The following is a 71,839-nucleotide window of genomic DNA, read 5'->3' on the forward strand; positions in this document are numbered from 1 at the left end:
CTCTAGTGACCTGAAGAACTTCAGAAGGTCGGTCTATGCACTCTAGACTATAATAGCCTTTGTGTGGTTCACAAGAAGCTACGAATGCCTCTGAAAGAAATGGGATCGGTATGTTATTGTTCTGAAGTGTAACTTGTATAATGGGCAAATGCTACTGTTCAGATAGAATATGGAAAAACAGAATGGTTTTATTTCCCTGACTGTTCAGTCTTGTACACAGATCATAAGGAAAGCTGACCGAGGATAAGAGGAAGCAGAAGTGAAATTTGGTGAAAGTTACATCAGTAATTTAAGACATGCATATTACTGGCAGAAAGCAATTGATTGAAGCATCTAATGAAAGAAGAAAATGCAAAAGCAGAACTGCAGTTGTCAGATTATACAATCTCTTCTCCTGTGAAGAAACTGAAAGATTTTGCATATTTTTAGTCACTGATTCAAAAGGAGACTGCAGCAAGAAATTAGAAGCAAACTGAGACATGGAAAGGCAGCAATAAAGTAACTAGGAAAGATTATCAAGTACAAGGAAGTTTCACTGTGACCAAGGCCAAGATCATCTGCACTATTATATTCCTGGTCACTATGTATGGGTGTGAAAGCTGGACAGAAAAGAATACTGACAGGAAGAAAAATGATGTGTTCAAAACATGGTGCTGAAGAACTTTAGAATACCCTGGAATTGAACGAAACATGAAATCATTCTTCATAGATTGAATCAAGCCAGAACTTGCCCTGGAAGCAAAAATGAGGAAACTGCTACTGTTGTACTTCAGACACATGATGGGAAAGCAAGACTCACTGCAGAAGACAGTAATGCTAGGGAAAATTGAAGTCACAAGAATGGGAAGATGAACTATGAGACGGATCGATTCTATAAAGGAAACCACAACCTTGAGTTCACAAGAGCTGAGCAAAGTCACCAAGGACAGGTCATGTTTGAGGACACTCATTCACAGGGTAGCCATACATTGGACACGACCTGACTGCAAGGAACAATGAATAATTGTAATTCCTGTGGTAGCGGACACAACACCCAACAAGTAGCTGTGTAATATTTGTCTGCTTAATATGTGTCAATTTGTCCATGTAGGCCAGAAATAAATTCATTCCCTATCATTTGCGTTTCAAGAGAGATGGATGGGGACGGGGTGAAAGAGAGAACATTGAGAAAAATAAGTGAATGGTTGAGAGGAGCATCAGGAAGGGAGAGGAAGAAAAGCTGCAAGGTTAAGGAAAATAGGAGTTTTTTTGTCACAAAACACAGTACAGCATCTGTTGTTGCTAGGCCGAAACGACAGTTTCCAGTACGGCTGCATAATACAAGCGTGCACCCTCCGATTACGAGAGGTCCTGGCAGCTGGAACTGCGCATCTGCATCTGGGAAACGCCGGGCAACGGGAAGCCAGGGGGAAGGCGTATTTGCAAGGGACAGCCTTTTCGATCCTTAAGAGGAGCGAACCTGCAGGAGCATCGTAGAAGTCCCCCCGCAAAACAGAAGGGCGCATGCGTTCCGTTCCTCGCCTCCACCTCCGCCGCGAATTCGTTCACTACGCACAGAGGGAGGAAAGAGACTGGTCGCGTTCTCATGCGGCGACGGCCCCCATTGGATGGGGTGCCACGGGAGGCGGGGCCGAGAAGGCGGAATAGGCCATAGCGGTGGGCAGAGCGAGCTCAGGTCGGCAGAGGGAGACGAAAGCGGCCATGGCGTACGGCGGCCTTGCGGTGCCTATCATCGTCATGAGCGTTTTCTGGGGGGTGGTCGGCTGTGTCTTGCCGTGGCTTGTGCCCAAGGGGCCTAACCGGGGGTAAGTGCCTGACGACGCGGCGGGGAGTCGGGATGACGAAGGCTGTGCCAGGCGCTGCTGCCGTTAGGGAGAACGGCGAGGGGCCTTTCCCGTCTCCCGCCTTAAGAGACGGCCCGGTTGCTGCGGCCTTGTGGGAGTCGCTTCCGTCTGTCGAAGGGGTTTCAGCAAACAGACGACTCCAGGCTTGTTTAGAATTCGCAGGAAAGGCCCTTTGGCTCCAGCTTTTGGGAGGATACGGCACAACGTGATACGCTGTTCCTTGGTCACCCACTGTGATCTTTTTTCTGTATGGTGCCTCCTCCCCGAATAGCATCGCTGCCCCTTGGTTGGGTCCTGTGCAGCACCTGCTACCTTGTAAGTGCTACGTATAAATCCGGAGTAGCAATCCTATGAAATATCTTTCAGTCCCCGAGTTCTACACACGCTACTGGCCAGCTTTGCTTTTAATACATCTCTCGCGTTCCTTACTTGAGCCTCGATTCGGGTGAGCATTCGGGTCCAAATGCTCCCCGTTGTGTATGCCATGTCGGACTACTGTTGAAGATACTCCTAGGACCTCTGCTTCGTATAAGAGCGGCTGCATGGGAGTTAGCCAAGTCACAGTCTTGTGACAATTTCTTTTGTCTACTGAATGTGTAACTCTTTCCTTATCAGAAGCTATTAGCATAATGACTGCTTTCCTAGCTGCATGCAAGTTGTTAGTCATTTCTGGATTTGTATGTGATTTTGACAAGCGTTCCAGTTGTTTCACTTTTTGCTTTCAGATAATTTCTGCTTTTAGAGTTACTTTTATGAGATTTTAACATTATGCTTTTGCAGTATATGTCAAACAGGATTATTGATAATGATGCTATTGTGTTTACTGTTCTTAAATTTTATGAGTTGCTTTTCAGAAATAATCTTCCCAAGCTTTGTATACTTCTGGAGTATACATCAGTAAGATCTGCACAGTTGCTCATGATTGATAGTAGAGCTGGCTGTTGTCAGTCATTCATGGGATGCCTGTTAATGCAATATGAAGACCTGTCTAAGCAAGGGAGGAGGTTCGATGGGCCTCCTGAGGGAGGGAGTTCCAGAATCTGGACTCTGTAGCTGAGAGGATTCCATCCCTTGTGCCCAGCAACTGCAGTTCAGATGGAAGAGGAATATAAAGCAAGGCCTCCCTGGCAGATAGCAAAGGATTAGCATGTAGGAACAGGCAGTCTTTAAAGTTCCTGGCCACAAACTCTCCAGGGCTTTAAGGGTAATAACCACTACTTCACCATTATTAATAATAATATTAATATTATTAGAGTTCAGAAATGCATTGGAAGCTAACAGTGGAATTACATGTCCAGGTAATGGCCTCACTGCATTTTCTGAACACAGTTCAAGGCAGCCCCATGCGCAGCATGTTGCAATAGACTAAATGGAGGCTTATGGTGGCCAGAAAGATCCCCAATTTTCCAACCCTGTGTTAAGAAGTTGTATAAATTGTGGATATATTGCCCATCTCATTTAAGCATTTCTACTTTTGTTTTAGGTCCAATTGCCATAGTTTTGTTACATGGCTTTTATACTCCTGAATTTCTAGAGCAGCTGTCTTCACATAGTGTTTTGTCCCTTGTGTTATATCTTACAAACATTGGGAAAATTAAGCAATGCATGTAAGCTGTGACTGAATCATTTTTATAGGCAAAATCTGCCAGCATTCTGTGTGTGATTTAAGTTGAATTATAATAATAGAAAATACCAGAATGAACTTGGGTGACATGAATAATGATTCTGGATAGAGTCAACTGCTGTCTTTCGACCAATAGGAGCAGTTCTGTCAGTGGGGTTGGGGGGGTGTATTGGTCCCAATTGCCTGCACTCCCTGAAAAACCACTCCAGATTTCCAGGCAGCATGTGAGGCAGGGTGAGGTATGATGAAGACAGCCCTGTTGCATTAGCAGTGCTAACCCTCTGTTTCTAACGCTGGACATAATTTTCAACATTAAGCATGAAATTAACTTCCAGAACTGGTGGTAATTATAATTGTAGGCCATACCATTTTAGTTTGTTTAGAAATGCATTTCTGAAACCATTTTTCAATTCACTGTTCCTGCCATCACAAGATTCATGGGAAAACTAAATAACTGCTTATACTTAAAAGGAATGGAATTATTATTTCACTGCTTTCACTTCAGAGGGTGCTTAACTTGAGAGCCAGTGTGGTATAGTGCTTAAGAGTGCAGAACTGGGATTTAAAAGATCTGGGTTCTATCCCCACTTGGCCATGGAGTTCAGTGGGTGACTTTGGGCCAGTCACAGACACTCAACCAAACCTACCTCACAGGTTTGTTGTGAGGATAAGATTGAAAGGGAGAGGGAAATTATGTAAGCCACCTTGCATTTCTGGGAAGGATAAAAGGGCAGGCTATAAAGATAGAAGGACAGATGGGCTGGGCTGGCTCATTGTTGTATGATAGGATGCCTGTGTAGGTGTTGAGCAGATACTCCAGAACAAAAGACATTTCCTTAATAAATTAGAAGAGAGAACAAGAGCAAGTATAATGCTTAAGCAACAATTTCCAAAAATCTTTGTTATAATAACCAGCAGAAACTTTATCCACAGGTGTGATCACCTGATCTAAAGATAAACACCTTTTTCCCAGTGTGATATATTGTTCTTAACATTGGCACCAACAGCCAGGTATTTCAAATGAATGGCTCTGAAAATCCTTGTTGGTTGAAAATCTAACACTAATGGAGTCAGGTGGGAACAACATATAGTTTAGATGCAAATATGCTGGCAAATAGCAGTTTAGGATTTAGTCCTGCCCTTCGCTTCTCAGTGTAAAATCTTGAGTCATCAAGTATCTGCGTACATCTCAAGGGTAAGGGGAAAGGCCTTGGCAAACTGTATATCAATTCCCAGTCCAAATTTCACTGGTAATTAGACTCTGTAGTGGTTACAAACATAGTAACAGTTATTATATGGTTATGGCACAATTCTCTGAGCTTTGGATGCTGTCTAAAGAGCCACTGGAAAATTTGGAGCCTCAGTTCTGACTGAGGAAAAGCACTTCAAGCTCAGAACGGGGGCTTCAGTTCAAAGTGACTCCCCCCCAGTTGGCACTGTTCTTTCTGCACTGGAAGACCAACTGGGGAAGGTGTTCTGAGTGGGGATGGGAAGGGGAGGAGTGAGGCTCTGCTGGAATATGAGGAACACTGGAAGGACCTCAGCCCTTCCTCTCAAAGATAAAATATGTAAATAGCCCAAAATTGGCCATCCCCGCATTTTGGAGGGTGAGGGAGGTTGAGTTTACTTTTTTGGTTTATAAAAAGTACTAGAACTACTGAGTAATAACATCTAAATACTGCATTCAAAAAAGATGAGAAAAGGGCTTGAAATCAGCTACTTTTGTAAGTTACATAAATGTACATGGTTTGGGGTATTTTGCAGGGGGGAAATACAAATATCTCAACCCTGTCCTCTGGCTCTAGCTCCTGAGATGTCATCAGGCATCATGCATGTATATTGTAAGCTTGTAATTGCAGGTTGCAAGGAATTGAAACACGCTTCTTAATAATGTGGTGGGACAATGAAAAAGTGGAAAAAGAGGTGTGTGTGGTTTTTTTTTTAGCCTGCTACGTATTTTCACCAGATAACAAATTCTGCACGTTGGAGCATGGAATAAGCAAAGCTCTAGGTACTGATTCAGTACAGTTTTCTTGCTGTATGTGAAATTGCAGATGTGGTGTGATGGTGTTTAATTTACTGCATGCATTTTAGTGTCTGAAAGACTGAGTTGTAAATATAGAAATTGTCCATTCAAATTTTGCTTCTACTGTGAACATCCTAGAAAGCATTGGACAATCTCTCAGCCTCCCATCTGCAGTATAAGAATTAGAGTGGCCTACTGTTCCAGTAAGGATAACAATGATATGGTTGGCATTTCTGAAGCAATTTAGAATGGTTGAATATTATTATTAAAAGCACTTTACATTAGATCATCCTCAGCCAGTAACTTATAAAAACTGAAAAAACATTCTTCTTACCCTTCTGTTCAGGGCTAGTCTGTAAATGCAGCTTTCATTTTCTCAGATATCTTTTTCTTTTTTCTCACAGTGTTATCAACACAATGCTGGTGACATGTGCTGTCTGCTGCTACCTCTTGTAAGTATCACTGTTTTGCCTTTCAGTCCAGACATGTAAGTGGTATAATTACATGGGGGTGGGGAGGCAGATACAAGTAAATATGAATGAGCAATGCAACTCAGGCATATATTTAGTAGTAAATTGGTTTTGAAATCTTAACCAGAATACTATAAATTGGTTGGAGCAACATACTTAAAGATTAGGTATATTTCTAAAGCAATTTAGAATTTTCAAGCAGTATTCTTATTATTAGATCAGCCTTGGGCACCATCTAATAAAAACTGAAAAATCTTCCTCCCACCACCCTTGATAACATTTTACTCTTTGCTCCTATTTGGCAGAGTTTGTTTTGGGTTGCTCTACTAAGAGTTATTCAGTCTGTAATAGAATAGGTTGTATGTGTATGTTGTTTATATGTGTATGTTGTATGTTTCTGTGTATGGAGAAATAAATATACTCTTATAACTTCTGGATGTTAAGTGCTTTGCAATATTTGCCTTCTTAATGGGTTATTTGTTTGATATTTTTGAATTTCCTGAGTAACTCCCTCTTCCTGGTACTGCATTGGAATTATACAAACTTCCTATATTAATGCTTTATAATGATATTTCAGAGTACTCATGTGGGATTTAATCTGTAATAAAAATAGTATTAATTAGCAAGCCACTAAGCTGCAAGTCCATTGTATATTGCCAGTTTTCGTTAAACTTTTGCCTTCACATTTCCTTGTGGCAAAGTCCAGACTGAGCATCTCAAATAGTTTACAGTAAGCATACTTCAAATGAGATCTGCCTTGCTGCAGCCTGAACTAGTGTGGACACGAGCCTGTTTGTATTTGGTTTTGTGCTAGCAGGTTTTGTGCAAGTACATCCTGTTCATTTATGGTTCAACAAACCTAAAACCTCATAAATGTGAAGCTGTGACCTGGATGACTTTTAAAACACACCAGACCAGGGTATCCCTTTGTTTCCGCTTTGCTTTTATTCAAAGCATATATATAAGTATGTAAGCTGTAAATATTTGGACAAGTTAAAAATTGTGCCTGGTTTATCAGCATGGGTGTTTTCTCTTTGTAGCTAGCAAGGTAGAAAGTGTAGGAAGCTCTTGCTGAGTATTATTTAAAAATTCTTGTCAGATAGATAGCTCAACATTTAAAAATACTTTCTGCATAGAAACCCAGACATAAAATGATCTGGAAAGCACTTGTCGTGGTGGTAGTATTTTTCTTGGAAATTTATAAGAGCGGGTTGATACTAAACCAGAAAAACTGTTTTGGAAGGAAAATAATTTTGGTGGGTACGCACAGACATCTAGTATAGTGGGTCATTTGTAGATCCTTTAGCTACCAGACTCCCTTTTCTCTTGTGAGCAGGGTGATCCAACGGCTGTAAAAAGCTGGAAGCAGAGTGACTGGCTGTCAATGCCACTGTTGCAGGACAAGCCTATACAAGGAGGAACCTGGTGGCTGCCTTTCTTCACTGTGTTTTCAATTGCTTAGGCATACTGTCATTGCCCAGTAAGTCAGAGGGAGTCTGTGGCAGTATTGCCTCTATAGGGGTGCAGGTGATAGCAGGCATGGGGGCAGCTTGCGCAGGGCCCCCAAAATCTGAAGCCGGGTTTTGTTTCAGAGTAGCAGATGCAGTAATTTGGACCTCAAGCTGTGAGGTCCAGCTGCATTAGTGATACCGCTTTATCTTTTTCATGCCTCCATCAAATCTGCTTCAGTTTTCTGTTAGTCCAGTTTTAAAAATTAATGGAACATATCAGAACATATGCCTTAGCATGAATATTTTAGTCAACAGAAAAGGCTTTCAGCATCTTGAATTTGGGTATTTGATGGTCACACCTACAGGAAAGCTTTCAGTACTCCCAGGATCAATGACCTGGGAGTGCTAATCTGAAAGAACAGGAAGCAGAAAGTAGACCTGAGGCTTTGTGCAACAATCACTCTATAAATTGTGTCACCCATTAAGAAAAATCTAGGTTTAGAAAGCTATCATATAGTACACATGGTTTTGCATACCTGGGAATTTTCTTTGGAGGAAAAATGTTCATAAGGGGAAGATCATGCTAGTAAGAAGCTTGAACAGGACAATCAATGGGACAAAGGTGAGGAGCCACAGAAGGAATACAGAAGACTTACCCAGTGAAAGCTCTTTCCTTTGTTCTTCCTCAACCACCAGTGTCTTCTTGGTGGATGTTACCATCTAAAAAGTAATTAACAAACAGCAGTGTTTAGCTATAATCACATGGTAGTTTTCCACTGTTTTGAGTGTGAACACATAGTGGGTGAACTGCTGTGGAGGCAAAACTAGCAGTTGTTAGTTTGTATTTGTACTTCCCAACCAAGGTGCTTAATACAACAGCATAACAGATGAGGTTTTCTTATCCATTTCCACAGCATAGACTGGAAGAAATTTTATTACGCAGATTATAACAGGGTTTCTTTCATTGGGAGGGGTTTGGCTCTAGTTCATAGCTCCACAAGGCTCTTACTTGTAAATTGTGCCATATGATAAGTGGTTGGATATGCTTTTAAGAGTTCGATGACTAGCAGGGTCAGCCTTTAAGTATCTGAACAAGATTAAATGCTTTTATTGTAACCACATTCAGTAGCCACATGGACCTGTGTGCATAAATTTTATTTACATATTTGTAATGTTTCCATATAGCTACATATTTTTAATCCTTAAGTGGTTTACATACAGCTGCACAACATAAACATAGAAATAACTGCACAACAAATTTATTTAATCTAACTTTGTCTGATAGCTCCCCAAATAACCAGATTCTTAATATTAATGTAGCTTTTACCTTGCATTGGTAATACAGTTTTGGGTAGTAAAAGCAGCAATCAAAATGCATTTCTAATTTGTTTCATCACAGTGGTCTGAAGACTTGGGAGAATAGTCTTGACTGATTAACACAAGGAGCTTTTCATATATTTAAGCAAATTCTTAATATTAAACACATCACTGAACAGCTGTGCACAAGCAATATTTCAGTCTGCAGGTTTTACTTTTGTCAAAAGTAAAACCTGCAGACATATAGTGCAAAGCCACAAATCACCCCAGTAAGCCATTTTCATTATCTTGTGTAAATCTAAGTAATGCTAAGTAAGTATAGAAGGTGTCACTTCAGTGGAAACAGAGGAAGGCAAGTTTGTTATAACTGATAGAACAATCCTGTGGTCTCCGAGTGAGCACCTCAGGGTTCATAGGATGGTTTGGAAACCTTCCAAGGTTGGAGACAGCATTGTGACATTGGAAGAGGGAGTCAGGGATTCACTCTTTGGCCCTGCTTTGTACAGTCATGTGAAGAAGGCCGTGTTGGCTGTCTCTCTGAGGTCAGAAAGTGGAATTTAGGGTCCTGACTGAGATAGCTTAATAGAAGAAGCTTAGTGATAGCTTATTTTCCGTCCTGCAGAATGCTACACTGTTTTTCAAGACATATTTAGAAGGTGGATATAGGACTATAAGATGCCACCTTAAACCAAGTCAAATCACTGGTCCAATTAACCCACCATTGTTGACAGTACCTGCCAGTGGCTCTCCAGGTTTTGGGGCAGGATTCTTTGCCAGCCTTACATGGAGAAGCCCGGGGCCAGACATAGGACCTTCTGCATATAAGGCATGCACTCTGCCTCTGAATTACAGCCCTTCCTTCTGTAATTGTGATTGTTACATGTTCTCTCTACCACCCATAATTCAGTGTGGTGACTTTTTCATAATGAGCCTTTCAATTTCTCTCTGATCTAAATAATCCTAATATTTGCTAGAGGTGGAAAATGTAGTCTCAGAGAACCAAGGAATAGTTTTGAATACTCATGCTTTTGGGTAGCACTGTGAGTACTAATACAGGTTTTATATTCTGGAAATATTTTGTGGCTGGTATTGCAATAGCTAATAATTTCACTATATGTCTCCTCTGTGTTTGCATATGTGAAGCCTTCAATAGCAGTCTTGCAAGAAACACAATTTGGGCTTGTACCTTTGTCCTTTGACTTTGATGGCACAGACCTTCATGGACCTAAGGTCAAAATCTAGATGCTTCTCATTAATGCTGCCTTATAATTTCAGTATTTAGTAGCTTTTGAAGGTAGCTTTCAAAAGGTAGCTTTTGAAATTGGCACGAGTTTTACCTTGTGTAGTTAAAGCAGCATTCAAAATGCATTCCAATTTATTTCATCACAGTGATCTGAAGACTTGCAGGAATAGTGGTCTTTGAGGACACACTAACACAGGGAGCTCTTCATCTATTTAATTTCTTGCTGTTAATTCTCTTCTCACATTCATTCAGAAAGTTGTTTTCTGCTCATCTCAGAGGTTGTTGCTACTAGTGCTCATCATAAACTTGAGTAATGATGAGCATACTGCTAAAAGTATAAGTATGCTTATTTGAAGTTTGTATTGCCTGAAACTGCCTAGTTCATGTCTGGTTTCTAGGTGAGAGTGACTAAAGCTGCACTTCCACCTGAGCTATACGTTTTGCCTAATATGAATAGTATTTGTGACTGTTCCATGGCTGGACTGTAAATGGGATAACTTGCCTCTAGATAAGAGAACAGGCAGCATCGTAAAGGCAGCGCATTCAGGAGTTTCATATAGCAGCTGTACAGATCGTTCGCTTAATTATGTGTATACATATAACATTCTGTTTCTCAAAAAGTCTTGAGCACTTTGTAACAACTAAGTAAAAGGAAATGGTACTCTCATTTGAAGAGACCAAATATTCAGTTGCACAAGGACTATTTCAGCCTTTGCTCACAATATGCTTATAGGAATCATTTTTTCTTCTCATCATCTTTTAAATTGTTTACTTTCAGGGAATACTTTTCATATTGTTGTGTCTGTCATAGGTTTGATTACTATATTTGTCATGCACATTACTGTACCCTAGAGCATGCATTAAACATGGGTTGTCATTGAATTGTGGGTTGTTGCTAAATGAGGGACAGTCATTACATGCAAACTCTATGCAATGGTTTAACTATGGTTTGTTAACCACAAACAATCCAGAGTTCATGATTCAGCAGCAAATCATGCATTCTTGAGTTATCTGTGGTTAACAAGTCATATTTAAACTATAGTGCATGGTGTTGTAGGTTTAAAGTTTGAACTGACACTTGGGAGATCCAGATTCTAGTCCTTTTATATCCATGCAGCTTACTGGGTGACTTTGGGCCTGTCACTGACTCTCAGTCAAACCTATCCCCACAGGGTTATTAAGAAGATAAACTGAAGTGGAAGGCAAGCATGTAAGCCACAATGGCTTTCTTGCAAGAGGAAAAAAGAAAGAACAAACAAGATATGATATTGTTATCAACAAACCAGGCTCAGTCCATGCTCTGGGTTGTCATGACATGTGCACCAACTCATAGAATTCCTTGGTGTTCCTGAAAGCATATTCCTCACATTTTTGGAACAGTATCTGTAACTGGCCAAGTCTTTGCCAGTGCACTGATCATGCTTCGTAGAATGCACTGAAACTCCCTGCTGCTGCACATTGTAGGAGTAAATTGAGAAAGCTTACTTTCAGGAAGCTTGTCTGCCCTTATTGATAGCTTCTGAGAGATTGCATAGGTTATTTGGAACACAGTTTGAAAACCGCCAGGCTCCAAGCAGCTCTGAGAGAACATGTGTACCGGGTAGTGGTACTAGGAAAATAAATGGTAAGTGAACATGCAAAGATGTGCTTTGGCTTTAGAGCAAGGGAATATATAATATATTCCAAAGATATTTATCATTTGGTCCAGATAAAATATTCATTTCTAATTCACAATTTGGCAATAGGACTTAGAGTGATAACGTTTGTACAGCCATTCTACGGGAACATGTTCTAGAGTCCAGGAGGTTGTCACCCCTAATCTGTAGCAATCTATGATTAAAATGTTACTTTTACTAGTAGTGTAAACACATTTGGCTATAGCTGCTTATGTCTGTAATATCTAAAATTATAAGAGTGAAATTTGACAAGAAGAAGCAGCTTAGTCTTGTACTTCTTGTTTGTAGCTTCTTTGGCTTTTTTTCCTCATAGCTGACCTGCATTTCATTTTCTGGTCCAAGCATCCAGGTTTGTGTGGAATTTTCCATGACTGCCTAAGCACTCTGCATTTGTAGCAGCTCCCGTTACAAAGCCACTTCGCTCTTTCTCCTCCTTCCAAAGCATTCTAGAAATAGCAGTTGGATGTGCCTATGTATTCACAAAATGTTATGTTTACTGAGCATTTAGTTCCAGTGTAATTTTGTACAAATTAGAGGGATTCTGAAGCCCTTTTTACATTTGCAATTAGCAACGCAATGTGTAACTCAGAAAGGAGTTGCATCTTCCTGAGTATTTTCCATGCTATAAAATGTAATGTGTCATAGTTTGTCTTCTGCTTGGTTAATGTGTCCGATGCTTTGTGAAGTGTTGTGTATATATTTTGTTATATAGCCATTGTAAGTGGTTTCTCTTAACAATCATCTTGCATAAAGCTGTGGTGACGATTCACGGGCAGGAGATGGAAGCCTTTTCTGTGTAAGAGACTGATATGCTGAAATGGTTAACTTTTCTTTATCAGTTCTTTTGAAGCTGAGCTATGAAACCACTAGCAATGTCAATATTAGAAAACCTGTACACCCCTCAGGACACATTAATCCATCAAAAACTACAACTAAGATAAGATAAATTATGATTTGAGGGAGTATATTAGTGATTATGCTGCCTTTTAGAAGAGCCTTGAATATTAGAAGGAACAGGTGGGATCTAGAGCAAAATGCTGTAGTATGGATTGCTCTTATTCCAGGAAGCCATGCTCTCTTCTGCAATATTCAGTTATCCCTCCACTGCCATTCCCAGTTTTCCTTTTCTTTCCCCCAGCTGCCAGTCAGCATTCTATGGCCATTGTGCATGCTGAGCCGCATTGCCAAATATTTTCTGTCATTCTCCTAAGCCTGCTGACATTTTCCTCTTCTGTGTGGGTGATGCCATTTTGGCTACATAAGCTACAGAACTCCCAGCATGAACACTGCAGTTGAGGGGTGGGGGAATGTTGCCGATACATCTTGAACTCTCTGCGTGCTAGGATGTTTGAGCCATTTTAAGAAAAGCATAAATGAAAGCAAGATTGCCAGTTTGAACATGAGCATTACTTGAAATGGAAGGGATAAATATGTTAAATAGTTAAAATATGCCTTCTGATTAGGTGCTCAAACTGCTCTGACTCTCCTTTTTTGAAAGCTTTGTTAGCATTTTGTTTGGGCTAGCAGACAGGTACAGCTCTGATCTTTCTACTTCTCTCCATATGATAGCTGTATATCCTAGCCAATCATCCATTATCCATTCTCTTAATAGTCTGCTCTTTTCTTGCAGCTGGCTGATTGCAATCCTGGCTCAGCTGAACCCTCTCTTTGGGCCACAGTTAGAAAGCCATGTAATCTTATATCTAAAGGAACACTGGCCGTAATGATGCACTCTACTATGGCAGTTTGTGACCTAGGTAAATATTGATTTTTATCAGTTATATTTATATACCCACATTTCCTTCAAACAGTTCACAACTCCAAAGTAAGTGTGTGTAGATGTGAGATAGATATATATGATGACAGAACATGCAATAGTATTTTATTGAGCTCAGAATAGTTATCCCCCCCCAAAAAAAGAAAGAGCTTACTTTGCTATGAAGATTGAAACAATAAAACCTATTTTTGCCATAAGCATTATTTTGTGTATGACCTTTTTAAAGGGTAGGGCTTGGACTCTCTGACTCCAGCCACTAGAAATTGATTGCAAAGCAGTGGGCATTTATCATAATGCTTATTAAAATGGAAATATTTGATTGGTGACTGCGATTGAAGAAAACGGTCTAGCAAGAAGATGCACCCTTGAGGAACAGAGAAAAGAATCCATGTTGTGCTGTAAACTTTTTGTTACTCCTACACATATTCTGTCTGTTTCACAGTCAGAATTGACAAAGTCTCAGAGACTTTTATTATGTCTTGCAGGTTACAGAAACCTAACAACATGACTTCTCTTGTCTAACTGTTGAAAAGATCTGGTTTAAGTAAAGTCCAAATTAGTAGGGGAAATGTCTGAGTGGGCACAAAGATTGTCAAAGGAAACAAAAAAAAAGTGCAGTCTACTTGTCTGGAGCAAGTAACAGTTTTTTCTGGGTGAGCAGACAAATGACATTGCATTTTTCTCTGTTCACTCTATCTGTTGCAATATTCTTGGAGTAAAAAAAAAGTTTGCCATCTATAAGTAGCACTAATTAAGATAGTGCTCATTCTACCTTTTCATTAGTTTGCAAAATAGATGTACAGAAATGATGGTAGCCATGAAATGCATCATATCAGGACGTATACAGTGTCACAGATCGTGTTCAGTAGCTGAGTGTTGTTGTGAGAATATTGACTAAGGTCTAACAAAGGTGTTGGGTTTTGAGCAGGAATACTTGGGTTATTTCAGTGTGTTGGGCTTGGAAGTGAGGATTTCACCATGCAAATGAATGCAGAATAGACCAAATCCATGAACTTGGCTTTTACAATGACAAAAATCAATTCAGAAGGTTCTTTCTGCCTTTTTATTTTATTATTCCCCTTCAGAAATATAATTTCTTTTATTTGAAAAAGCAGAATAGCTGAGGAGAAATGGTGCTTGATGTTATGCTTTAATTGTCTGCTGTTAAGCTTCGTTGAGACAAAGCTCCACTGTTTTCTGCGCAAGCTTGAAATGAATTAGGATAGTGACAGACTGCAGTGTTTATAGGGGTTCGTTTTTCTTTTTTAAAATGTTAGCAGCTCATACAAGTCACCAATAGCTTTCTGTTTTGCAAGTAAAGGCCTCCTGCAACAAAGCAGTGATTTTGGATTTATTCCTTTGTTACAGCACATCACTTCCTGGCAAGTAACAATCTTGATTTGGAAGAGCCTGGCATTAATAACCAGGAGATTGGAATTGGAATTAACTCAGGCAGGATCTTAGTTTTGTTAGTTAAAAGTGGTGTTCTGGCACTAGGTATTCAGTTTCCATTTTCTAATCCCCACTTTTTAATATATAGCTAATGTCAGGGGCTTCTAGCTGACTCTTTGCTTATATTGATTTATTACTGCATTTGTCACAATTCAACCAGGGCTTAGTGGGCTTGTTGAAAATACCCAGTTTTTTAAGATCCAAAAGTATCCTCTTCAATGGTTAATAAAGATGAACCACTTTATAACAGCTGTGATGCCTTGCATATTAACCTTTTCTCTCAAGAATCTGATTGTTAAATTGTTGACTTGTGAATTAAAATGCCTCTGAAAGAGACTAAACTGCTTTTTGCTTTGCAGGGGATGAAGATAGTTTGTAAAGCTCCATTGATCCAAAGATGCCCTTAATGTATTTTGAATACAACCAAGTCTACTTTAATGCCTTACTGTTTGTTCTGTTATGAGAAATGTTTGTCTAAAGTATTTTCTGTGCTTTTTTACTTCTCTGAAAGTGCCTAATGGAAACTTGTGCCTCTTTTTCAGTACAACTTTGTGCTTGAATTTCAAGTATTATAAAATGTTCCTTCTGTCTTCTCTTCCCTGCCACAATGGCTGGAGGGAACAACAGACTTTCTATTGCACTGCAAGCATTATTTGCCTTACCAATTTTCATACTAGACTGTCTCCTGATTCAGTTTATAAGTATAGTTTGGTGTCTGTTAACTAATAGAAGAGTATTGTGTGTCTTTCTTAAATCTGGAATAAAATTTATCCTGGTTAATGTCTTCTGGGTTTCTTTAGATTACATTTGATCTAAGTGGACTAAAAACTTGAGTTTCTAATAATTGCTTTGTGACTTTTGCACAAATTAATGAAGTTAATTGAATGCCTCTGCATGAAGCAGTTCAGCAAAGCTACATCCAATTAAGTGGTCACTGAAGATACCTACCCTTTTCAGAAAGTTTACACACTCTGAAAAGTACCTGCTACTGTGATCTCCAGCATCTAACAGCTTTGTTCTGAGTTGTAAATTACCATACCCATATTTTACTGGGAGATGTTGACTGTTTTTAAACTAAAACATGGGAACTAACATTGTTTCACTGGGTTTGCAGCACAAACAGTAAAATTATATCCTAAAACCAAAATTACCATACCCATATTTTACTGGGAGATGTTGACTGTTTATAAACTAAAACATGGGAACTAACATTGTTTCACTGGGTTTGCAGCACAAACAGTAAAAGTATATCCTAAAACCTTCAGTCTACACAATAAATGAACAAAAAGTGGTGTTTCTCCAAATTTTAATCTGTGGATGTAGTTCAGATGACTTCAGTGTTTGAACCCATTGCTCAAAAATACGCTTCTGTTCTGGATGCAAACTTAAGATTTCACTGTGATCAGTTTTCAAGTTCAGGTTGGATTTATAAATTGAAATTGTGAAGGTGACTGAGTACTCTGTGTATGACACATTTACTTCATCGTTTTTTCTTGATACTCTGATTATGAATGAAAATGGTTACAGCAGGCCATTTCTAACAGAGTTAGAGCCCAGCATCTCCAGGCTGAAATATTACAAGAAGCCTGCTGTGCTTCCAAGATAGGCTTACCACTATCCTAGGATTTGTTGATACAGGCATGTCTGTACTTTTTTAGTCATTAGGTGATATGTACCTGCAGTTGGGAACAAGCACTACTGAAGAGCACTGGCTGAGGTAACATGAAAGTTGCCAGTGCCATCTTTAAAGGTTTATTTATGTACTTAAGTGACCTGTACATGAAAATAATTTTCAATTTTAATTGTATGGTTCACTTTTAACTCATCCCACTCAAGATAAGTTACATGCATTACTGCTTTTCCATGTACGTTTCTCAAGAGACATCTTCTGTTCATGAGTTCCAGACCAAAGAGCTCATTAACAAAACCAATACGTATACAGGAAAATTGGAAATAGCCACTAACAAAACGTTTAACTTATCGATATAGTCATAAAGCAGCTTTCAGTCAGGTATTGTTGCTTTAAATCATGGGCCTGTATGCCAGAATGTAGCTCACAAAAACACCAAGCCATGTGGCAGAGACTTCTGCAACTGAACTGTAGTCTGGGGGGCGGGGGGGGGCTCTACCTGACCCTTGCAGCGTTTATGAAGCAGAGCAAAAGGGAGTGCTCATTTTTGCTCAACAGCACCGGCATTTCTTCCAAGCACATACACCCATTTCTGCCCTTAGAGAGTTTGCACTCAGTTTACTCCACAGTAAACTAGTGAATTAAGAAGGGTAATTTACTTAAATGTGGAGGGAGTTCAGAAATCTCTTGGAAGGGAGCTTTGGCTGCATGCAGAGGAGATTTGACTTGAGCAATCCTGTGCATGTCTACGCAAAAATGCCGTTGAATTCAATGCCATTTGCTCCCAGGGTATTGTGTTTAGCAGGGGAGCCTTAGTGAGCAAACTTTAGCCCTTCCTTTTCTTTCCCTTTGTACCCACTAATTCTCCACCTATGAGGAAGTTGCGACGGCGGCTGCCGCTTGAAACTAGCAGCTGTCTTTGCTCTCACTCCCTGTGTCCGGCTCCCCCCGCCTTCGCTGAATTCCCGCCGCCGTCCCCGTCAGCTGAGAACAGAACATTCTCTTCCTTCCATCCTCCCCCGCCCTTCTCACTTCAAGCTGTCACGTGAGAGGGGAAAAACCAAGTTCTCCGGTCGCTGATTGGCCCTCGGCACCACACTCTCCCATTGGTGGTATTTGCTTCCTCACTTTCAGCCTGCTCTTGGCTTTGCTCTTCCCTTCCCCCGTTTTTTTTAAAGCCCACGTGATGGGGGCGAGTCACGGGATTTCCGGGAACCCGTCAGGAAGGGACATAAACAAAACAAACCCCAGAGCGGCATGGAGGGGCCGGGCCAGGGCTATAGCCTCAGCAGAAGCAGGCCCCCGAATTGAGATATTCCCTATTCCCACGCTGGGTCTAGGCATCAGGTAAGAGACCCAGGGGGTGGGGCTAAAGCTGCTAGGGCCCCCTGAGCGAGGAGGTCAGGAGCGGGGTCAGGAGCGGCTGTGGGGGTGGGGGGGTCACTCTGCCCCACCACAGAGGCGGCAAGAGAGGGAGGGGGAAAGTCTCAGCGGCCCCCTCGGAGAGTTCGTGGTGCGGCGAACTCGTTGGGGTTAGCGGAAGGGTGGTTGCTGTGTTTTCCCTTCTGAAGTGGCGGTGGCGGGGGGGTCAGTCTTGCTGCTGCAGTTGTGCCGAAGGCGATCTGTTAGGGTGGACGTTATTGCACTTTTGCGGAAGGAATGTGAGTTTGTGTTAAAAGGGGGGGGACTAAGGAAGTTGTTCCTTCTGCAGCAGCGTTTGCTTGGAAAGGGGGCGTGGAGGCAGCTGCAGCAGGAACTACTGGTAGAAGGATTAGATCAGGTACAAGGGCTGTACTAGCCTTGGCTTCAGTATTTCTTTGTGTGTATATGTGTGTCCCTTTAATCGTACTAATGAATAAAGTGAATGCCCTAAAATAGTTTTTCTTTCCTATGGTCGTTCGCCCCTACATGGAAAGGGATATGGAAGAAAGGGGCGTGTGCTTGCTTGTCTGCCTAAGATGCTTTCCTTTCTCCTAGGATTGCAGAGGAGCATGGGAGAGGGAGGTGGGGACCTTTTGTTTTTTATTTCCTTTTCCTTGTAAGGTGTAGGAGGTAGCTGGTGGTAGGTGTGGCCATACTGTAGACATCGCTGCTGTGCACTTAATTTAGTGTTTTTCTTCTGCCCGGTCTAAACCTTGAGAGCCCCAGTTTAACTTCCTGCATCAAAAGATGTATTTATGTATTTGTAACGAAGTGGAAGAGTGCATTAAAAAGCTATTTGCTCCGGTAGTTGCATGTGTTTGCACGTTTCTTTTATCACTTTCATTGGGAAAATGTAAATTGTGCTAAAGGGAGCTATGAGTTCGTTGTGCAGCTTGAGCCAGTTCAAATTCTATCCCAGAAAAGTTGGATTTCTTACAGGAAAAGTGTTTCCAGGCTCTCGTTATTGTAAAAAAATTAGTAACGATGGAGTATTATGAATAGCTGACAAGATGGTGGCAAATAAACTTTCAAAGAGCTTTGGCAGCTTTACATCATATTAACATCCGAAGCTTACACGTGCTTCCATTTTATTGTCTGCTTAGACTGCATAGGAAGGAAGTGAAACGTCTAAAGGTTTTGACTGGGTCCTTGTGGCTTTGGCACTGTCCAGCGATAGGAGTGGAGCGAGGAAGCCAAGTAAGTGGCTTGGGGTCCAAGAAAAAGGCTTGTGGCTTTAACAAGATAAACATGGTAGAATTTTTTTTTCTGTTCAGTCTTCTGATATTCTGGTTTGGGGTGTGGTGCGAAAGGAATTATTATACAGTATTTGTTGCAATGTCAGGAGTTTGTCAAAGTGGCAACAGGGTGCAACCATAAAGAAGCAGGGGGGAGGGATCTGAGACTTGCCAGACCCCCCCCCCCCGGCTTTTTTCAGTTATTCTGGGACAACAGAGTTTCTGATTCCATACATTCGTCTTGTATGTGCATCCCACTATTTCCCCACCCCGCCCACATAGGAAGGTCGCAGCTGTCTTCTCTTGTTCCTCCACCCCCTCCCTCATTTAAAAAAGTGATCTTGTGTTTTAAGAATGTCGTCGTCCTGCCGGGTTTGGTGTGGAGGGCTTTCCTTCCCGAGTCCCTTCCTCGTCCTTGGCTTATGGGATGGGCGTGGGCCGGCAGAGTTCCGATTAGTTCGGAACCTCCAGAAAGTGATTTGTTTACATGTCGCCTCATCCTAGCTTGAGAGGGGCCGCTCAGCAGAGAGAACGGCGGCGGGCTCACCCAATAGCAGCAATGTTTGGGATTAGATGGACCAATGTGATTAGGAGAGGGGCGGGTGTAAGTGACAACGGGTTAGGTTGTGCTTCAGTGCGGTTTGGTGGGGCGGCCATGTTGAATGGGAGGCGTGTTAGTGGGTTAGGGGATTTACAGGGTCCAAGTACCAGGGGAGTATAAATAAATAAGCTGGAATTCAGGGGCTTAAGATGTTGCTGAGAGCCAAGAAGGCGGACTGTATACATACCCCGTAGAGCAAGTAGGCACTGGACAGAGCAGCCTTTTGGTAACTTAGAGGAGCTACTTCTGCTTAGTTCTACTTTTACTGCAGTGACAAAAGTCATGCCAATTCTGTTGCTGCTCTCAGTGTGAAGGCGTATGGGAATTCTGAGCTAGAAGCAGGCAGGATCAGGCTTAGGTTGAGTTAATTCAAAGCTTCCTTGTCTGGGTTTAGAGTGCACATTCCAATAGTGTCAGTTTCCTAATACCTGTCTGTAATATCTCTGGATTAGGCACAGTTTCTTCTCACATAAAAATGTTTAGGATTCACACCACTTGAAAAAAAATCTGTGTAATTTCTAATATTTGGAACATGGTAGGACTGCTTTCTGTTTACAAACTGTCTTGCCAGAATAGTTGCAGTTGCATCTCTTTAGGTTCTGCCTCAGCTTTGCATCTCTCTTTGTAATTGATTGCTTGTTTGGGGGGGGGGGGTCTGTCTTAGTTTGTCAAAATTCAGTGCGGTGGTGTCTTGTGAAGGAGTTCTGCCTGCAGATAAAGATGAATGCAGGCAGCTCATTGAGCAATGTGACTGCATGTATATTCTGTTCATCATTAGAGGCTGTTTATACATCCCACAACTTCAAGAAATTAAATTGATGGATACTTCGAATAGAGCTGTTTCTGTAACAGAACCTTACTGTGGATCTCTCCTGAGGAAGCCAACCTCACTTCCCTCTGTGTTTCAGACAGACAGTAAAGAAGGTTTTGTTTCAGTGATACTTGATGTGTTATATTGTGGTTGAACTTTTCTTTTAACTATAGTGCTTGGATTTTATTTCTGGTTGCCCTCTGTGAAATTCTTGGTGGTGGTGGTTGCTGGACTCCTGTGAGACAGAAAGAATGATTCATAAATATATTAAACATTGTGGACAGAGTACTATTTCCATAATAACACAATTCCCTTTCCCTCCAGTATGATCTATCTCTATACATGGTTTTTGTTTGCTTTTGGTTCTCTCCAGTTTTGAAAGTTTATTGCTTAAAGAAGTAAGGTGAGTTTACTCAGCTATAAGCCATGTCGTGACTTTAACAACATGTTGATTAAAAACACACACAACATCATACAAGGAAAACTGTTCACCTTTTCTATTGTTACCAAACACATAACCTAAGGACAAAATAGAACTAATATAGCCCAAAAGAGCATTATATTGTTGTATATTTATTGCTATAGTTTTCAGTGTGTTCACAATGCTACAGTGATTTTCAAGATATTAAGTAGAGAAGCTCATGCTTCTTCCATTTAAGCACTTTAGCGTTCTTTTGTACTAATGTGGATTGACTACCCACTCTTCAGCCCCTTGGAACCAGTACAAAGCAAAAGACACTTCTTCAGTGTTATCGCATGGGTTATCACATGGGTAACCTCAGATTCTCTGCACGGGTCTTTTGGTTTCTGTGGGTTCCCTTTTGATAGATTTATCTCCTAGCCTTCCTACCCAGCACACACCACAGCCTTTCAAACGAACTGTGTCCTCATATATTTGAGGAGGTCCAAGTGGTTTATTTACTTATAGGATTATCTTTGACAGGGTCTGAGAGCTGTCGCTTATGCTAAGCAATATTTTAGGAGCTACTGCTTTGGTCCTCATATCTTCCCCTCTGTCATAGTTGCATGTACAGCTGCAGTTCCTAAATCATGAACAAGGTCAAATACTTTGTTTATACTGACGAATTTCTCATTGCTTGGTTCCTTCCTTTCATTCCTAGATGCCTTCATATTTTCCTCTTTTTTCCCTGCTATATTATTATCCTTTCAAATTGATCACTTGGTGGAGTCTAGTAACATGTTATTTAGTAATTTATTTTGAGAATTCTCATGTTGTTACATTAAAATAACTTATAATCTGCATTCTCTCTCACAGAAGCAACATGAGTAATAGAAGTTACATGCCTTTAATTTAGGGTAGTCTTGTGATTATTGGCCTATTGTTAACATCAAACAAATTGAGGATTCTAGTAATACAAGAATCTGGAACTTGTGATCCACAAATGCAGACATTGTCATGAATTGTGGCCTGCTATGTTCTTCTCTTTCACATGCATGCCTGCACACATGCAGCCACACAGCTAGCAGGCTGCATGAGACTGAGTCATAAGTCGTTCAGATCTGTATTAGTGTTTTCAGCACAAAATAGGATAAGACCTATTAGGGATTCAATTGAAAAACATTGGATATTCTGGTCAAGTCAAAGAACTCCATTCTCTCAATCTCATTGTTTTTGTCTGATAAAGGAATGCAGGATTTAGCCTCTGCTGCTCCTAGTACCTAATGTCCTAGTTGCAGAGATGTGAATTATTTTAACTAGAAGTAATGCTGTGCAGGATGTAGGCTTTAACTATGCATAGCCTAACCCTTAAAAGAAGCTCATTGATTCTGAAAATATTGGTGCATTCTCTTGCTTCATCTTTTCCTGCCTTTCACATGAGGGTGCATTGAAAGCACATATGAATGATCCTTCTCCTATATCATGTTCATCCCAATTGATACTGTTCCGTTCTATTCAGAATTGCTATGTAGACATAGCTATTAAATTATACTAGTACAATACCCTGGACTTCAGACAGCAGAAATCTTGAACAAAATTCACTTTCTTATTCTAAAATACGTGTTAATTTACAAAGTTGGGGGGGATGTAAAAGTCCTGAATTTCCCCAAGCAAAATCTCAATATGTTCACTTTTCCCAAATTCATTAGCACAAAGAATCTCAATATGGTCCAAGGCCCCTTTATCAACTGAGGCAGAGAGATTGTTTAGACAATGTTGTTCATAGACTATTGGAATTCTCACCATTAGTTATAAACCCTTAAACCTGGAACCCAACAAACTGGAAGTCTAGAGAGGGAGAGGAAGTTGCAGTGGACCATGACTAGAACTAGGCAATTTAGTACCTTACAAATATTTTGGACTACACTTCCCATAAACTGCAGCCAGCATGGCCAGTGATTACAGGAATTTTATCCCAAAACATCCAGAGGGCACCAGGTTTCCTACCCCTGCTATAGACCATAGTGTACCCATCCTTTGATGGGTTGTGGTGCACTATGCCCATTCATCCAAGCTTGTCCATCCAGGTCAAAGCAGACTCCTCACCCATAGTATAATGAATGAAGGAGATTTTATTAAGCATTAAGTAGTAACACTCTTGGGTTCAAATACAAATTGTGAATTACTATGGTTTGGAAAAGGACTTCCCTGCACCTACTGCGCATGTCATATTTCCATTTAACAGTAACAGTTGAAATGAAGGCACCCCATCTCCCCCACATTGATAGTTTCAAAGCTTCCTGCTTGCGTCATTACCAAACCAGCAGCAGTAAACAAAATCAACAGCAGTTAAAAATGCAAGATAAAAAGTAGCACCTTATAAATATTTAGTAGCAAGGTTAGAGTGCAAACTAAAAATAATCTGATTAATTCAATATTCCCTGCTTCTAAATTTATTTTATACTAGAAGGATGCACTGGATTACCCTTCATCTCTATTTCTAAATCACACATCCATCAGTTTTGTAATTATTAGTGGTTTTCCTTTCTCTTTTGGATTTCATGCACTTTAGAAGAAACAGTAAGTGTTTCCTGTCAGAGTGTGGATGAATTGCTCTGTTTCCATAGTTTTATTTTTACAGCAGCTCTACTGTTCAAAGTATTACACAGTAATTTTCACTGCTGCTGAGCAAACACACGGTGTTTTCACTAAATGGACTTTCCCAGACTGTAATTGGCCAACAAAAGCTGTTTGTATTTATGAATGCTTTAAAGAATACATTTGAACATGCAGCTTTGCTTCACATCTGTTCTTAGAGATACTGATGAGATTGTCTTTTACTGAAAGTGATCTTCATACATTGCTCTTTCACCTTGGGCCATGAAGGATTTATTAAGCTCTTGGGCCTGGAAGCAAACTGGAACTAGCTGGATACATTCCAGCCATCCAGTTTCAGTTAAAAGATGTATTTGTAGCACTCTGTATTTTAAAGAAAATTCACAGTAAGTTGATTGGATGAGAAAATGGCTTCTTTTATTGGCTGTTGGCTAAGTAAAGCATAAAATTACATGGAAGGAATAAATGTCAAAATAGAGGGAAATAAGTAGGAGAGGTAGAGGGTTAAAAATCTTTATTGATAGGTATGTGTGACAATTATTCACATGTAATTTTGAAGTGTAGGGAGTTAACAATGTTTATTAGCAAAGTGTAGTTAAAATATTCCAAACAGGATGAAGAATTCTAAAAGGCTTTCTCGCAGGGTGGATTTGATTTACATTACATTGATTTAAATCACTAGTCAATAAGATTAGATTTAAATCATGGTTTTCTATTTGCACGCATTCCTGCCTTACCTGTAAGTAGAGGAACTTCATTAAAATATTCCCTGTCTCTCTTTTATGGCCTGCTGCCCTTATAGGTTTTCTTCTCCAAGGAAAGAATAATATGACAAACCTCAGGCCATGCACCACAAAGATCTGAAGACTTGCGGAGCATTCTGCCCAAAAGGTTTCACTTTGATGTTTACTGCTTGCTCCTCCCTCCTCACACTTAGCTTCTTGGACAGACTTATTCCACTCCCTACAATCTTTTCATTTAATTTTTTGAAATTTAGCACTTAAGAGTAAAGGGATTGATTCCATGTACCTAGATTTACAAAGGAACAGTGGGATTAAGGTCTTTTTCTCAACTCTGTATGCTTATTTTATAACATTTTTGCTATATGTTAACTTTGCTATATGTTAACTTTTTCTCAACTCTGTATGCTTATTTTATAACATTTTTGCTATATTGTTATATGAAGAAAAGGTATATCATTTCTGCAGACACAAATTCACAGTTCTGGGAATTGTAAGACCAAGCATCTGTGATAATATCTTCTAGACAGAAAAACTGCCCAATATTTTACAAAAGCCTCTGGAAGAACATGACATTGTGAATGGATTAATGGCATTCACTTACCAAAAAATTAAGCATTAAACATGAATATACAGCCTCATACTACATAATTAAAAACTAATCCTTATTTCATGATGAATAACCTTTGAACTATGGCATCTGGTCCTCCCACTTCCTGGCAAATAGATGCGGAAGAAATGGAGGTAGTGACAGATTTTATTTTCCTGGGCTGCAAGATCACTGCAGACAGGGACTGCAGCCAAGAACTTAAAAGACACTTGCTCCTGGGGAGGAAAGCTATGACAAATCTAGACAGCGTACTAAAAAGCAGAGACATCACCCTGCCAACAAAAGTGCATATAGTAAAGGCTATGGTTTTCCCAGTTGCAATGTATGGCTGTGAAAGTTGGACCATAAGGAAGGCTGAGCACCGAAGAACTGAGGCCTTTGAATTGTGGTGCTGGAGGAGACTCCTGCAAGTCCCTTGGACCACAAGGCGATCAAACTGGTCAGTCCTAGAGGAGATCAGCCCTGACTGCTCTTTAGAAGGCCAGATCCTGAAGATGAAACTCAAATACTTTGGCCACCTAATGAGAAGGAAGGACTCCCTGGAGAAGAGCCTAATGCTGGGAACAATAGAAGGCAAAAGAAGAAGGGGACAGCAGAGGATGAGGTGGCTGGATGGAGTCACTGAAGCAGTTGGTGTGAGCTTGAGTGGACTCCAGGGAATGGTGGAGGACAGGAAGGCCTGAAGGAATGTTGTTCATGGGGTCACAATGGGTCAGACATGACTTCGCGACCAACATCAACAATCTTTAGATAAATTGCTTTTTGAGGAAAATATTTAAAAATCCAATTTAAATTTTAAAAATCCATTTTTTTAATGGTAGGCATGACTTAAGCAGAGCCAGCTGGAGCTGAGGGTCAGACTAGATGGCCCAGGAGACCCCTTCTGACTCACTCTCTTTCTCTGTTTCTTATCATTGATTTATATCCAACATGCTTTCTCCAAATAAAATGGAATGGCAGATGAGATCTAAGTTAAATGAACAGTAATAAAAACTAGGATAATTTTATATCCACTATTAGTTTTTTTCAAAATTCAAGAGGAATGAGACCCTAAAAGTCATAGTAGAACATTTACTGTGAATACATCAGCTCAGAGGTTCAGTACTACTACCTTCACAATGCTGCTTTAGTCTTCATTTCCCCTTCCAATCCAGGTTTTTCACTTTTAAAAAAGACTTCAGAGCTCAGTTTTATGCATTAGTGAGTGATATGTGGCAGGCCCCTTAGTTCACTTCTGGCCTCTGATATCCTATTCTGCCTTTTATATTATCCTTGTTCCCTCTCATCATGAAACTCTAGTCTTTGGCCTGAGTAGTGCATACTGCTCTTTGCATGTGCAGTTCACTTCAGGCAGGATTACCATCTGCATCTAAAGCATTTCTATCTGCTACTGTGTGCTTCTGTTATCAATTAGAGTGGAAATCTATTGCTTTGGTTACTTCTCAGTGCTGTAATAGCAATCATTCAAGAATTTTTTAATTAATGAAATATGACCGTTGTGAGAAGACCATGTCATACATGCAATGAGCATAATGAAAATTATGTTCCCAGAAGAGATGGTAGATTGAATATTTCTCTAACAACAAGAGGTTGTAGTCTTAGCTTCTCTCCAATAGTCCAGCTTTCTAAATGCAGAGGTTTTTTTAACACAGAAAAGTTAATTGTTTCCAATATTTACCTGCAATCTAAAATACAGCAGTCCAGAAACAGGGTTTCAACTTGATCCCTTTGTGCAAACTTGGCCTCAGGTATATAGTACATAGATAGACAATCTAGAGTCTAGATATCTTTTGGTCTACAATTATCATCAGCCATGCCAATTGGCCATCCTGGCTGGAAGTGATGACTGCTATACCTTTATAAGGTTTTCTAAAACTCTGGGGGCTATAAAACCTCGTAATGAAAGCAGGCAGCTTCAAACATATTATGAGAGCACAAAGGTGAAATTTTTGTTTTTTTCTAAGGCAATTGCAGGATTAAGAATTAGAATCTTTGGTTTTAAATAGTCTTGTCAAAGGTAATTGGCAATGATATAGAGTAGTATTTGACATTATGCTTATGTAATATGCAAAACCAAAATATTACTGTATAATGAGTTACTTGAATTCTGGCTTACAAACACATTCATAACCTGAAAAACTTTTCATAATCTGGCATCATGCTCTTGAACGCCAAAGTTGTTTGTCAAAGCTATTAATAGAGCAGATGATTCTTTTGTGCATTTGAAGTCTGCCTTGACTCTGAAGTGTTCTGTAGACTAGGCTGCAAATTTATATTTCTCTAAATTCCACTTTGAGTTTGAAAGGCTGCCTTTTGGAAGACAGCAAAAAAAAAAAAAAAACCCTAAGGGTGCAAGAACTTCAACAGGGACTAGAACGCCTGAACCTCACTTTCCTGTCTTAGAAAGTATAGACTTATACAAAGAATCCTTTTGTTCTACCACATCTCCAAAAATAAGAAAAGGGAAGTTTTGCAAGAATATCTGCTGAGTGTGATTTTCAATTGTGCAGGATTGAAGGGAAAGGTAAATAGAAGAGCAGATGGGTTAGAGTGCTACTGCTGTGCAGCTACTAGAGTCATGAGTGGATCCAAGTAGAGTGATTTGAACAGTCAGTAAAGGGATATGAAATGCAGCTTATGGCTAAATCAGCACTACAGACATAAAGCAGCAGGCAGGAAACTGCATGAACTTGTAACCACTAAGGAGAACAGATTGCTTGTATCTTCCATTGCTGTGCAGAAGATGGTGTCTCAGCAGATGTAATTCTGTTCCCCTTCATGACAAACAGCACGTATCAAAAATTTCTTCAAAAGAAGTTATCCTCCATGCATCTGGCCATCCTAGCAGCAATTTTCCACCAGTGTAGGAACTTAGTGCAAAAAATGCTACACTACCAGCTGCCTATATCAGGTGGAAGATGTATGCATAAGAAAATTTGGAAATCCCGCTTGAGAGATGGTCACAAAGCCTGGATAGAGCAGGTAAGAGCTAGTGGTGTTTAGTGAGACTACTAAATGCATTTTAGATTTGAATGCAATTGTATAATTGCAGTGGAAGGCCAGTCAGATTTGGAATCAAATCAGTGGTGCAGCCACATTTGTGTACAATTCTGGTCACTCCATCTCGTAAAGGATATTGTAGATGTAAAAAAGCTATATAGATGGGAAGAAGACACCTCTGAGAGATGGAAACTGCATAACTTCTGTAGCAAAGATTGCTATGTTTAAATATCCCAAATGTGGTGCACCTTTTTGTCATAAATATTACATTATGTAAATTTACTATGAATAGTCCTGTGGACTTGAGGCTTATTTGTTTCATCTGGGCTGTATGAAAAAGTGTCTGCTGGGTGCCCAGTAAACTTCCATACACATTCAGCAACCACCAGAAATATATGGCTTGCACACTATTTTGGCCCCACCTAGCACTAACCTCCTTCACAGTTCAAATAGCTCCTCATGCCTAATCTGCACACAGTATTTTGAATTCAGGGAGTTCAGCACGCCTCTTGGTATTTCTCCATGGGCCAAACTCAGCATATTAATTGAGAACGTTTTCTGAGAAGTAAGATCTTGGGAAAATTCATAAGCATGTTGTGCTGCCCTCTATTTCAAGCATATATACATATATTCTTATATAATCAGTGTTATTAATCTGTAAATTTTCAGAAGGAAAGCTTGTGTGTGTACATGTTTTTTAAAGACATGCTCATATTTAGTTTAGCTTAGCTGCAGCAAACTGATTTTTAGGAGAGGATGTTTGAAAAAGATTCTGCCTTCACTATCCCCAGCAAAAACTGAGTTCAATATATCACTCTGCCTGAATTCTGACAAGTAGGCTATACTGGATTATTTGTAATCAACACAGGTTTTGAAGCTCTGGGCTACAAAGACAGTGAGGAATGGCACATCTATTGTGCTCAAAAACATTTCCTGGCTCAACTTTTTGTGTAAAAATGATATCAGATGTATATACTTCAGTTTGTGGTTCTCTGAAAGCAAGATACCATTAGTTTTTGAGATGGTGGACAAGATATGAGTCTGTTTTTCCCATTCTTGTTATTTCTTTTATATTAGTTGGTTGTTTGCTAACCAATGCTGGCAACCAGCCAGATGATTTTAAAGGTAATAAATCATTGTTTCAAAAACCTTGAAAGAATCCTATCAAAGATTCTGCAAAGTGTAAAAAATTGGCCCACCCAAGATAATAATTTCAAAAATGCTGTGCCTTTAATACGCACTTAGAAGTAACTTAAATTTATTGCTACCTAAATGTGTGAGGATATACTGAACTTCTTCCTGCAATATGCTACCCCATCATGATTAACTTGCCAAACCCAGATAACTTTCCTCATGTTGGTGCTTTTCCCCAAAATGTCAACCTGAGAATGCCGTGGACTATTCAACACATAATGAGTTTTCATATCATCTAAACCCTACCTACTGATTCCCTTGTGGGATGTAAGAAGAAGCAATAGTGGAAAAAAAAAAAAACCCTTACCAATTTTGGTGTTCTTGCCTGTGCCTACACTAATGATAGTCTCTCCAAAGTGCCCTAGCAGCTGTTTCTCAAGTCTGGCTAAAATCAAACAAAAGACCAAATATTTTAAAAGTGGTGTACATTTATGGTGCAGCATTTCCTGGGAAAAAGAGAGAGATGGTCAGCAGTGACTCTCCCTCATGTGTGTTGTTTGGACGCTTTGGAGGGGCTGTCACTAGTTGTCAGTTTGGAAATAGCTGTTTAGGATATCTGAATGGTGGGATATAAAGGGGAGGAAAACCACAACTCATAATAATAGCAGGGAGAACAGACAAAATTCCAAATCTCCTGGAATAGCAGCTGAAGGGACTGGTAAGGAAGAACAATACGCAATAAGCTTGATCATCTCTCAGGTGTAATGTACGTTATTCATGAATAATCAACCCACCAGCACTTATTTCCAGGGTGGGTTAGTGAGGTGGACCTGCCACTGTGTATAGTTGGTTTGGTATTTCATACTAAAATTTCTCAAACATATTGGAAATAAAGGATAAACTTTTTTTTAAATGACTTTTATGCAGCTTCTTTTGGCAGAATTAGGAATGTCCACATTATATTATTTTGGACAGGAAAGAGTTTAAAACTTGATAAATAAGGCAGAGTCTGTAAATAAGAAACAGAGCTACTAGTTATTACAGGCAAAGAAGTCCCTTCCATGTGTACTTGAAATGATTCTGCAGGCTCCTTATGGGTTCTAATGATGGCGCCCCACTGTGGCCGAGTAAACTGTACATAGGTGTTTAAGGATGTGTCTGTCATTCACATTTTATGTTTTCCCTGTCAGAAACTTGACCTTTTTCAAAGCTATGTTAATTAGTAACACATAGCAAACTTTTTTTTTGCTAGATACAGTGTAGAGCTGCCTGTGTGTATAACAGAAACCGCTAAACTAGAATGAATTACTTGTAGTTTTCTGTTGAACTCCTGTGGGCCTGTTACTGAATTGCACAGTGGAAAACTTTTCATTAATCTCAGTTAGACTCCTGCACCTTGTGCCTTATGACTTCAAATTACTGTGTACAGCTCAGTGTTCTGCATAGGCAAATGTTCACACAAGTTATGATCTTTAGGCAGCATTTAAACTGAACAGTGAAAATTAATTGATCCAAGGAAGCTGTCAAAGAGCTGCAGTTTTGTAAATGAATGTTTGTAATAACCATGTTTATGACATTGTAGTGCATGATCATTTCAGTGGTACATGGATAAAATGCTTCAGGGGAGTTGTATTTCATGTGAATATGGTCTGGGATGCAAATGACATCCTGTTAGCCAATCAGTTTAGCTTAGGTAAAGCTATGGGACTGACCTATGTGGTTAGAACCAAGCAAACTGTCCCTGTGGAACTCCTGTTGCATGCCTGCTACTGGATTGCTAAGGATATGAATCCAAACTTGTAGTGCATTCACATGCATTTGCAGGCTGATCTTCATCATTCTTCAACAGAATACTTGATTTTAGCTTTTCTTGGAAACAGAGACTTAATTAGATGTGTAGAGAGTATATTACCAAATAGAAACAGACTATCTGAATGCTTAGCAGACAACTTTAATTTACCAACATAGCTTTTATCCTAGCAAAAGATTCAGGCATTTTATGACAATCATTTTCTATACCACCCTGCATGGAAAGTAAAGACTCTAAAAGAACTTGGTTCAGAGAATTGACTTAATTGTGGGCTTTTGCTTCTGGAGTAACTAATGAGCAAACTCATTTCTTCTGCCCAGTGTGAAATGTCGCAGCACTGGGTGGGTTATTCTATAGATGTTCCTTTGCATAATCTTGCTGTTTGTGGTACATTGAAGTGCACAGTTGGTTCATTGAGGCAATCTGCCAAAAAGCTTTAACATCAAATTTTTCAAAATTAAGCTGCAGTAGCTAAAAACTCTAAAGACAAGGATTAATACACTACTTTAAAAGGCTAGTCTATTACCTAGGTTCTAAAAGAGTAGTTCTTTCTGGAAACTTATGGTATTATTAGTGTTCTCTCTAATTATTATTGAGGTGTACTGTGGTTTTTAAAGTGTTTTATCAAAGCTTTATTACTTAAAACAATTCCTGCTGCATTCCAAAGCTGTCCTACAATTATTTTCTTCTACATGACTAAAATTTGTCTTTTATTTAGTAGATTTTTAGGTTGCTTTTTGAGAAAAAATATTTGCCCATGGTTGTTTATTACACACTCACAGAGAGAGAGAGAGAGAGAGAGAGAGAGAGAGAGAGAGAGAGAGAGAGAGAGAGCACAAAATTCAAATAGTGTTGGAGCAATAAAAATCAGTAGCAAATACAGCAACATTAGCAGTAATACATAAAATACTGGTGGCATCATAACTCATGAGAAAACCAATTGAAATAAAAGGTCTTTCACATGTTTGGAAATATAATATACAAATTAGGGTAGTGCTTCTCAGATTTGAGGAGCTTGCTGCTTTTAATTAAAACCTGGGGGCATATATTTCCATTACCTCTTTAAAAAGTTTTGCTCTTACAATACATAATGGTGGTAAGAGCTGCCTGCCTTCTTCAGTTTTGTGTGGGTTCCTGGTGTGCTCCCTGTGAGGGCAGTGAGTAAGGAGAAATTAGATGCTTCAGTCACCCTCTTAGTGAAACTACCAGCCCTAGGAGACTGTTTTGTAAGGAGACCTGCCCGGAACAGTTGATCATGTAGAACCATTAACCATATATAGGCATTCAAAGTTCATAGCCTTGGAGGAGAATGGGGGGACAGGTGCTATGCTCCACACACTACCTCTTCATGTTATGAAGGAATAGTCTGAAAGGGAAATGAATCTGTCTTTAGATGAACATCATTACAGAACGCAGGACAATCAGGAACCATGCCTTATTAGGGTTCCCCATAGATCAGAATTCCTAAACACAATTAGATTTCTTGGAGGTGGTATCTGTGATACATTTCACCATTCATCTTGATGGATACAAATAATAAATGCCTGCATAGGGCTACAGTGGGCAACTCCTTGCATGAGTAGGTACTTTGGAATTAACCGAAATGCATAATTTTTCCTACCTACTCGGTGGCAATTATTTATGATAGGGAAGACAATCTTCTGAAAGCTTAAGCATTTGGCCCTGTGTTAGAACATAGATTAAAATGAGGGTGCTATGGCTCTTTCTGAAGAGAGAGAGCCTGACTACAATTAACCATGTTATAGTGATATCCTGTTTGGATTATTGATATGCATTGTATACAGGACTATCTTTGAAAACTGTTTGGAAACTGCAATCAGTTCATAATATACTGGTTGGTTATACAACTGGGTAGGCAAATGGAATATATCTTAAAACACCAACACTGACTGCTTTGCTTCTAAGCAGAATGGAAAATGCTGGTGCTAGTGTGGATCCATTAAGGAATGATTTCTCTCAATTAGTCCTGTATTATAGGCCCTTTACCATTAACATCATGTTTAGCAACAGAAATTAACATAACATTTCCAGAAATTTTGATGCTAAGAAAAAATCAAGAATTTTTTTTTTTTTTGTGGTGGGGGACTCAGCATTTTCTGAACAATTATAGTATAGCACCCCTTATAGATTGAAAGTCATTTTGCTTTGGTAATATAAAATATATTCCATATTTATTTATTTAAAAATTTGTATGCCATCCATTACTGTCATCTCTGGATGGCTTACAACATTATTTCAGGCTACAATAAAATAAGATAAATTAACCAAGTTTTATAAAACTTGGTTTTATATAAAACTATCATGTTTGGCATATTAAAAATACAGTTTATTCAGACAATAATTACAAGCTGAATTTACTTTTTAAATTTGTTATTGTTTAATTTCTGAACTGTAGGGAACCTCAATTTATGAGGAGCAGGAAAGAAACAATAAAACAGAGGAAGCCATCAATATTAGTAAAAAAAGGAAGTGTCTGCTAGTCCTCTCCTCCACAGTGTCAAGCAGAAATAAAGCACTTGTTCCCATAAAAAGTGTAAAAAAGGTGGGTTGACCCAAAGACTCAGTGAATATACATGAAATTAAATCAGTCTCATTTTCTGAGCTTTTGCTGTCAGTTGCAGTTTCTACTACTTTTACTTCTTGTCTTCTTCATACTTTTCATGAACTTCTAAAAACTGAAGTTTTGCCCATATTAAAACAAGATGGTGTACCATTTCACATTGTAAAAATTTGATCTGAGTATTGACCTATTTCTTTCACATGCTGCAGAAGCTGGAGTAACATGAAGTAGGTGGGAAGCAAGGGAAGCCAGATACTTTGTCACACAAAGGCTTTGCCACCATGTTGTAGGAGGGATATATTTGGCAGAATTCTAGACTGTATTTCTAAACCTGATCTGTGAAGATGTCCTGTATTCTGCACATTTGAAAGTGCCTTTCCAACATCTTGTCCTAAGTGCTGCTGCTTTTGTAATCCAGTAAAATCCAGTGGCACTGCTACCATCACTTATTTATTTATTAAAACATTTTTATGCTGCCCCATTCGCCGAAGCCTCGGGGCGGCTTACAACAATAAGTTAGGACATCATAAGTAAAAATTAAAATATATACATTAAAATAAAATACAACTATACAATATAAAATAAGCCGCCTTGGCCAGATAAAATTCAATAATATTAACATTTAAAATGCTGCTTAAATAAAAAGGTCTTCGCCTGGTGCCGAAAAACAAATAACGAAGGCACCAGGCGGACCTCTCTGGGGAGCGCATTCCATAACTTAGGCGCCACCGCTGAGAAAGCCCTCCTCCAAGTAACCACCCTTCTAATTTCTTTCACGGAGGGCTCCCGGAGAAGGGCCTCTCCCGCCGATCTCAGGGGGCGGCTGGGCATATATGGATGCAAGCGCTCCTTCAGGTAACCAGGACCCAAGCCGTTTAGGGCTTTATAGGTCATCACCAACACCTTGAATTGGGCCCGGACTTCAATGGGAAGCCAGTGAAGCTGATGGAGAACTGGAGTCATATGAACGTAACGTCCAGTCCCCGTCAGCAGCCTGGCAGCTCTATTTTGTACCAATTGAAGTATCCGGACCGTCTTCAAGGGTAGCCCCACGTAGAGCGCGTTACAGAAGTCAAGACAGGAAGTCACCAGCGCATGTGTCACTGTTGCGAGGCAGTTGTACTCCAGGTAGGGGCGCAGCTGATGAATCAGCCGAAGCTGAAGGAAAGCGCTCCTCGCCACTGCTGTCACCTGAGCTTCCAGTGAAAGCTCCGGGTTGAGGAGCACTCCCAAGTTGCGGACCTTGTCCCTAAGAGGGAGTGCAACCCCATTCAGGACTAAGTTCAGTTCACCCTCTCCGAAGCCTGATCCGCCAACCAACAGGACCTCCGTCTTGTCTGGATTGAGCTTCAGTTTATTGGCCCTCATCCAGCCCATTACCTCGGGCTTATGCCTTTGCATCTTGGAGCAATAGAGCTTCAGTAGCATGAACAGGATGGCAACACAGTTCTTGTTTAGTATGTTTCACTTAATTTTTTTGTACTTGTGAGATACACTTTGATTCTCAAAGACTTGTTTTTTATCTTGGCTATTTGGTAAGGAATTTTCAACAAATGTATATTGAAAAAATTAGCTTCAGAATCTTCAAGGAGTTCTGCAGCCAAACCCAGAAGACATCCTTATCAAGTACAGTGTTCCTTACATTTTTGGGTACTTGAAGACCCTCAGCTATTACTGTTTTTTCCCCAAGCTGCTGCTATTTTAAAAAGTCTTTTTTAGCAAAGTTTCGAACGAGATTACCACTCCAGCCCATGAAGTTACACTACAGAGCTTTCAGTATCATTATTTTACTCTGCATGTTTTTCTTGCTGCTTCTTGAAGACCACTGCTACAGTATGGGTAGTTTTTACATGTTCATTATCGTTCATGATGTCATTAAGAAACATGACATGCCAAGTAATACGTGGATACTTGTTCATTATCGCCTCCCATGGTGCTTTCATATTACTTGCATTATCAGTTTGCAATGCAGTACTTTACCACTCCCAATTTTCTGTAGGACTTAACGGATAATAGCATGCTCTGTCTGTTGTTTCATGTTTCAGTGCTTCCATAAATAACCTGGTTGAGTTTTTATTACAAAGTTCATGATTTATTCTCCCCTCACATTTGTCTGTCCATCCGTAACTAATGCAAGACACAGTGCTTTGAGATTTTTTCACTGCAGAGATATGTATTCACATTCTGATTCTAAAAGAGGGTTTACTCAGAGAATATATGCTGGGCAAACCATATGACGGTCTTAGTAATTTTAAAGCTTCCTGCCAGTATGCATTTTCAATAATTGAAAATGGGGTTCACATAGTGGCCTGGCAAGAGCTTGGTCAGATTTTTTCCCTCATCTTCATGTGTCATCTTGTCTGCTAACAAAGCTACTTAAGTATTTTTTTGGATGCAATTCTTTGCAATGTTTGTTTACTTGAGGATACTGTTACTGATAGGGAAATTCTTTGTGGTGATGCTAGTGTTACAGAAGGAACAGAAAGATGATTTCTGAAACAAGAACACTGAGAAAAGCTACATGCACTTTCATTAGTATGGTCCTTCTTACCACAAAAGATTTTTTAATGTCTGCAAGTTCTAACCTGATAAAAGGGTATGTTTTGTAATCTTGTAGCATTTGGACCTATTTCATTTGACAGTATTTGCAGATTTTTTTCTCAGAAGAACTTGCAGTGTGGAGATACCTCCACATGCTAGATGTTGGTCCCAACATCTTGCTGAGGTAAGAAAAATTGATTTAGCGGCTGCCCTGCCAGTCAACATTCAGCTTTAGTTGGAGTGAGGGAGGGGGGGAGTGGTAGCACATAAGCAAAGGAAGAACTGAAGCCTGCCTTCTCTTTTGGCTATGGCACGTCTCCTAGCAGCAGAAATGCCATCTTACTCATGAGGTGTTGTCTCGCTTTACAACATAGGCTTGTCCTCAGTGTGCAAGAACTGTAATGATCAGAGACTACATACAGAGACTAATACAACATCTATTACATTGTTTTTAGAAAACATTTTGGATGAGTAAATATATAAAGAGCGTATCTAAAACATTTTATTCTGATTTTTTTTTTCAATTTTGGGAGGGGGCGAAGTCTTCAGAAATAAGGTTTTTTCCTTTTTTTTTTTTTTCTTTTTGTTGGTGTTCACATAGTGGAGTGTCTCAGCAATCAAAAATGGTTTGACCCTCATGATAATACCTGAGTTTAGGAATTCTTTTCCCAGGGAAATTTGCTTGGTGTCAAATCTAATGTCTTTGCAGCCTCTTAGATCTGTTGGTATTTAATTTTGCCTTCTGGTACTTCATTTGCTATGCTGCCTAATTAAATTTGTTTTACTTTTTTACAATGGTCTTCTAAACCATTCTAAGAACCTTCCTTGGAATGAAGGGCAGTTCACTAATTTGTAAGACAAAATATTAAGTAAGATTTAAACAACCTAGTTGGTGTATTAATTATAAAACAAAATTCTGTGCAGAGATGCAGAACTCATAATGCTCCAACTGACAATATATTTGAAGCTCAAACCTCCTATATCTGATGCCTTCCTAAGCTCTGCCCCATTGGTTCAACTATCCATGTATTTCACCTAATGCTTTGCTTCCTTCAGTTGTAAACTGAACTTACCATTTTGGTCTTCCTTGAGCCCTCCTCCCTTCCAGCTCTCCCTTATTAAGTGCTTTTCTTTTTCTTCCTTTCCCTGCTGCCTCACTTGATTAGTTGACTGCCCTTTGTCCTTGACTAACCCCTTCCTATGCCCTTTTGATCCCCTCCCACTTTCTTGTTATTATCCTTCCTCTCCACCAAATTACCAACCTAGTCCTCTTGATTGAAATGTGTTACTGATTCTTTAAAAACCTCACTCAAATCTTCTCTCTCAAACTACTACCCCAAATCTCTTCTGCACTTTGCCACCAGGTTTGTGGAGTATGCTGCATACTCTTGGTATATTTACCTTGCTCCAGCTGCACTCTTGACACCTCCCCACCTGGCCCCTGCATTCAACTGCGTTGATCTTGCAGAAATTGCTAAGCATTTTCTCTCTGCCAATTCTAAAGGTCTCTATTAAATTCTCATTATTCCTGACCTACTTGGTAGGCAGATAATTTTGTTGCTTGACTCTTTTAGCCAAACTACATATTACATTAAATGTGTTTTTAAAAAGCAAGCTTACTCTAGCTGCTTCATTTCTGAAATAAAAACAGTGTCTCAGGGTCTCAGTTCTGATTGTGTAATAATCCATTTGGGGGTAGGATTTCATCTAGATGGTAGGAGCCAATATGGGGGAATAATCGGGGTGGGGTGGGGACTATCAGGTACCCAGATCCAGATCTTGATAAATTTAGTCCCTGGGATTCTGTCCCCACACATTTAATTGTTCTTTTAGTGTTTCCATAAGGGAGTTCTCCTCTGAGCATTGTCAGAATGCTGTCCCTGAGTGAACTTATCAAATCTGTGGCTTTCAGTCCCACATGTTATACAGTGGTATCTTGGCTCATGAACGCCTTGGGTCACGAACAAAAATTTTATTAAAATTTTGACTTGGGTCACGATCTCCACTTTGGGTGGCAATCAAGATCGTAGCCATCTCCCCTCCCCCCCCCCGAGTGGGGAGATGGCCACGATTGCAGTCGCGTTCATGCTGGGAACACATGCGTGGTCATGGCTGTGCTGTGCTGCTCCCATCTTTCCTGCAGGAGCGCGCCCGTGGTCACGCACGTCTTCCCTGCACGAACGCAACTGCAATCCTGGCCATCTCCCCACTCAAGGGGGGCAGGGAGATGGCCGCGATCATGCTGGTTGGAGGGGGTGAGATGGCTGAGATTGCGCCCGTCTTTCCTGCATGAGCGCTCCCATGCCAGGGTTTCTTTGAGAAGCACCACCCCAACATAAATGTAATGAACAGAGTGTTGAATCTGATGAACAATAACATGGTCTCTCATTTCTGGAGGGTTATGCAGTGCAGGAAAAAACAAGTGACTATAGACTATAGACTTTTTCACCAAAGTTGACCCTGCAACTAAGAAACAGAGAGGAAACCCCTGAAGGAGATCTCCCCAGTGTCCTTATGGAGGGGGACCCTCCCTCAAAACAATCTCCCCCCCCCACCTAGGTTAGTGTTCTCCACTGTACTGTACAATATTTTGTTACTTTGTTGTTCTTTGTCACTTTGTTAAAAAAATTCTGATTAAAAAAAAGTTACAGAACGAATTAACCTTATTTACATTGAATCTTACGGAGAAATTTGACTTGGGTCACAGCCCATTTGGGTCACAACCAGAGTCGTGGAACGGTTTAAGTTCGTGAGCCAAGGTACCACTGTACTTCTCTAGCCTAGAACTTTAGTCTTCTCCCTGAATTACATCTGTTTGATAATTCTGCTTTTGTCATAGGCTCAGATCGAACATGTCCAGGCCTGAGCATCTCATGTCCTCTCCAAAGCCCTTCATTCTTCATACCCTCTTCACAATGCCAGCATAAAGCCAGCTGAAATGGAACAAAGCCTTGTTTTTTTACTAAGGTCTTCCTAAATTCAATTAATTGCTGTGTAATATTATTCCTTCATGTTGCAGAAATATAATCCTTCCTTTCTGGCCCTTTGGCAAATGCTGCGGTTGATACCATAGTCCTCTTTCACCTGAACTGTTGCAAACATTCTGTCACCTTGGTGGCCTCACCTCTGTCTAACACTGTATTGCCAAAATAATTCACTTCTCTCAGTGCTCTGATCATGTGACAATGCTCCTTGAATCTCTGTTCTGGCATTGTTAGTGACTGATTCAGAATATTTATTGTTAGGTTCAAAGCCTGCACCTCCTTTCATTTCTTCAAGTGTATCCTTCTGATGACCTTTGCCTCTCCAGCACCAATACTCTCAGCTATTTGAAAGTATTTTGTTCTGTCCAATGACTCTACCTTTTTCCCCCTTGCTTCCCCTTATGCGTCAGCTCCAGAGTATCTTCGTGATTCTACTTCTTTCTTCCTTTATATCTCTCTCAAAAGTCTCTGTAAAGCCTTTTGTACAGATCCCTATTGTGCATACTGTAACTAAGCCGAACTACATATAGCTGAAATGTAAATTCTTTCCGTTTATCCATTTCCCTCCTCTTCCCATCTCTCCTGCATCAGATTTTAGATTTATAGGCTCCTTGGGAAAGGGACCTGGCCTTCTGTACCTTGCAAAGTTTTACACACAGATTGTACTATTTAAACGAACCGATCAATCACTCTTGTGCTCCTAATGCTGTTCTAGGATTAAGTTTTATGGATACTAGGTAAGAGAAAGTCCCTTTCTTTGGAAATAATCAAAGAAGAAAAGTTCACAATGAATATTTCCTTTTGTTTTTATTTCATGCAGAAAGTCCCCAGAGAAAGAAAAGTTCCATGTAGTCAAAGTGAAGCTTTTTCTAGAAAAAATCTGTAACGCCGCATTGCATGAATTACATGCTGCCTACTGACCCTGAGGAAAAGCTGGAACAGAATTTGCAAGGAAAGAAAAGAAAAAAATTGGACTTGGACTTGGAGGATCTAGGCCTGGAAATGCCTCAGGTAAGTGACAGTACATGTGTTCCTAAAGAAAGAAGTCAAGAAATTGTAGCTGAATTTTGTTTTTTTCAGGGGGAATTATGTAGATAGTACAATTTTGGTCATGCAGATCTCCAGACATTTAATTACCAAAGTAACATTTGCAAAACTTTGTACAAAGCAGAATTTTACTTCTTGGTAAAGAAGTAAATTGTTTTCTGTTGTATCATGGTTATTCTTTTCAAAGAAACAACATATTTTGGAAGCTTGTTTATATTAAGGATACCCAGATTCCATAGCTTTTGTGGCTGGAAGTATTTATTTTATTTTTAGCTCATTTCATGTATTCCATTAAAATAGTTATACCCTGCACTTCCAGACCAACCCCATCATGGGTAATTTACCTGAGTAAACTGTTTGCACTATTTAATGGTAAAAGATTTACACTTATGAAGCACATTTAACTTGAATGAAGCTGGAACAAGCTGGACATTATATATTTTTGTTGGGAAATTGGTAGATTCACATTTGAATTCCTCAAGAACTTTAGAAGAATACTATATGGTCCCAGTGATCATTAAATTTTTGATTTGCCAATTAGGCCTTACAGCTTTGTCTTTCCAGAAAATGTTTGTGCTGGCACAGGTATTTGTTCTTGATTTTCTTCAATGAAGAGAGAGTAAAAGGTTTTATTCATCTTCTCTTTACCTTTTAACTCACTTGTCATTCACTAGTCCAAGATTTTTGATAGTCTTAATGATTCCTTGCATATCCTTTGTTTCTACGTACCTTATTGTCAGCGTGTATTACTTTTTTTCCTCATTTGGGCAAGAAGTTCCATTTTCTCAGTTAAATAGTTAAAAACTTCTCAGTTAAAAACTTCAAATAGTTTTCTTGGTTCTGCAGCTATGCTGGCAGCCTCTTATTTGGTGGCATCTTTCTTGATCTACAATATACATTCCAGTTGAAATTCCTCTATTGTGGTTTTGAATAACTTCATAGTGTTTGGGGGAGATTTGACTGTTATGAATCTCTGCTTTCAACTTTTTAACAGTTTCTTCATTTTAGAGATTTTTCCTCCTCTGAAGTAAAATGTGATCATGTTGGACTTTCTTTTTATATATATTGATTTTGATATTTATATGTTCTTGGTATCTAATCCATTCCACGGCACTTAATATCTTTCAGCAGCTTCCAGGTGCCATTTAAGCATAAGTACAGGCTTGCCTCCCCTCTGGCTGCTTCCATGACAAGCTATTCTAGGGAACAGTCATTTAGGTTCCTAGATGCTATACCTTTTGTTGTGACCTAAACAAACACTGGGTGAGGGTAATTTGAAGTTACCTATTATTTCAACACTTTCTCCTTTGAATGCTTCCCTGATTCCTTTCTCCCTCAAGATCACCCTGAGCATTTTGATGCTGAACAGGGCTAATAGCATGCCACCAAAACTAAATCACTTTTGTCTCACAGCATTGCCATGCATAATGAGTCTGCCTTTTTTGAGAATTTTGTTTAGCCCTTTTTATCATACAGAGCAATTTGGTCTCCGGTATGTCCTCCACTGTTCTTCTTAGAGACAAGTGCATATCAGACTCTATCCATTTCACCCTGTTTCCATTTTGAATATTATATCTATGTTCTTTTTTTAAAACCAAGCACTTTGACTTGCCCAAACTGGCTCAGGGGCTTCTAGCCTTAGCATATCATTAGAGACAGTGTCCCTTTCCAAATATGTCTGATTTGTAATGCAAATGTATGGAAAATTCCTTTCCCACATACCTTTAAAGGACTTCTAAGGCTCTTTCTATCCTACCTGCTAACTGATGTGTGGTGAATGGGTCCAACCAAGACAGCCTTTATGTTTACAGTGCTCAGAATGTGGAATGTCTTTCTAAGAGGCTTGCCTTCATTTTAGGCAGACTCTGAAAACAGCTCAATGCCAGTGATCATTTTAAAGATATGGTTTCCCTTATTGTTTTTCTCTTCTTATCCTCTTCTCTTCTTGCTTATTTCACATTTATATCGTGTTTTAAATTTGAAATCCACTTTTGCATTCTATTATGAAGTAATATTAATATGGGCTGTTTTTCATAGAGAAAGATGACATATAAAGTATAGAAATAAAGGACATGGTTGGTATCTAGTATAAGTGAAACTGCAAAATCTTGGTCATACTTGGATTAAAAGTTGGGTTGCTAGAGTCTAGATTGATTTGCTTTTTATATAGTTTGCAGGCCACCAGTCAGCCTTCCCTTTTTTAAATGAGTAAGTGTAGAACATGCTAAAAAGTGGCTAGACTCACCCTGGATCCGGAGTCCCTGTTGTAGTAAGGTGTGTGAAATTAGAGAGAGAATGTGTGAAATGAGAGAGAAGCACTATCTATCACCAGACATGACTGATACTTTCAGGGGGAAGGGTTCTTAAGGAAGGGGTTATTCCTGTTTCAAACTAATAATGATCTATTGTAGCCTAGTGTGAGTGGAATGGACCCTCCTTTTGGGGATGCCTTTCGAAGCCACATGTTTTCAGAACAGACTCTGATGAGCACAGATCTCTTAGCAAACAGTTCTGATCCAGATTTCATGTACGAATTGGTAAGTTACATTTATTTTTTGCATTGCTTAGCCTTTCTGTAATGGGAGAGAGGTTTTAGCATTTAGGAAATTGTTTTCTATTGGGAGGAGAAATGCCTTGTGGGAACCTGTGCAACCAAAGGCAGTTTATTATGCCTTATTATGCTGGTCCCGAAGTCCCAGTTCATAAGCTCAGTGACAGTGACCATTCACCAATGAAAGGCTGACAAAGCTGGACAGCCTAAGACGTATGTTGACATACCTTCTCATGAGGAGCTACTTCCTGAGCAAATGTCAAACCATTGTTTTCTCACAATGCTACATCTAAGGGGAATTTGAAGTGGATAGCAATTAGAAGAGGAGTCATTAGAGAAGCAGAAGATACCCAACCCACACCCATGTAGAATCGCTTTCTGAAAGAATCCTCTATAAAAAGTCAGCCTGGAAGGTTCCACAACCTCTCTTGACAGCTTGTTGCTGTGCCAACTTGTTCTTTCTGTTGGACACTTTTTTCCTAGCATTTAACTTGTCTGTGTTTCTATAATATAAAAATCATTGCTACTTATCCTTTACTTTACCTAGAGAAAACTAGGGATTCCCTAATCTAATTGTTCAGCATTTTTGGACCAGAATTTATGGCAAAAACTATTAGGCTTTTATATGAACAATTCTAAAAACTGGACCTTTGGGACATAAGAACAACCCTAACTAAAGATCTGTCTGGTTCAGTATCCTGTTTTTACAGTGGCTAAACAGATGCCTCCAGGAAGCCCAGAAAGAGGATATGAGGGCAGTAGCCCTCTCCTGCAGTTGTTCTTCAGGAACTAGATCTGCTTTTAGGAACTGGTGGAGCTAGGTCTGCTGCTTTTGGTCCTGGAGGTTTATTAGTAGCCATTGATGGCCTTCTCCACCATGAATTTGTCTAGACCCCTTTTAAAGCCTTCCACACAGGTAGCCATCATCACATGTTTTGGCAGCAAATTCCATAGTTTAACTATGCACTGTGTGAAGTACTTTCCTTTGTTTGTTCTCACTCTCATCACTTAGCTTTATGGATGACCCCAGGTTCTAATATTTATGAAATTGTTTCTTCCACTGTATGAATATTCCCTTACCACATGTCCCTGTACTCACTTTTTTCCTTAATTAGCTTGCCCAAAGGTTCTCATAAGATAATTGCTTGTAGCTCCTAAAAATTTTGGTTGCCCCTTTTTATTCTGCAAGATATTTGTATTTTACTAAACTTATCCAAATAACATTCTTAGAAGTCTGGCTGTTACAGGATTGTATTTGATAAATGTGGTACCTTTTTCTTTTTATCTCTGGTAATAATTTAACTAGTGGCGTTTATAATTGAATTATCAATTATTAATAATTTAATGATTAAATTATCAGTGAGAAGAGTTTGAGAGGAATTATTTTAGACAGAAGTTATAGCAGTGCCTTACAGTTCAGGAGACCGAAGAAGTACTGAGTTGATAAAAGTCTTTGATTCAAGGCTGGCATACATCACAGTCCTATGCATGTGTACTTGAATGTCCCATTGGGATCAGTGGACTTACTCCCTAGTGAGGTGTTTTTTGTTTTGTTTTGTTTTGTTTTGTTATTTTTTTTGGATTACAACCTTAAATTGATTTGTGCTATTCTTCTTTTATATACTTAGGTTCAAAGGAGTATATGATGCACTTAAAAGTGTGGTTACAGCTGGAGGGTGAGATGAGAACTTGGAGACAGAACTAATTTACTATTATTCATGTATATTTTTCAACCTGTTTGTGTAGGACAGAGGAATGGATTACCAGCAGAGTTCCAGGGACAACCTCCTTTCTGTAGAGGACTGTAAAGATCTTGAGAACTTGGAATCTTTTACAGACATTCTAGATACTGAAATGACTTTCCCTGGAAACTGGGAGCAGTGGGACACTTACTGTGAAGATTTGACAAAGTATACCAAATTAACCAGCTGTGACATTTGGGGAACAAAAGAGGTGGACTATTTGGGTCTTGATGATTTTTCAAGCCCATACCAGGATGAAGAAGTGATAAGTAAAACTCCAACTTTGGCTCAGCTCAACAGTGAAGATTCTCAGCCTGTCTCAGATCCACTGTGCTACCCAGAATTGCTGTTCAGTGTAAAACAAACCCAGTTATCTTCTCTGCCAACAAAGAAAATCGCAACCAGAGCTGCAGCCCCTGTTTGTTCATCGAAGACCACTCAGGCTGAAGTACCTTTGTCAGAATTTGTCCAAAAAGCAAGCAAGCCCAATTCAAGCACACAAATCATGGTAAAGACCAATGTGTACAGTAATGAGAAGGTGAACATTCATGTTGAATGCAAAGATTATGTTAAAAAGGCAAAAGTAAAGGTAAATCCGGTACACCAGAGCAGGTCTGCTATGAGCCAGGCAAACGCTGATGCTGCAAAGGAAAACACTTGTTACTGTGGAGCTGTAGCAAAGAAGCAAGAGAGGAAAGGGAATGACTCCCTTCAGACTCACAGTGCTCCAGTATTGCCTTTTAAAGAGACCCAGGCGCTGCTTCTTACCCCACCCCAGGAAAGTCCAGGACTAATCACTGAAGAGAGCAGCCTTTCCGCCAGCACCTCTGTTTCAGATCCTTCACAGAAAAAAGAAGAACACAACTACTCTCTCTTTGTCACTGATGGTTTGGGGGAGCAGGCAGGCAAAGCTGATCCTGGTGAGGATGAAGATGATGAGGAAGAGGTGGAGGATGAAGATCATGATGAAGGTTTTGGGAGTGAGCATGAGCTATCTGAAAATGATGAGGAGGAAGAGGATTATGAGGATGACAAAGATGATGACATCAGTGATACTTTCTCTGAACCAGGTAATTGTTCATTGTAGCCTAGAGCTAGGCTGCTGCAGGTAGTGGGCCAAGGGAAACATTTTCATGTTGACAAAGATGAAAGATGATGAGCCACATAGCATTTCTTGCAGAAGAATTTTAAATCATTTTTTGCCATTCTTACTCTACAGGCAACACCCATGTTCATGTAAAGACTTTGGTCTCTCCTTGCCTATGCTAAACAAAAGCTTGCCTAAGGTGACTGAAAAAACAGAGCCTAGAATGCAGCTGTGCTATCTTGTTGGTGCTTTTCTCTGACTTGAAGGTGCAGTCCAGTGGGAATATTTCTAACCTTCAGCACGCAGAGGATTATGGGCACTGTTTGCGTGCCAGGAGCACAGAGCCAAAGGTCATGTCCATGCATCTCCCCTTCTGCAAAGCAGCTTAGTTGGCTGAGTCTAGTCATTTAACTGTGGCAGTCATGGAAGAAGGCAGAAGTGTCACCAGAATTCTTCATATCTTGGCTCTGGCCTCCTCCCATCTGTATCCCTTCCTTATCTCTTAATTGTCTCTGAGGATGCTCTTCCAACCTCAGAGATGCAGTTGACACAGTTTTTTCCATGCTGGCTGCAACAGCTTTGTGGGCACTCTGAATTGGTGGGTTCCAGCTCCAAGGTCAAAGCTGTTTTCCAGCATCAAAGCTAGCTCTGCCCATGTTTTATCTATAGCTAACTAGGAAGGGGGCTCATTTGGTAAGATGCTGAATGGAATGTATTGTTAGACTCTTAAAAATTGCCATTAGGAGCTGTTCCTTAACCTTCTCGAAAGACAGTGTTTTTGTCCTGTGTCTTAATTGGGTAGGTCCTAATGAAGAGAAAAACCAAGTGTGAGATGAATCAGTTCCATAAAAGAAGGGACAGCCTTGTGTTTACAAGAGCTGAGCAGGGCCATGAAGGCTAGGACATATTGGAGGACATTCATTCCTAGGGTCACATAAGTTGGAGGTGACTTGACAACACATAATAATGATTATTGGCTATAATATGCTTAATAGTCATTGTCATATGTAAAGAGGTGAAAAATACTTGGATGACATTTTCCTAAATAGCAGGAAAGAGCAACAGAAACCTTGAAAGCTGTCTGTTGCTATAATGGTTAAATGCTATTGCAACTTCCTTAGTATTAAGATAAACTAACTTGTTAACATCGGAAAAATTTGACTTTGTTTTTATTGCACAATAACAGGTATAAAGCAGAAGTTAGATCTAATTAGAATCCTGAGCTTGTAACCCTCTAGCAAACAGACATATCTGTATACCTAAATTTAACTTCTGTTTTGCATGAACACAACAGATGCCAGGCACAAATGACTTTTTGTGGAAAGGGCATGTTTCATCTCTTCTTGGAAGCCATTTATACATTATAATATGTGACTAGAACAGGTAAAATGTTGGCTGAGAAGAATGATAGCTGAAAAAGAGAAGAGCTAGAAAGAGCTCCCCATTCTGTTTTGTTTCACCAGACTCCTCTGGGACTTGGAAAGTTTCATAGATGGTCTCATACAATGACTATCATGGAGGGGTTGCCCATTCATAAAATGGCTGCCACAGTGCTAATGGTCAGGCACAAATACGCATTTCACAGAACATGGACTGTTGCAATTAAAGTAGCTTGCCCAAGAGACTAAATACAAGGTAGGGATGAGGGTCTCTGCTCCAAAACCCAAAAATTTTATTTTGAACCTAGATAGTGTGGGAAGGCAACACTTTACTTTTCAGCATGCCAGCCTCTCTGCTAAAAAGAGTGTGGGTTTTTTTGAGCTTAAGAAATAAAATATCAGAAAGGATGGGGAGCGTAGTGGGCACCAAAAGTGCTATCTGTGGGCACCACAGAGCCTAGGAGTTTGCTGCTGACTCCAGGCTCTGCCTAAAAATAGAAGGGCTGGGAGAGGTTTGCATTATAAGATCTCTGCCCAGCTGGAAGAAGAGTTTAGACAATCATTTGAATGCAGCATTGATTGTACTTCTGGCACAGTCATTGCAATGAATGAGATTCAAGTTAGGCTAAGATCAAAAGAAAGCAAGCTCCGAAGTGCCATTCCCGTTTATTTCTATCCTTAATTCTTATCCTTTATTTTGATCTGGATCTCTTTTCTCTATCCCTGTCCTCTTGCTAAGGGAAAGCCATTAAAACAAGAACTTTATGCGTTTTAGGATATGAAAATGATTCTGTAGAGGATTTGAAAGAAATGACTGCAATATCTTGTCGAAAAAGAGGCAAGCGAAGATACTTCTGGGAATATAGTGAGCAGCTGACCCCATCACAGCAGGAGAGGATGTTGAGGCCTTCAGAATGGAATCGAGATACATTACCAAGTAACATGTATCAGAAGAATGGCTTACATCATGGTAAGAACAGTTCCTTAGTAGGTGCTCTTTTTTCCTCCATTCTTTGTGAAGCTTGTAAGAACTCGTAACTTTGAATTGTTTAGGAAAGCTTTCTCGAGCATTCCAGTCAGGTGAGGCTGTGCTGTCAAGAAGGCAACCTGGAATCCTTTTAAAGGGGAATGGAAGCACTGAGAAATTCCATTTCTGAATATTTATTGGCAACATTCTGAAGCCTCTTCAGTGCAGTGCCGATTTATTTTACCAAGCTAGTCACGCATCAGACTTTTGATCTCTTTTCCAGTAACCATAGTAATTTGTTGAGATGATCAGAATGGGTGGGAGAGGCAGGATAAGCTACTTCTGCTTGGGCCACTTGAAACACAATACATGCTACTTGTGGCAAAGGAAGTCTTTCCCCTGCTTTCTCCAGCCCTCTGCTGTATCAGATAGTGCTGATTCTCATCTCCCTATTTGCAGTTACTTATGGTCTGCATTTCTAGGCATTAACTTTGATAGAAACGAGCCATTTTCCTTTTATTATGCTAATTTTATAATCAACAGCTGTGGCCTTTTTAAAAAGAACTTCAGCATTTTAAAATGTTTTAAATATATAAAGCCAACATAAAGTAGATGTGTGAGTTATTTTTTTTTTACTAAGCATCCACTTTGCATCTATTACATTTTATATTTTTCTTCATTGTGGCCAATTTCATTGCTAATGTATCTTATCCTGATTTTCAGCATCTTTAAAATCCACATGTCTCCCAGTGGTATTAGAATATGGAGCATAGCATGCTGTAGGTTAAAGGGTATTTCTCCAATTGGAATGTAGCTTCCAGTATTTTAGCAATTTATCAGGTAACCTGCTGTTATTATGTATTTAATAGGGAAATATGCTGTGAAGAAATCACGGAGGACTGATGTAGAAGATCTGACACCGAACCCTAAAAAGTTACTTCAGATTGGGAATGAACTGAGGAAGCTCAATAAAGTGATCAGTGATTTGACTCCCGTCAGTGAACTTCCCTTAACAGCTCGACCAAGGTCAAGGAAAGAAAAAAACAAGCTAGCTTCCAGGTAAGGTTTTACAATAAATTGCTAGGTAATAAGATTATGTCCAGCCCATGTGAAGTCTGTCTTCTTCTTGATGAGCATTTTCAGGCTGCTATGTAAGAGATAAACCAAAACATTTACTTGTTATGAAAGAAACTTGCACCTTGACAGATGACCTACTTAGAATGTTTCTCAGGGTTTGCCTAAGCATATGGTTAGTTTTTCTCTTCTCTACTCCCCGAGGCAAACCTTGAGGTATCTCTGAATTATGGTATGATGTGTGCAGATTGCATGAATGGTCTTACTTGTGTAGCTTAGTACATTTCTAAAAGCTGTCATAATCTGTGATTGAAAGATTGCTATATATTCCTGCAGAGGAGTATGAGTGTTTTGTCAGTGAAGGGAGAAATATGTGTTGGAATTATCATGCAATATCCTAGCAACTAGGTTGTCAATTCTAATATTTTTTTTGACTGGTAGTGCACTTGTGTGGTGAATGCTCTGATATAACTGCTTGCATTTTCACTGCTTTTTCCTGTCCCCTAACATGACAGGGCTTGTCGACTAAAAAAGAAAGCCCAATATGAAGCCAATAAAGTGAAACTTTGGGGCCTCAATACTGAATATGGTAAGCCTTTACAAAGAAAAACCATAGTTGGCAGTCTACTTCTTTGAAACATCAATCTGTAACTTTTAGCAATTTTTCACAACCCTGAAATCTAGTAGCTTTTTGTAAGTGTGCTGTCTGGACTTCAGATCTTGAAATTTCAAAACCACTGATGTAAATAGATGATCATTTACATTTCTTCACAGAAAATGATACCAAGGTTTTGGAACCAATTAGCTTAAAAGCAAAAGAGGTAATAATGATTAGGACTTTACTAGGCTTTCTGTCAGGTGGCTATGGGCCTTTTTGACCTTTTCCTTTTTCAAGGTTTTCAACCTCTGGTTATGTTTCTCTCCTTTTTGTGTTATGTTAAATCTCTGCTTTTTGCTTTTTTATTGTTCCCTTGTTAATCATTGCAAACCACCCTTGAAATTTTGTTTTCTTGGTTGCTATAGAAAAAAGTGAGATGTATTCTTTCTTCCTAGAAGAGTTACATTCTGGTAGTTCTTCACTGTTCTTTTGCCTTTTCTGCAGATAACTTGCTGTTTGTGATCAACTCTATCAAACAAGAAATTGTGACTAGAGTACAGAGTCCTAAAGATGACAGAGTAAGCAATATGAGTCAGAAGCTTGATGTTCTTATTAAAGATACTCTAGGTAAGTAAATATCAAATGCAGTGTTAGTTATAAGCAGCAAAAAAGACAGAATTCTCTTCACTTTAGCATTTCTAAATCTTGAAAGCAGTGCTTGCTCAAATACCATGGCTTACAATGAATGGAGGGGAAGCATTTGCTCTCCACAGGACTCCATGTGGCAGGGGACAGAGCCATGTCCTGATGTCATTTTATCCTTAGCTGACATACCAGATGGATTCGCTACCCCATCATTTGGCTGGGAAGCAGCTTTGCTGGCCTTACAGCTTCTTCCCATTAGGTGAGGGAATGAGGCAGACAGACTTCACATGCCCGGAGTTTGCAAGAGATCCAGCGAATGCCAGTTGAATGTCCAGCCTGTCGTTAATCATGCTTCTCATTTTCACTGTGGGGAACTACAAACAGAAGATACACACACTCAGAAGATGCATGTAGGAACTCCTGCAAATGCCAGTGGAGCATGCAGGTACCACTGCCCTTAGGGAATCATGTTGTTATCTATGAATTGTGATTGGCGATAACAAGGAGCGACAGATGCTGCTCATACTCTCCTTAGGAGAGGGAGCAGCACACAGAAGAGTCCCCTTGTTATTTTCAATCACAAATCAAAGATAACAGGGAGATTCTTCTCTTACCTCCTCCTTGCATCTTCGGGCTAATGGGAAGTTCTCAGCCCTTCTAAAGCTGGATTAGAAACTTCATGGCCTTGACAAACACGTTAGATGAAATAATTTACTCTTAATATATACCAGAATCAGAGCCAGAGGTGTGCTGATGATCTAGTTCAGCTTTCTCCAACCTGGTGTCTTCTAGAAACGTTAATTATATCTTCCATCCACCCAGGCCAGTAAGGGTAATGGTCAGGAATGCTGAGACTTGTAGTCCAAAAAGTCTGAAGGGCACCAGTTTGGGAATGACTGATCTAATCTCCCCTCTGAGAGGAGACGCTACCTAAAATCTTGCTGATTGGATCCTGCCTAACCTAAACTTTAAAGAGGAATATTGCATAACTTCAACAGTGAGCTAAATGGCTATTATACTTGGGAACTTTTTTCCTCTCCTGAAGCTCATGTTTTTCTGTCTTGTAGTTTAAATCTTTAATTTGCTCTGTCTTCAGTGCATTGTAGAAACTATTGTTCTGTACTTTTTGATACTGCAATAGTTTAGGGAGACGTTTGTGCCATAACCTCTACTGTTCTGTATGATCCCCTAGGAGATGCTTTTGTGGGGCACATGGAGTTGTTGTGAGTAATACTGGTGAAAACTGGGTGCCCTGCCTGTTACTGGAAAGGCATCACTCAGTAGAACCCAGTTTGTTTTGTTAAATCCTTCTGGGCAGTGTTGTTCTCTTTCTGGTCGCTCTCAAATTAAGTTTGTGTATCTACACTTAATTTATTTGTAGACATACTTTATTTATTGCATTTCTATACCACCCAGTAGGCAAAGCTGTTGGTTAAGTGTATTGTAGATCCCAAACAGTTTGTGTAGATGTTGGATGCTACCAAACCCAGAACTAATCTCAGTAAAGACCTATATGATACTACTAGGCATTGACAAATCTTTGCATTATTGAGAATTGTAAGCAAGGAACATGCACATTATTAGTACTAAAGGTGCATCTTCATTCATTCTTTCAGGGGCACCAGTATCTGGACAGACATCAGAATTTGTGAACCAGGTCTTAGAAAAAACAGCAGAAGGAGATCCTACAGGAGGCCTTGTAGGGTTGCGAATACCAACATCAAAAATTTAGTAGACATTTTATCCATTCACATTGGTCAGAGCTCTGCCTGTGTCATGTACTACATTGTAAAACTAATTCTGGTCTGCATGTGAGTTTAGCGTTATATAAAACACAGTTTTAAGATCCATCTTTTTTCCTTTTTATAACAATGTAGTAAGATAAGTGGAAGCATGCTATAAAATGCTTAATGGCATTTTGGAGCATAAACCTTGTAGTTTTAAATCTGCTTCTGGCATAAATGTGGTGGCTACGTATTCTTTTTAAAATTAAGTTTATCTAGGACCAGATGATATAGCTTACGTAGGAGCAAAACATGTTTTTGCAAAGTAAACATCTAGCAAAATGTCAAACATTATGGCAGGTTTATGCTCTTAAGTAAAATAAAAATGTAAACTAAAGGGTTTTTCAAGAATTATTGCTCTTTTGTTCTAAATTAAACAGTTAAGTTTTCTTTGCAACCATAACTTGTACATAGCACACTCGGCACGAAAGCTAGTGTGCCATATAAAAAATATAATTTTCTGAGCTTGATACGGTATTTAAATGTCTGTGCAAGTAAGAAAAAAATGTATACTCTTTGTGCCTTGTATGGGGGGAGGGAGGGTGGGGAGAAGTGTAAGTAAAATGGTAAAGACTTTGATGAGAAACCCTTGTGGGGGAGAAGATGTATAGATGGTCTCATGGATTTTAATGTATTTGTTCCAGCTCTTACAAATTTTTGAATGTATATAGGAATATGTTGAAAATGTAGATATGCCACAGAGTCTATGTATTGTATAAAAGATGGCTCTAGAAAACTCATTTTCGGTACTTGGCCGGAAGAAAACAAATACTTGCACATTAATGCGATTGTTTATTTTTGTACCAAAGACAAATGCAACTGATATGGCAAACTGCCAGTTTAAGTAAAGTTTTGCACAGCTTACATGATACTGTACTGAATGTATAAAAAGAAAAAAAAACTTAAGAGGTCAGGGTTAGGGATCTTACTGAACTGTGAATTTCTTTCTTTCTCTTTGGGTCCAATTATCTACAGAAGGAGCATTCATACATAACTATTATTTTGCTGTTCCTCTAGTTCGCTTCATAGTAGATAAGTTGCCCATCTAGAAGTCTGTAAATCCTTTTTTTTCTGCACTTATATTAGAAGTTATAATATATTTGGATTTTAGTAAGCTATTGGTAAAATAGATTTCATTTTTGGGAATTAAAGATTTAGCTTGTAGTATACTTCCACCAAACAACCAAAATAAAATTATTTTTATTGTAATGTGTATATATGTAAAGAAAAAAGAGCTACAAATCTAATTCCTTAGTTGCCACTTTTCCAGTTGTTGTATTATTGTGCATGTGATGTTTCCAAGGATCAACACAGGCTAAAAAAAGAATTTATAGATTTTATATTTTTGTACAGATATTTCAACTAGCTTCAAACTTCTATGTGACTTGTTAACTTGTAGTTTCTATGATTGGGGGAATACAAATGTGTGCAGTTTGGCTCACAAGAGTCTGCTTCTGGTCAGTGTTAAAGTACCAATGAAAAGCTTTATCTCTTGATGAGAGAGTTATGTGTAGACAGAATCATTATCTGGTTTCATGAATGCATTTCCTCCCATTTGTTTGATACAGAGTTGACTACATAACACTGTTTACTAAGAATACCAAATAATTCAGATGTAGCTCCATGCAAAGTCAAAAAGCTTATGAATCCTCACCATCCCCTTCTTTGCATACATCTTGTAGTGTGATTCTTTCCTTCTCAATGGAGGCTTTGAATCTCCTACATTGCTTCAGTGTGCAAGCCATGTGCTTTAAAAAAAAAAAAAATTGAAAGATGGGGGAAGGCCAGCATACCACTACAGAATTGTTCCACCCCACAGCCTTCTTTCCCCCACCCCACTGCTGCTTCTTGCTACCTTTTTATTAAATATTGTCTGAAACATTTGCAAAACATCAGCAGAGACTTGCATGTCATGATGGAGTAACAATTGTTTAAAAATATAAGTGGTGTGTCTACAAGCCTGAAATGCCACTGGTGTATCAGAGGTCTGTCTGCCTGAACTGTAGCTGCACAACTGTGTCTAAGTATTTTACATACACCTATTTTGCTATGTTGAAATAGTGTTGATTTTCATTGGTGAATGGTGTTTAAATACTGTTCATGCTAAGATCCTAACACTGGATCAGCATGGAACGGACGTGATACAGCTACAATCTGATACAGCTGTTTTGTAATCAGGATTTGTATGGCAAGGTAAACTGACAGTAAGAGGATATTCCTTTTCCGATTTCTCTGAGCTGATAACTGCTTTCCAGTGCTTTTGTGCATGTCTGAAAACCAGAATATGATTTTGATCTAGCATTTAAAAAAATACTTTGAATCTTTTTAGTGGATTCCATACCCTTGCATTTCAGTGTTTTCTATGTATTAAGTTATAGTCAAAAAAGCTTTTACATAGCTGAGCTTTTTAATGGTGACACTTTATTTTGTATTCTATTTATATATGTATGTATATCTTAGAAAAGCACTTTGTTTAAAAAAGAAAAAAAAGATATTGCATTTTATATGATTCCTGCCATTTGCTGCTAACTCTGGGCTGGTCAGAATGCTGCAGCGATACTTGATCTAAATAAAACCTGGCAGTAAAATGTAGAGTAAAGTTAAGACCTTTGCTGGTTTAACCTTATTGTAAAGATGACATAGGCAAGCTGTGCAGCTTTACATTTTAACCAGGGGACTCTGTGGCATTTAAAACAGTCTAGAAATGGTTGTACTTTTAATGCCAGTAACAATCTGCTTCCTCTAGTGTCATTAAATATATGTTTAGTGTATAATTATCACAAAGATTTTTAAAAAACCAAATGTTCATGTTTTGTTTGGGAAACTTGTGGCATGCATTTTTGGATGATTATCTTTAGAGGAGCTCTCTAAAGGTTTTCAGTGTTGATACATGGTATGTGGATCTTATTGAAGTCTTTGGTCACTTTCTGAGTGTAGGCATTGTGAATATTCTAATGTCATCCAAAAACAATTATATACTTTATTTTTAAAAAAGAAGTTCTAAACTCTTTCATACACTGGATACTTTAGAGTTTGTTTCCATATTAAAGCATGCTCTTGCTAAAAAAAATGTCAGTCTGAAATTGAGTGCCACACTTCTATTTTTGAATGGATATGATGAACTATTTGCTCTATACCATGTTCTAGTCTTTTTCCCATTTTTTCCATTGACAGATTATGACGTGGCTTTATATTGTGCCTTACTTGTATATTAGAACCAAGTTTATTTTTCATTCCCCTGGACTCCTTAAACCCTTGAACCCTTTTTGGAAGCAAACTACAATAAAAGCATCATGAAGGAACTTCAAATAGATCTGATTTAAAGTTATATTGATAGTTTGTACTGGCATAGGGTGACCAATTTTTCAGTGGACTTGGAGGATAGGATTTTTAAATAATTCCACTACATCTCTTACAAAAACTTCTCTGCCTTTTCTTGAATTTATCAAGCACATCTTGATATTTAACTTTTTGGGGCTCATTAGTACTAGTCTTTTGGCTAGTCAAGGACTGGCTCTTTCCACTCTGCTTTGCCATCAATGCAAACAGTGACATTGTTGTAGGAATATTGGGCACAGATATACCAAGTTTGGTCAGTAATTTCTTTTTCATTGTAGACTGAAATGTACTAGGAAAGAGCAAAAAAACCAAGAAACTTTCTATAAAGGTCTCTTGAATAATCTTAAAGCAACAGACATTTCTCAAATACCGTACTGTCAGTGTGGGTTTCACTTAACTCTGTACCATTTTTCTGATGTTTGCCTTCATTAATAAATCTGCTTGTTTATTCACAAATGTCAATAACTGATGTATTGTTTCTCTTATGTAAGTCTTTTAAATATGGCTAGTTTTAAAATGGTAATAGCCTCCTTACCTGTTTTTAATGGGTTTTCTTAAAAGTTGCCTTCAGCAAAAAATAGCATAGCTAGTCTGTTTCTTGACTTATTTAGCAGTCTTCCTGGAATTCTGTTGAGACATAGTCAAAGTACATAATATAGTAGTTCAGGCCTTCAGACCTAAATTTCACACAACAGATCATGATTTCCTTTCTTTTTAAGATAAGGCATTAGCTGTAGAATTGCCTAGTTTAGTCTGCTACCAACTGGAAGCCTACCTTCTGTGTAGCAGTGCAATTTAACGCTGCACAGCAGTGCAATTTTTAATCATATTTTTACCTAAGGGATTATGGAAAGTACACTTCAGTCAGTTACTAATCCAAACACTGATTCTTTCCTTTTAAAAATTGTGTTTAAGGGTATTACCACAGTGAGAACAACACTTAGAGATACTTCCAGTATGGAATGCTTTATCGATATTGCAGAGCAGCCACTTCCACATATATTTCTTTCATGGAATTCTAAACTTGATTGGATACCATTGAATTCAATCCTCAGTCTCTTTACTTTTCCCCAACTGATTTAGCATGATAAAAATGTGCAAAGTAAAGCTCAGCCTCTAAGATGTTCACAGACTTTCACAACAGCATATTGATCATGCCTGCCCCCCACCCCCATTCTAAACATGCTTTTTTGGAAACTAGCCCCATTTTATGTGGAAAAAACATAATTCTGTCTTAAATGTACTTAGGATTGTAGCCTTGGTCTTGTTGCCCTTTTTGAAAGCAGAATGCTTAACCCCAAAACAGCAGACCTAGATGAAAAGAACAAAATGTCTTGGAAGATCAGACCAAGGGTTTGCTTAGTCTGTCATTGCCTTCAGCAGCCAACCAGGTGCTTCTGTTAGTGTAAGTGATGGGTAAACCCTGATTATCCTAGTGTTTTAAACAGCACCTGAACACAGAAGTTCCAGTTAGTTGCACTAGCTAATGTCCAGAATAGGTCAGCAACAACAAAGTATTTCCTTCAAGCAAGAAGATACTTGTAGTTGATTTGCTAAACAAATTTTACTTTATTAATATGTACAGACCATGAGTTGAGTGCATGCTTAGAACAGACACACTGAAATCACATTGAGTTCAGTGGGTCTACTTCAACCCCATGTGCTAGCTACATTTAAGTATGAAAGACCAAGAAGAACTCAAATTTGGTTTGATTTTTAGCTACTCATGTCACAATCTTCTATTCTAGAGAATAATATAATGTTCATTCATTGTTCATCCATACGCTGGTGGAAGTCTGCTGGCAGAATAGAAATTCCTCCTCTTCCTACTCCTGGCAGTTCTCCATGCAGCCTCAAAATCTGTTGTAGAGGATTTCTTAGTCCTTTGGAATAGACTTTGATATCACCTGGGGGCGGGAGGAGAGGAGCCACCCTCCTGGTCCCACTGATGGAAGCAGTTCTGTCAGCAGAATTACAGCATTGGATCTAACACTGGGTTGCCACTTTTTTGTTCTGTTTTAAGCATACTGACAAGCTTTTTATTCACTCAAGGTAACAAACTAAGGCTGCAATCCTAAGCAAACTTACCTGGAAGTAGGTGCCACTGAATCAATGGCACATGCTCCCAAGCAGATGGCTTTAAGATTTGGGTATAAGGCTAGTGGCACATGCAAAAACAGCAAAGCTTCTGAAAAATGAAAAAGGTATATTAACAAATCTGGTGACCTTCCAATGCTTGGGATCATGTTTGTAGTGCTGTTAATGTTCTGTAGTCCATTTCCAACTGGATCTCAGACAAATGTGTTGAAGGTCTTGTCTCTGTTTAGAAAATTTTATCCTGTTAAAAGCATGATCTGTTTGCAACTTTTATAATGTTTAATGTTGTGTAATTTTTCCTTTTTTAAAAAGAGGCACAATTAAAATATTGATTTGTTTACTCTGTCACCCTTGAGCCCTAGCACTTCTATTCAGATACAAACTCATCAATGTATGCAACATCCTTTGTAATTGAAAATAAATTGTGAAGAGAAGTTCTGACATCATGGTGCCTTCTGTGTGCTTTCTGTCAGTGATGCTTCACTCACAGCTTGCTAACTAAATGCAGCTTTGCTCAAAGGTTCTTGTATTCTTCAGAAGCAATAAGTCTCAGCACAGATTAAGGTGTTTGATTCATTCATTGGGAGGCATAAGTCATGCAGGGATAGTTCCAGATTCTGATACTTAGAGCAAAGCCATTGAAACCAATGGGTGTAAGTTGGTTATGAACAATTTAAATACCAATGATTTCATCGAGTCTTCTTTAATATGAAGTCTGAATCCAACCCATTGCTCAATAAAATTCTTCAGGGATAACTTCTAATAATCAAAAAGGAGGAAAAACTTTAATCTTTCAGTTGGAAGTACTTAAGATTTGTGGAACGCAATTATGCCATAAACAAGAACGTTAATAGAACAGATGGACTAGACTGCATCCCATAGATGCTCAATAAGTGTTTTATACCCTCCATTCTGAATCTGTGTGAAATACTTAATGGCTGTTTTGTACAGCAAGAGATGGCTTGCTCTTTCCATAGGCATCATTTTTTTTAAAGGGGAGGGGGAAGTAATTGGAAAACAGGAGAACTTACAACATTTTCTATACAGAGCCAACCTATTGGCCAGTCTAACTGAGCACCATCTGCTCTGACTGGGAGCACATCTTCAAGGAACCTGGAGCAGAAAATTTTCCCCAGCCCTACCATATGAGATCCTTTTGGTATGGAAAGCATGTGTTCTATTGCTGAGCTATAGCTATTCTTCAAGGAGTAAAATAAGATAGCAGTGAAACTGAAAAGTGCCATAAAATGTTGTTTCCAAAAAGAATAAATATTCTGTGATGCAATAGTGTGCAAGCAAGAGGAAACCTGAAGAATTATATGCAAGCAAAATGGTTACTGCCTCCACCCTGGTCTCTTCACCTTGGGGACAAGTGAAAGAGGAGATCAGGGCTGAGACAGTATCCACCTTCCCTTTGTATAACCCTTTACATATTAGATCTGTACTAGAACGTGGACTGGAGTTCGCTGAGTTTTTGTTAACTTCTTAATAAACTTAAGAGTTCTTGTGAGCTGATACTACACATCTACACAGGAAGGTGCCATTTTGTTTGTTCCTAATACATCACTGCTCTACCTAAGGACGTATGAGAAGTGTGTTCCCAATGCAATTCATTGAAAGACTCCCTATTCATCACCCCAAACACAAATGTGGGCAGAACTGCAATTCTCAGGAAATATTTGCATTTGCCCAAAGTCTATTTATGTTTGAAAGTGCAGACATAGGCAACTGTTCATTTCCCCTTCACATTTTGTTTATTTATTCAAAACTTGTTTTATACTGTCCTCTTACAAAATAGTCTCAGGATGTTTTACAATAAAACAATGTAAAACAGCATCATTTCTATACAATAAAACCCCAAGTAAAATAGCAGTTTTAAACTACTGGGAAAATAAAAAGGTTTTAACCTGGCACTGAAAAGAATAAAGTGTTGGCGCCAGGCACTCCTCTCTGGGGAACGTATTCCATAACCGGGGTGCCACTGCAAAGAAAGCCCTTCTCCGGGTAGCCACTCTTCTAATTTCCTTCAAGGAGGGCTCCCAAAGAAGGACCTCCGACCAAGATCTTAAGGGGCAAGAAGGCAGATAGGGAAGGAAAGGCTCCTTCAGATATCTAGGTGCTAAGCCAATTAGGACTTTGTAGGTCATCACCAGCACCTTAAATTGGGCCTGGTCTTCAGCTGGTAGTCAGTGTAGATGGTAAATGACGGGTGTTATATGTGCATATCTGCCGGTCCCTGTTAGCATCCTGACTGCTCTATTCTGAACCAAATGAAGTATCCAGACCATCTTTGAGGGCAGTCCCACATAAAGAACATTACAGTAGCCCATTCAAGAGCTTACCAGAGCATGAGTCACCATTGCTAGGCTATGCTCATCCAGGTAAGGGCACAGTTGATGAACTAGCAGAAGCTGAAGGAAAGCCCTCCTCACCAAAGCAGCCACCTGGAACTCCAGGAACAGCTCTGGGTTGAGGAGCACTCCCAAACTACACAGAACAGGGTAAAGATCACTTACCTGGAAAGCTGAACCACCTACCAACAGAACCTCCATCTTGTTTGGATTAAGCTTCAATTCATTGGCCCTCATCCAGCCCGTCACATCAGATAGGCACTGGTTAAGGACAGCCACGGCCTCACCTGGATTAGATGTGAAAGAGAGGTAGAGCTGGGTGTCATCAGCATACTATATTTTAGCTTATATGGAGGAAATATACACCTAAAAACAAGCATTTTCCTAATGAGCGTTAGGTGAAAAACGGCAGATGTTTGAGAACTTGAAGGTCTAAACTAGAAAACCTCAGTGAGACTAACACTGCATGTTCACCCAACTTTAGTTCTGGTTTGAACTGTTAATTAAGCCTCTCTGCATTGAGACTGATCTGAGTTTTTCCACATGCCTAATGTAAGCAAGTTATGGATTTATCCATCCCCAGGAGAAGTTGTTCCATGACTTTCTACCAAAAAAAGGCTATGTTCTATATACTGCTTTTAAAGTGAAAATCTTTCAAAGGGATTTACATCAAATTTTAAATCTGTGAAATGTGGAAAAGTACAATGACAAAAGAGGAATAAGAAGGACCCCCCCCCCCTTACAGCTGGCACAGTGCTTCCCACACCAGATGTGAGGGAGCATCAATCAGAGCTCCAACTCTCAGTGCCAAGATTGGAGTGCAGACTCTGACCTCAGATCTGGGAATACAAAAAAATCCTGTGGCCTCTCATGCTGTCCAGAGGTCTTAGAACTGTTCTTTCTCTTAACCACTTGAATCTTAACAAATGTGTGAAAAAAACAGGGGAAATTGACTGGCAACCCCATTTGCGGTATGTACTGTCTTCCTAAAGACAGCCATTTTTATGATGTCTTGGCATGTATTTTCTCCCTGAGGAACCTTGACATGGAATCTAGGTGTTTGATCATTGGTTTCTGAGGTAAAAGCATTAGAAATGTTCCAAATAACACAGGGACAAAGGATAATAACAGACAAATCTTCTGAAAATGGCAGCAGTGGTTTTGCTCTCATTACTGATATTTGCAGTTAAGGTACAAAAAATCAAGATTTACAATCATTTTTTGTTTCAGTTTTCAGAATTAAGATTTCTGAACATATACATCATGGCAAACTATGTATGAATGAGGCAGGCTTGGACATAAAAAGAACAAGTCGTACATCTTAAAAGTGAACTATTTGTCAAATTGATAATAAACAGAATTTTATGAATAGCAGAAAACATCTTCTGGAAGCATTGGAGATTATGCAAGACATTGCAAAACCTCAGACAATGTCTGGTACCATAGAATTTGTATAACGTGAACAAATAATGTGATCAGCAGTTCCCCAAACTTAGTACAGGCTCATGTAGGAGGGATATGAGAAAGATCTTGATGACACATCAAAGGGCAATTCTTCTAAAGAGGGGATAATGGCAAACTTCAGGGTAACCAAAGGAATCTGTTCTAATTAAGGTCAGTGATACTCCAGTATTCTGTCTTTTGTGGTCATAAGCACCAGAGTAATGTAAGCTAAAATTTAGGAATGTGCCAAACTAAACAGGCAAGAAAGACCTTAACAGCTGCACTTCTCCTGCTGAAATTCTTCGTTCATGTAACAGATCTTGAGTCAATGGGAAATGCCTTCAGGGAAGACATAATTCTGGTTTATGTAACATGAAGGTCCACTCTGATTTCACTGATCTGAGGGAGCTATTATGTCAGACATTGTGTAAGGGTTAGACAGCACTCCAATGACCCATTGCTTGTTTTAGGCTTATTTGGGGATTACCTAACTCTCATAGAACCCTGTCACCTGGATTCACATAACAAGCCATGGTATTCCAGGTGCCCATGGATGGCCATCACAATATATCAACCCTATGGGTAAATCAAGCTACAGTAGCCTGTGATGTCATGTGAAACAGGTCACTGTCTAACATAAGGTGTGCTTAAGAATCATATTTGAAAAATATATAGAATAATGATTTTTTTCTTTGCAAACTCTCACAAAGTGTGGGAAGGTAGGAAGAGAGTCAGTTTTGTGGGCTGCAATACATAGGCTGTATTTGTTTAAAATTCCCTTGGCAACTTTTTTATTTTGTCCACTTTAATCTGTTCTGTTTATATTAGTTTTTTCTATTCTACATTTTCTTCTATATATTTGTATATGTTAAGAATATAAAAAATAAAAAGAATCATATTTGAAGAAATATGAGTATTCAACAAAACAAAGTATATTTATCAGAACACTATTTCACAAGAATATTGCTTTTGGGGGAGAAAGCTCAGGGTCTAAGAGGAATATAGATTAACTCTCTAAGATAATGGGGGTTTAACAATTTTGCTTATTGTGACATAAAAATATGAAATAACTGATTACTGAAGTGCTATAAAGCACATCAGACAGAAAAAAGGAACCCCTCATAGTCTGATAGGTCACCTTCACACTTAAGAAATTAATTCCATGTGTAAACACTATGAGTGAACACTTTTAAGAGACAGATTTTGCAGCTAGCGCTACAGCATATAGATTTGGACTGAAGGGCAGGTTCTTTGACTCTGAAGAACTAAAATCTGCATAGTCTCAAACTAAGCTCCAAATTAACTTGTGACACTTTTCTCTGCCTTGTTTAACATTAGGAAAATAATGCTTAGCTCACATTTGATGTTAAGTGGCACTGAGATCAGTGAGAAAGAGATCCAGAAGGCATAGGCAGCAATGGCACTGAAGGGAAAGTGTGCTAAAGAGGAGGCATGCAAGTCCTGGGTGCTCTTCCAGATTCTGCATGACATTTTTTATAATGGACAGACGAATTCTCCTCTGTATATTATGACTGCTCATGTAACATATGTTAAGTGCAAACACAAGTAATTGATAAAGGCAATGAGCAATTCCTTTATATACATATCATCATGAAGTGCAATGCAGCCAATGAAAAAATAGCCATATAGACTTTTAGCCATTAGCAATGGCACCATTCAATTAGCCAGCCGTTTCTACAGGGAAAATGTCTTGCCAAATGCAGTAATAATTTCAGCTGCGAAGGCCGTGCTGTGACAGCGAGTGTTCATAGTGCATACGGTACAGTCAGTGTTCTCAGTCAGGTAAAGCCTGATCCATACCATGTTCCAGCAAAGCCAAAAGTCTCTGAAACAAATGTTGCTGGAATCTCAATTATTTTATTCAGTGAGCTACTGCATTAAAAGATGAAGACAGTAGAAAACCACATACTGCAGCACCTTGTCTACTTAGGTTTTCAAGCAGAAGACCAATTGGCTCACTTCTATCACATAACAGACATATAAGGTAAAGAAGAGCTTGTTTTATCAAAAGATCACACTATGGCTAGTGAAACAGAAAAGAATATTCCAACATGGGGAGAATATTACACATTATTATCTACAGCAGAATTTCAATTTCTTGTGGCAATTGCTGCAGAATTCCTCATAAGCTGTGCAAAGCTTATATATAGTGATATAAGTGATCAAAGGCAACATATTGTCAAATATCTCCCGGGCAGTTTTTGCGTACTTTTCTACAAGAGTCTTCATCAGCTGCTGTGCTCGTCAGCGATTGGCAAGTACTTTTCAGCAGCTCTGACTTTCCGAGGGCATTCTGTTTCATCTTAACTATTGCTTTGGATAAGATTAAGAAACTCCTGAGCAGTGCTTTTTTTTTGTCATAGAACACACTTTTTTTGACAGATTTTCCAAGTTTTAAAAGTAACTTTTGAAAATTTGATGTTTGGTCCACGTGGATTCGAATCGCCCTGTTGAGTGTAGCAGGTTGGCGGCAAAATCATTAAAATGATGCATGCGGGCTGCTTGTGTGTCGAATCCGATGCATCTGTACTTTGTCTGTGCTGGTTGTGAGGGTGCTGCTCGGCTTGTGGTGCTGCTCGGCTTGTGATTGGTTGTGTGGTTGCACGCTGAGCTTACTGTGGGTGGCAACCGTTATATTTCGTTACACAACTGACGTGTGTGGGTGTGTGTACAATGATTGACTATGTGTGAAAGGTAAATAATTTCATGAGTTTCGGCACCTTTTTTCTTACAAAAAAAGCACTGCTCCTGAGCGACTGCATGTAGTGGGTGTCCTTCTAAACATTTAGTCCATGCAGGCTGCGCTGAACAAACACATTTCAGAACTGCTGCCAGTCGGGCATTTCCCAGTGCTATTCCCTGCAACTTTGGAGCAACACATATTTCCCATGATGGGGATTATGTCAGTACATTCAAATAGGTTTTTCACTGTTATGTCTGTGATGATGTGGAACATTCGCTCATTGAAGAAGACTGAAAAAGGCTGCCTGATCTAGCTGAGAGCAAATTTTTGAAGGTTTTAAGGACTATGTTGCAAACTGTCTTTTATGGAGGAAGTGGACTTCAGATGCAGGTCAGAATTGCAACATGCAACACCAGCATATTTTTAAGTAGTGGGATGAGTGTTTTGAGCTCATCCACCATCTCAAAAATCTCAAGCTGACCAAGAAGGAAATTAAGAAGGGTATCTGAAAGCGGTGCAAGGTCTCCTTTCCAAGTTCCAAGAGTTTCAGCAGCATTAACTAGCAACAATATACATGCTGAAAGCTTGGACAGATTTGCTGATCCAAAAACAATACCCCAAGGTATATCCTAAATTTTCAGTAGCTTTTGACAAGTCAGTGCTGTCTCCCATGCAATGCCAACATTTGTTGAAGCAGAACAGGAGGTGAAGAAAACAGGCAAGCGTCAGTGCACTGCACTGGAAAAGCACGTGTGTTCTGCTTCTGCGTGACTATAGTGCATAGCAAAAGACGGGGAGCATCACCAGGGAAGTTTAACATTGTTCCCAGTACCTCATTATTTAGTTCAAATGGTTATTAAATGAACTAAAATAGTTTTCTTAGGGGAAAACAGTCCTCAGATTGCAAGTCACATTTGAAAAACAGGAGTCAGTGATTCTTGTTGATTTCACATCTCAAGTCCCTCAAATCTTGTGCAAAGCTGCTCCCATGTTTTACAAATGATTTCATGGGTTCTGGACGCATGCTTCCAAACCAGAACTTGCAAAATGCAGATTTTACATTTGATAGATACTGGAGCAATCTCTGAAGGAAGGTGAAAGTCAGGAGAAAAACTGGTATAGGTTTTGGTGATCCTCAAGAAAGATGTACTATAGCTGTAAGTCAACTTATATGTCTGTTACAAAGCCAAATATTCGAAATAGTGTGAAGTGGGCTGTGATGGGGACAGACACAGTGCCATGAGGTCTGAGAATGCAATCATCAGACTGTCCTGAAGAGGAAGGATATGCTTGTTTGATCAACCCCTTGTTTGACATAGAATCAATTGACTTTACACATGCCACCGTGCAGTGCAATGGTGCAGATGCCCACCCTCTTCTGATATTTGTTTCAGCAGTTTGAAAAGCTTCGAGAAGAGGTGGTCTTACGTTTTCAAGGATGTTTGTTCCCCTTTTCATACTGTGTTTATAGGAAATTGGGTACAACTATTTGCAGTGTTCTCATAATGGTCTGCATTCTAACCAGATGTGGCTCCTCATTACCAAAGGAGAAACCAAGTTGCATTGAAACCATTGCCAAAGAAATTCCCTAGGAGTTTTACTGAAGATATTACACTTTAGGAAATAGTACTGGCAGAACAGAGGACTACCTTGTAAAAGTTCTGCTGCTGACACATTGCAAAAAATATGATGAAGTACCAAAAAAAAAAAGAAAAGTACAAGAATAAATACTTCCACCAGCACAGTTTTTGCAGCTACTACAACTTCTACTGGATACCTTTCCAATTGTAAAGGACAGCTCAAAACATACTTCTTGAACTGTTAGCTTTAATTAGCAAGTGTCAGATTCTCTTGCATACATCAGCTTTTGGATGAGGAGAGAGAACTGGTAGCTGTTTCCTTTCAGCAAAATGCTCTTGCATAGTTCCTGATATACTGATGATTATGCACAGTTGTGATACTTGCAACACTTCCTGACATAAATGCTGGAGAAATTTCACTTAACCCCCCGCCCCCTGCTGCAGTTTTGGTAAAGACTGTTTAAAGAATGTTATGTTAAAAAAAAACCTTATATTCCATTATACACTTTTCCCTTTTGTTAACATTTACTGCAAGCATCAGAGATGAGTGCAAAGCCGCACTTACCTTTTGAAAAACATGCCCTCTGTCTACAGGCCTCTAATAATCCAGTACTTTCAACTCTGTGTCTACAGCCACGTCCAAAGCAACTTCAACTTTGTTGACTTCAAAAATATAAATTATGCTTTGGGGCTACCCAGGAAGAGAGGTGTGTGCCAAGGCAACTGTTTAACATGATGACCCTCCCTGGCTAGGTCCAACAAATGAAGAAGGCATACCCCATTGTTTTCCGTAGTTTCACACACATTTCCTATAGTATAAGTGGATAACTAAATCAATTGTGACTTTGCTATGGGATCTATGACAAGCTTATAATAGCAAGTAGGGCCTTGGGACCTTCTCTGCTGTGGCGCCTAGACTCTGGAATGTACTTCCCAGAGAGGTATGTCTGGTGCCAAGTTTATATTCTTTTCGGCACCAGGCCAAAACCTTTTTATTTAAACAGCATTTTAAAATTTAACAGCTTTTAACCTTCAGTTGCTCTGTTTGTTTTGTGATTTATTTATTAGTTCTGTTCTATTATTTATTGAAATTGTTGTTTTAATTGTTTTTTTTAAATATTGTAAGCCATCCTGAGACCTTGTATAATAGGACGGCATACAAAAGCTTTTAATAAATAAGTGCTTGCCTCTCTCATTTCAGATGGGGGTGGGGCAAAGAAATTCCTCTGGTTAGCATTTTTATAGCTGAATGGGTTCAGGTAGAAGAAGTTATCATTTGCTTCTTTAAAAAAAATGTTCTGAGTTCTAAGTGTGAAACTAGCAAAATTGGAATTGCATCAAAAGATTGTCACAGGCATGTGAAAAAGAATGCCTGAGGGGCTTGTGGAATACATTCCCAGTGACATTTTTTGGTCCTCCCCTGTGGCACTTTTGTTTTGGGATGAACTTTTGTAGAATAGCTTTCACAAGGCAAAGAAAGAATGAATATGCATAAATGCTAGCTCTTCACAGGCTGGCTGAGAATCAAAGCACATCCTGTATTAAGTCAGATTAAAGTGGGGGAAAGGCCTGCTTTGGAAAGAATGGTGAAGCTGGACTGTGGTCAGAGAAACAGATTTTTGTCTGTGTCGTAATAGTTAAGGAGGGAAGAAATGCTCATGCTTATGGTTCTGGTTGCCAGACATTGTGGAGAGGGGGCAGTGAGGGAAGAAAGAGGAATGCATATGTCATTTAGGTGGCCGTTTTTATCCCTCTTTGCTCATCTTTATAACTTAAAATGTAGCATTGATTCAACTAAGTGTTTGGCCCTTCAATTCTAAATAGTACTATGTCCAAAGAGGTTCTACAGAAATAACTGATGCTTAACAGTGGCTTTGGGGCACTTTGTGTTGCACTCACGGCAGCTAACTACAGTTTTGATTACTTTCAGCTATTGTAGCTTAGGATAAACCTATAAAAATGAGATATAGAGGAATACTACCCAGTGCTGCTAGGGCCTCAAGTGCCTCCCCACATCAGTACTTGAGGCATTGAGAACCAGAAGGCTGTTCCATCATTTGGGACCTAAAGCTTCTATTCCATTCTTCAAAGTTGCCAGCAGTTCAGAATCTTAAGAAAAATATCTCAAACATAAAGATGTGTAAAACCTGCTGCTTTGTTTATGTGGAAGAAAGGCCCACTGGGTTCAACAGCAGCAATCCAATACACACTGAAATGGACACAAGACCTATTAAACACAACTGGGCTTACTTCTGAGTGAACATGGATAGGACTGCAGGCAGCATTGCTCCCAAATAAGTGTAGTTATAGAAATCATAGAATAATGCAGTTGGAAAGGGACTACCAAGCCATCAGGTCCAAGTGCCTGCGGAATGCAGAACTCAAGTTTCCCATCCAGATTCCAACCATGCCTGACCCTCCCTAGCTTCCAAAATTAAGCAGGATCAGGCACTTTAGGTTATACAGAAACATAGCCTTATCTGTCGGCAGCCTTAAAATAATGGTTCCACGAAAGCCTCATGGTTCCATTCTCCAATAATGTGCATGCCTCTAAGTCTCAAATACGATAAATGGGGGGAACTGACACGTGAAAAGCCTTTTACCCTCTGCTGTGAGAAAGACTTGCCCATGCAGTGCCTCCGCTCCTTCGAAGCTAAGAGATTTGGCCGGGCTAAGCAGGAACTGGACTGCATTTCTGGCAATTACAACATGGATCCTTGGCCATACCTTGTTTCTCCAACTTCTATGCCAGTTGCACTTGCAATTTCCAGACATGTGGCTATTCTAGTATGTGCTGTGGCCAAACAAGTGTTTGGTGACACCTAACACATTTATCATGGCTCCAGCTTTTCTGGACTTAGGACCCACTTTTTCACGTTTATGACGAGTTAATTGGTAAGTGTATGTATACGTAACACGTGTCGAAAGAGGAAAGAGTATTCTGCTCTGTATTCTTTTTCACGCCAGATAAAAACCCTATTTTCCCAGCACTTTTAACAGTCACCTGTTCTAACATTCAAACTGAACTTTTAAGCAGTTACCTGCTTAAAAGTTACCTTTCAACTTAGTTTTAATATTGCATTTTATCCTTTACTGCTGCTCTACCACTGCGTTGATTCAGATACAATCGCGATGCGGTTTTATTGTTTTATGTTATTTTCTTCCCCTCGTCTGTGTGTTTTTAACTTTTGTGACCCGCCTAGAAAGCCTCGGCGGTATAAAAATGAAATAAACACAGCGAGGTACGTTTAATAGACAGGCAGGTGCCAGAAGACGAGTTTCTCCTCCCTGCTGCCACGCAGCCGAGGCTGGACCAGCAGGCAGCCCGGCCAGGCTGGGAGAGGCGAAGGACCCGCTTCCCTGCGTGGCGCGGGCGCCGCCTCGAGGGCGGGGCGGCGGCGGGAGCTCCGAGAGCCGCTCGCGTCCCTTCTCGGTTGCCGTAGTTCGTCCAGGATGGCGGCTGCCGGTGACGTGCCGGTCCGGGTTTGCAATCAAGAGATTGTTAAATTTGATCTGGAGATCAAAGCGGCGGTGCAGGTACGATCTTGCTTCGCGTCCCGGTTAATGAACCGGGCGAACGCCGTGCGCTTGCCTTTTACTCCCCACGTCGTTTCCGCCCTTCCTTAGCATGCCCCCTCTGCCACTCTGGTTTTGCCAGCCTGTTCTCAGCCAAACTGTGAAGGGTCTTGTGGCCTCTGAATGGGGAACGGACTGCGTCAGACAGAAGTGGGCTCTGGCCCGCGGAGGCTTCTGCTACACAAAGGGCGTGATCTTGCCCCCAGATGTGTTTTCCTGAGTCATTCCTGAAGACACTGTCGTTCCTTCTCTGGTAGATTAGAAGCCTCCTCCTCGAGAAGTAGTTTTTCCCACACTTTCAGCTGTAGGGCTGCCAGTCCTAGACCTGGACGGGTGCCCTTGCTCTTGAAAGGATCCTGTAAATGCAGCTTCTCTCATAATTACTCCAGCACGATAAGGAAAGCTGCACCGCTTTGAAATTCTCTTTTTGTGCCATTGGTAAAGATAACAGATCCCTGATGTGTCTCTGATGGTGAAGGATTCTCCTGGAACGCAGCTGTGTGAGAAGATTGTCTACAGATCATCAGAGTAGTTAAGAGATAGCAGTCTTTGAGACTTACTCAAGCTACTGCTTTAGCCATGGTTCTTTCTTGAGCACTGGTTCTTGTCTGTTCCTGTGGTTAGCAGGCTAGAAGATGATGTTGCCATGGTAGCCTTCCGGTATAATCAATTACTTATTCATTTAAAAAATATTTCTACTATCACAGTACACACTTGGCATGACTGCAATTTTCTGGGTGGCTTGGCAACTGCATGAGTTGTTTATATAGATATGTACAGCAGTTTAATTTGTATATGCTTCATTGTGGCATGGTCTCTGCTCCCACGTTTTTCTTTCTGAGTTCAGTTTTTTCCCCTAGAGTGTCAGGTTTCCCTGGTTTCCAAAGCAGAGGGAACCACTTCTTATGCTACATACAGAGAAGGTGGTCCCACACAGGAGTTGGACATAACAATGATAGAAGTCTTCTCCTAAACCAGGAGTGTCCAACCTGCAGCCCAGGATGGCTGTGAATAAGCCCAACACAGAATCGTAACCTGTTTCAAACATAATGAGATTGATTTTATTTTTTTTGGTAACTTGATTGTGTGGTTCTCGAGTGTGAACTTTGTAGACGACAACGTCATGTTGTAATGTCACATAAAAAACATACATATGGTCTCACTATTTGTATGCATGTGTGGCTGCAGTTTTACGGCAGTGTGTGGCTTCCATTTGTGAGCAACTATTTTCAAGAATGAAGTACACTAAGAGTAAAATTAGAACCAAAATATATGATGAGCACCTTGAGAACTCCCTGAGAATTGCAGCTACTTCCAGCTAACCAGATACTGATGCATTAATTTCTCAAATATAATGCCAAATATCCTTTTAGTTTTATGATGCCCTCTTTTCTTTTACTTTTACAATAAAAATATCAAAAAACAATGAAGTTTTATTACTTAGATATCTTCTTTTTCTGTATTAGGGATTGCAAACTTGGGATCTACTTGATGATGTACCCAAATGGGGTACACATATTTTTATTCCTATTACTTTAACATATTTTAAGATTATATTATTTTTTAAATGTCCTACTGGTGTAGTAGCTACTCCCTTTGAAAGCTTTGCATGAACATAAGAAAAGCCAAGCTGGATCAGACCAGCAGCCCATCTAATCCAGCATTCTGTTCACACAGCAGCCAACTAACTTCCCACAGGATACCTACAAATGGGACATGTGGTACAGTGGTACCCTCCCTCGTGTACCTAGACAGGCCACCTGTGATATTGGAGACAGTATATGGCCATCAGGATGTATAGCTAGTGATAGCCTTTATTCCATGGATTTCTCTGAACCCATTTTCTGAAAGTGAATTCCATAGTGTAACTGTGCTGTGTGCAGACGTTCATTCTTTTATCTGTCTTGAATCTCCCACCAATCAGCTTCATGGGATAAACCCAGGTAATAGGGAAGGTTGTAAGAGAGGGAGAAAAATGGCTGTACTTGCTCCCCATAAGCATTTTGAAGATCAAGCTGGCAATACATGTGATCTAAGAGAAAATGAGTGCAACAAAGTATTGTACATTGCTTGTTTATTTCTTTTAGGATATCCGGGATTGTTTGGGGCCTTTAAGTGTGCTTACAGAACTGAATGCCAAAGTAAAGGAAAAATTTCAGCATTTACGGCTTAGAATACAGGTGAGGAATATTACACCGTCCTTGTGTAAATCAGCTTTGTAAATAAGTGCACAGAAGTTTCTACAAGCCTGCTGGGGCTGGCAGAGAAGGGATAAAGCACTCCAGCTCTCCTGCAGGGGCTGCTGCATGTCTCTGTTATATGAGGAGGATGTTTTCCTTCTCAGGCAACTGACTTGTTTTCTCTGTTGAGTGCAGAGGAGGGACAGAGTCCTCTCTCTCTCCTGTACTTGCTCGCTTAATCACCTCTATGCAGTTCTCTGTTGCCTGTATCTACAAGGCTAACATTTAAATACAAGACTGGTATAAATAAGGGCTTCAGAGGTTTGTGATATTTCTGAAGAGAGACCTGATTTGTATACATTGACTATACTGAAGGAAGCAGAACATGCCAGTTGGATTCCACCAAAATACCTCTCAAAGGAATTAACAATTGCATAGTCTTACAAATGCCACTTTCACTTTCATATATATTTTATATAGTCAAAAAGACTTCTTCAGATGTGTATGCTGCTTAATTTAATTTAATCCTCTGCTAGTAAACTTAGATCATAAGAGCACCAATGGGTGCCTGGTTTCCGATAATAATTCTGTATTTGTATTAGAGTTGTTTCCTTGGGAAGGATGGCTGTGACCTTTTGCTGCATCTGTATTTACTGATCTTCTTAGACCTACTGTGAAGCTCTAAGCTGTCTCACACACA

At 39.6% G+C, this 71,839-nt stretch overlaps 3 protein-coding genes across 6 annotated transcripts in view; all 3 read left to right on the forward strand.

The window, feature by feature from the left end:
• The first annotated feature begins 1,647 nt into the window (after positions 1–1,647).
• ATP6V0E1 (ATPase H+ transporting V0 subunit e1) lies at positions 1,648–15,660 on the forward strand. 2 transcript variants are annotated; one of them, XM_044454694.1, is made up of 4 exons: positions 1,648–1,805; positions 5,899–5,946; positions 13,282–13,408; positions 15,240–15,660. In XM_044454694.1, exons 1-3 carry the CDS (start codon positions 1,702–1,704, stop codon positions 13,373–13,375), a joined length of 246 nt encoding a protein of 81 aa, XP_044310629.1. In that variant the 5' UTR covers positions 1,648–1,701; the 3' UTR covers positions 13,376–13,408; positions 15,240–15,660. The 2 variants fall into 2 exon arrangements, with proteins under 2 accessions (XP_044310629.1, XP_044310630.1); XM_044454695.1 differs by lacking the exon at positions 15,240–15,660 and adding an exon at positions 14,797–15,233.
• On the forward strand, positions 1,762–57,751 carry CREBRF (CREB3 regulatory factor). Of its 3 annotated transcripts, XM_044454693.1 has the most exons (10): positions 1,762–1,805; positions 5,899–5,946; positions 39,816–40,006; positions 42,454–42,579; positions 44,340–45,405; positions 47,577–47,771; positions 48,638–48,827; positions 49,358–49,431; positions 49,945–50,067; positions 51,702–57,751. In XM_044454693.1, exons 3-10 carry the CDS (start codon positions 39,893–39,895, stop codon positions 51,815–51,817), a joined length of 2,004 nt encoding a protein of 667 aa, XP_044310628.1. In that variant the 5' UTR covers positions 1,762–1,805; positions 5,899–5,946; positions 39,816–39,892; the 3' UTR covers positions 51,818–57,751. The 3 variants fall into 3 exon arrangements, with proteins under 3 accessions (XP_044310628.1, XP_044310627.1, XP_044310625.1); XM_044454692.1 differs by lacking the exons at positions 1,762–1,805; positions 5,899–5,946 and adding an exon at positions 17,736–17,857; XM_044454690.1 differs by lacking the exons at positions 1,762–1,805; positions 5,899–5,946 and adding an exon at positions 19,541–24,486.
• An 11,063-nt stretch (positions 57,752–68,814) lies between these two features.
• The window catches only part of BNIP1 (BCL2 interacting protein 1), a 15,346-nt gene continuing 12,321 nt past the window's right edge, over positions 68,815–71,839 (forward strand). The window contains exons 1-2 of the mRNA XM_044454542.1: positions 68,815–68,920; positions 71,047–71,139. Coding sequence (XP_044310477.1) covers positions 68,837–68,920; positions 71,047–71,139 — 177 coding nt within the window. The 5' untranslated portion in view covers positions 68,815–68,836. The remainder of the gene's footprint in view (positions 68,921–71,046; positions 71,140–71,839) is intronic.

This window comes from Varanus komodoensis, unplaced genomic scaffold, assembly GCF_004798865.1.
Source record: "Varanus komodoensis strain SLA01 unplaced genomic scaffold, ASM479886v1 scaffold7_3, whole genome shotgun sequence".
Taxonomy (NCBI): Eukaryota; Metazoa; Chordata; class Lepidosauria; order Squamata; family Varanidae; genus Varanus; species Varanus komodoensis.

Bases quoted from the DNA above. Each gene is read 5' to 3' on its own strand.
- ATP6V0E1 (XM_044454694.1), top strand. From the start codon at position 1,702: ATGGCGTACGGCGGCCTTGCGGTGCCTATCATCGTCATGAGCGTTTTC. The intron at 1,806-5,898 runs GTAAGTGCCTGA...TTTTTCTCACAG, and splicing joins CCCAAGGGGCCTAACCGGGG to TGTTATCAACACAATGCTGG. The intron at 5,947-13,281 runs GTAAGTATCACT...CTTTTCTTGCAG, and splicing joins GCTGTCTGCTGCTACCTCTT to CTGGCTGATTGCAATCCTGG.
- CREBRF (XM_044454693.1), top strand. From the start codon at position 39,893: ATGAATTACATGCTGCCTACTGACCCTGAGGAAAAGCTGGAACAGAAT. The intron at 40,007-42,453 runs GTAAGTGACAGT...GATCTATTGTAG, and splicing joins TAGGCCTGGAAATGCCTCAG to CCTAGTGTGAGTGGAATGGA. The intron at 49,432-49,944 runs GTAAGCCTTTAC...CCTTTTCTGCAG, and splicing joins GGGCCTCAATACTGAATATG to ATAACTTGCTGTTTGTGATC.